The sequence below is a fragment of the Saimiri boliviensis genome, chromosome X, assembly GCF_048565385.1.
Source record: "Saimiri boliviensis isolate mSaiBol1 chromosome X, mSaiBol1.pri, whole genome shotgun sequence".
NCBI lineage: Eukaryota > Metazoa > Chordata > Mammalia > Primates > Cebidae > Saimiri > Saimiri boliviensis.
The window spans coordinates 48,316,948-48,389,036 of NC_133470.1; the positions used below are offsets into that span (position 1 = coordinate 48,316,948).

Genomic DNA, 72,089 nt, shown 5'->3' on the forward strand with positions numbered 1-72,089 from the left:
AAAGAAAGGTAGATTTAGTCGTTGGTTCCTCCCGCAATCAAAAGACACCGATGTCTAAATAATCCCAGGAAGATTCTGGAAGAACCCAAGGACGCTCTGGTTCTCACGAAGCAGGTGCGAACTGCTGCTCAGGCTCACCCACCCGAGCCCACCACACCGCAAGCAATGGCCAGCCCCGCATCCCCCAGGCCGGGGGCACCAGCACCAGCAGCAACTTCGCAGGGCTCTCACCGTGGGCGGCGGACTCTGCTTCCACGTCTCCTGTGGGCAGGAAGCCTCTCTTCGAAGCCGTGGTGCTGCCTGGCTGCTCTGGCTGCTGGTCTCGCTGCATCCAGTGACTGGGCTGTGTTCTCTGGTGCCCTCCCTCCCCCGTTCCCAGTCTCCACAGCGTAGAGCTTCCCTCAATAAACCCGGATCCGCTGCTGGGAGATTTCAAGGGAGCCAGCTCAGATCTGACGAGAAAAATCAATACGGAGGAACAAACCTGAATTCTACACCTATTTTCCATTCCTACATATATTTATTTGGTATTGGTGATGAGGAACCCCATCAGAAATTCCTGCAAGGGAGAATACTGCTCGACTGTCAGGGGCAGGGTGACATTTATATACACGTAGCTTACCACATACATAAAAGTTTACGCAAACAGTACAGCGGCGGACCAGCAAGTTCTCATTGCACATCCCTTTCCCACACTGTGTTTAGCTGCCCGTTCTTGAAACTGGATCTCAGGGCAGCGCACTGCATTTCAGCAGGCCTAGTGCTGCTTCTCGGAGGCAGTCAACTCAGTGGTGCAAAAGCATATAGGACGGCGACAAGGCATTCACACTACACTGACATGTGATCTCTTACGGTCAGCAGGAAGGGAAGAGAGACGGAGATCCAGGGTGGGAGGGCGACAACATGCATCACGGGAGGCAGGTTAGACGCGGCGGGGACCGCTGGTACGCAGCGTCCCTTGCCACAGGATGCCTCGCGGCCATCCGAGAATGGCAGGCACCAAAGATGAGGACCTTCCTGCGGTCGGTCAAGCGTCATGCTGGGAGGATTCCCGCGTGTTCCCGTAAACGGGTCCTGGCACTCATCCGACCGCAGCTTGCTGTTTCGTCCCCAAAACGGTCCCACGCCCGGCCGCTGCCAACACGCGGGCTCCGTCTGAGTCCCTTCGGGTCTCCATCCCAGGTGGGTGCGCGTCTCAGTTCTCCTCTAACCACTGCTTGAGCAGCCTCTGAAACATTATCTTGCTCTCCTGCTGCCTCTCTCGCTGGCGCTTCTCCTCTGCCTCCTGCGGTTGGAGCGCCGCTTCAGGCAGAGGCCCGGGCTGGTTGGTACCTAGGTTGAGGGTCAAGCCACTGAGGCCCTGCACCAGCGTCTCCCAGGAGGAAGGAAGTGGGGCCCTGTTCCTCTCCCCAGGGATCCCAGAAAGATTCGGCCTGTGGCTCTGGCAGTATCGACATTCACATCGGAATCGATTCTGTCCTCTGTCACCTAACGGGGAGATTCTGGCTTCCCTCCCAACAGCATAGGGGGCCATGTGATCGCGGTGTCTCCTCCTCACGTGCCTCAGGAATGCTTTCTTCCTCTGAAGGAACTCCAGCCTCTCCCACCGCTGCTCTTCCAGCGTCTTCTCCTCTCTGTACCGCTGCTGGAGCAGCCCCTCGGGGAGAGGCGCAGAGTGGCTGGGGCCAGGGCCGGGGCTCAGGTTGCTGGGGCCAGGGCCCAGGCTCAGGTTACTGAGGCCAGGACCGGGGCTCAGGTTACTGAGGCCAGGACCGGGGCTCAGGTTACTGAGGCCAAGACCGGGGCTCAGGTTACTGAGGCCACGACCGGGGCTCAGGTTACTGAGGCCAGGACCGGGGCTCAGGTTAATGAGGCCAGGACCGCGGCTCAGGTTACTGAGGCCCATCATCAGCTGCTCCGAGTACGAAGGCTGCGAGGGCGCTGGGCCTTCCCGGGAAGTCTCTGCAGCTGTCATCGGGAAAGATTTAGAAGGCGATGCTGGATTCTGTTTCTGGAGTGGATCCATGGAGGTCTGGTCCCAGCTGGAAGCTCCACCAGGCCCCTGGGTCTAGAAAGGGTGGTGAAGCTGGAGGTTCTCAGACACCAAGAAGGTAGCGAGGAATGTGTGCAGGCAGAACCCAGACTGCAACGCAAGGTGACAAGACAACAAGAAAACACATGATTATTCATCTGACTCAAGCTCGCTCTCCCTCCACTTCCTGTGCGTCAAATGGGGATTATACAGACACCCCCTCCTAGGCTTCTTCTGAGGATGACGTGAGATCATACATCTCAGCGGCTGAGAATACTAGTGCCATCTAATAAAGGACTGAGAAATGATACCAATTAATGCATCCACGTGACCCGGGGTGCAAAAGGATGCGACGCCGTTCGGTGATGTTGATTCCCCGCTGACATTTTCCAACCCCTTCCCAAGCATCATCGGAAGAATAATCAGTGCGTGACTCACAGGTGCTCTCCCCATGAGCGTTCATTTTCATCCATTCACAAGGGAGACTTTTACTCAATTGCAAGCGTTTGCACCCTTTTGGGGGACGCACCCTTTTGCATGTTCGTCTTCCTGACCACTGGGTTTGCTTCCAGTCAAAAAGGCTGCTCATACCTGTGGGAATCGTCTCCGAATTCCTACTGTAGATAAGAATTTATTTTGCTAAGCAACAGAAGCAAAAACCCCCAGGAGACTTCAAACATACACGAATTCAATTAATCCAAAAGCTGGTTCTTTGAAGTGATAAACCCGTGGCAGGACTGACTGGGGAAAAAGAGGGCAAAGAGACAAGTTACCAATATCAGGAACGCGAGAAGAGATTTCACTGCAGACACAGAAAACATAAAATGGTCAACATCGTAAGAATACACGTGACTCTACAGCTTCACATTCCACAGGTCAGAGACTCGAAAACCACAAGCTACTGAAACTCACAGAGGATGGATTTCAAACACTGAACCGTGTGCACGGTCCTGGATCTTTTAAATAAACTGAATTCACAGGTAAACACATTTGCAAAGACATCTCTGGGCCAAGATAGTTTCTCTGGCAAATTCTAACAAACATTAAATGGAGAAATATCACCAACTTACACAACTTCTTCTAGGAAACAAAGCAGAGGGAATGCGTCCCACTGATTTTATGAGGCCAGCACCGCAGGGATACCAAGAAAATGACAGACCAATATTCTTTCCTAACACAGGCACCAAAGTATTCAACAAAAACCTAGCAGTTTGAATGGAGCAATAGGTGAGAAGCAGAATGAGCCACGATCAACGGGGTTTTACAGCGGGAATGTGAGGACTGTTCTTCCCACACCTGAAAATCCATCAATGTGATCCACAGATTGAGAGATCAGATGAAGAACAAAAATGACGGGATCACATCAAGCGATGCAGAAAAGCCATCTGACTAGATTCAAAGTCCACTGGTGATATAAAAACTAGCACCCTAGGGACACAAGACAACTTCCTCCCCCACAAAAAGGCCGTAAACAGTCAAACCTACAACTAACCAGCCACTCAATGGTCCAAGACTGCATGCTTTCTGCCTGAGGATGTGAACGGGGCAGGGACGTCTATTCAACATCACGCTGGAGGCCTAGTCAGTGCTATGATGCCAGAAGAGTCACGGCACGCACCGGAGACAGCAAGAAACCAAAGTACGCCTTTTCGTAGGTCATGTGATCGTCACATGGAACAACCCATGTATCTCCCCCAGACTCTCAGAGCCAGTAAGAGCTTAGTGCTCGTTAATGAGAGCTTAGCAGCGGACATGGGAGAGAAAGTCAACACATGGAAAACAATCCTATGAGTAACTGGAAGCCTAAATTTAAGAAAGAATACTGTTTACAAAAGCTACAAACACAGTGAGACGGTTACGTACAGAGCTTAAATACATGGAATGGGTCTGTGTGCCGAAAACTATTAAAACGGTAATGAAGAGATCAAAGAAGATTTAGTTAAATGGAGAGAAACAATGTGTTCCCAGATTTAAAGACCCAAGAAGGGAAAATGTCAACTGTCCTCAACTTGATGTATAGAATGAATGCAGTGCCTGCCAGTCAGAATCCATGAGGGACATTTACATATAGAAACAAGCAGATTCGACAATTCACGTGGAATAGCCGATGCTTCAAAGAGCAGAAGGGATTTAGAGAGATCACGTTATTGGATTTTCACATTTGCTCTAAAGCTGTAATAATGGAGATTGCTGGATTACAGGGGTAGACATGTAGATCCATGGAAGAAAGCAGAGTCCATGAATCCATCCACAGAGATGTGGCCAATGAGTTTTGACACGGATGTGAGAGGGAATCCAATGGAGAAAGGACAAGCCTTACGATACACGAGGCGCCGTATCCTCATGCGAGGAGATGCGCCTCAACCTCAACCTTTAAGTGCAGTTAAGGAAAAATGCTTCAGAGACCTACACGGCAAAGTTCAATACTAAGACTTTTGGAAGAAACCGTAGGAGGACATCTTTGTGAGGGGAGGCTAGGACATGACATGAGATGCACGATCCATGGAAGGGAAGGATGGATGAATAGAAGTCTGGCAAAATTTAAAACTCTGGGTCCGGCCGGGCGCGGTGGCTCCTGCCTATAATCCCAACACTGCGGGAGGCTGAGGTGGCTGGGTCACTTGAGTGCAGGTGTTCGAGACCAGACTGGCCAACATGGTGAAACCCTGTCTGTACCAAAATACCTAAAAATTAGCTGGTGCGGGGGCACATGCGTTTAGTCCCCAGCTACTGCGGATGCTGAGGCAGGCCAAACACTTGAACCCGGTAGGCAGAGGTTGAAGTGAGCCGAGACCGAGCCACTGCCCTCCAGTCTGGGCTACAGAGCGAGACCCTGTCTCAAAATCAATCAATCAATCCATCAAAGACAATAAAATAAAACCTTGGCTGTGTGAGAGCTAGTGTGTTCCGAGAAAGAAAATCAAAGTTGCACTCCTGGGAGGAAATGTTTGAGAATCATTGACCTGACTGAGATCGCACATCCAAAATACATGGCACATTATCAAAACTCCACAATAAGAAAATCAACGCCCCAACCAGAAAATGGGGGAAAGACTTGAACGGGAGCACATGAAACCGTATTTAACATCACTTTAACCCCGTGAGTACTGGCAACGCCAAGCGAGGAGAACATGCTGGGCGACTGGAATTCTCATACTTTGCAGCTGGGAGGGCGAAATAGCAGAGCAACTTGGAGAAGCACCGTGGCAGTTTCCTGTAAGTGAAACAGATGTTTACCATAGGATCCAGCCATCCCACTCCTGGAGATCTACCCTAGAGAAATACAAAAACTCAGGTTCACAAAAAAGCCCGCACGGAATGGTAAAAGCAACTCGATGCAAAACTGCCCCAAACTGGAGAGAGGAAAACATCCTTTGGTGGAAGGCTGGCTGAACACCTGTCATCTTCCACACAGTGAAACTGCTTTTTCAGCCTAGGACAGAAGCATCCAACACTCACTCGACACGTTCATCAGGCCAAAAGAAGGAAGCCCACCTCACAAGGCCACAAACCATATGGTGTCACTGACATGACACTCTCCCCAAGACAAAACTAGAGGGAAGGAAACAGATCACTTTTCACCAGGGATGAGGGGTGAGGGAGGGGTAACCGCAATGGGGCAGTTCCAGGGAGTGTCCTGGAGTGATGGGACTGTTCTGCATCCTGACTGTGGTGATGGGGTGACAAGAACGTAAGCCTGTGGTAAAGCTCACAGAACTGTACTGCTGAGGGAAAGAAGTCAATCCTGCTGTAGGCTAAGTAAAAAAACCCAACGGCATATTTTGCAATAAGGGTATCTCTCTGTATTCTCTCTGTATTCTTTTGATAAATACATCTTAGATGAATGCAACCAAAAATTGACATTAAATGCTAAACGGAAACTTTAGACCAGCCTCCCAGGCTCTATTCTTTTGACAAACTCGGAAGCCAAGAATTCACTCATTTTCTTGAGAGGATACTGGTCCTCTGAATGTTTGTTCACCAAATCGTGGCTACCAGCACACATAGGGGTAGGAAAGAACCAAATCAGAAACAGTTTGAATATGTACTGAAGACACACACACACACACACACACACATACACACACACACACACACACACACACCAGAAAGAGTTAATCTTTCAGAAATTGAAATCTATCTTCCCTATGAGTTAGTTCCGACATTCTTTGGGCCACCACCACCATCTTACACAGACACTTATGTGTGAAACGTGTGGAAAATGATTTGTTTTTTTTTTTTTTTGAAACAGGGTTTTGCCCTTGTTGCCCAGGCTGGAGTGCAATAGTGCCATCTCGGCTCACAACAACCTCTGCCTCCCGGGTTCAAGCGATTCTCCTGCCTCAGGCTCCCGAGTAGCTGGGATTATAGGCATGCACCACCATGCCCAGCTAATTTTGTATTTTAAGTAGAGGTGGGGTTTCTCCATGTTGGTTAGACTGGTCTCAAACTCCCGACCTCAGGTGATCCGCCTGCCTCAGCCTCCCAAAGTAAGTACTGGGATTACAGGTATAAGCCGCCACACCTGGCCTTTTTTTTGGGCGGGGGGGGAGATGGAATCTCACTCTGTCATCAGGCTGGAGTGCAGCGGCGCAATCTCGGCTCACTGCAACCTCTGCCTCCCGGGTTCAAGCGATTCTCCTGTCAGCCTCCCGAGTAGCTGGGATTACAGGTGCCCACCACCATACCCGGCTAATTTTTGTATTTTTAGTAGAGATGGAGTTTCACCATGTTGCCCAGGATGGTCTCGATCCCTTGACCTCGTGATCCACCCACCTTGGCCTCCCAAAGTGCTGGGATTACAGGTGTGAGCCACCACGCCCAGCGGGAAAACTATCTTTACCCAATTACCACCCAGCCAATTTTCAGGTGTCACAAGGATTCTCTCAGGATCTATTTCTACATGTAGAAGCTAATTCTCAGAGAGAAAAACGTCCTCACAACCCTTTCCCCCCTCTTTTTTTGTTGAGGCAGGGTCTTGCTCTGTTGCCCAGTCTGGAGTGCAGTGGCAGAATCTCAGCTCACTGCAACCTCCGTTTCCTGGGCTCCGTTGTCCCTCCAGCCTCAGCCTCCTGGGCAGCTTACGCTACAGGTGAGAACCACCACGCCCGGCTAACTTTTTTGTTTTTTATAGAGATGGGGTTTTGCCATGTTGCCTAGGCTGGTCTCGAACTCCTGAGCTCAAAGTGATCCTCAGGCTTCAGCCTCCTCAATTGTTGGGATTCCCGGCATGAGCCACTGTGCCCAGCCAACACCACCTTTATAGAAAGAAATGAGGGCTGGGCGTGGTGGTTCATACCTGTAATCCCACCCTTTGGGAGGCCGAGGCGGGCTGATCACCTGAGATCAGGAGTTAGAGACCAGCCCGGCCAACATGGCAAAACCCCAGCTCTACTGAAAATACAAAAAAATCACCTGGGTGTGGTGGCGGGCACTTGTCGTTCCAGCCACTAGAGAGGCTGAAGCAGGAGAATCATTTGAACCCAGGAGGCGGAGGCTGTAGTGAGCTGAGATTACACTACCGCACTCCAGCCCGGGCAACAGGGCAAGACGCTTCCTCAAAGGAAAAAAAGAAATACGAAGATTCTGGAGACGTCAGCTGACAATCAGGCTGCATAGTCACTGCTTTTTTCTCTTTCTCCCTCCATCAATTTTGTGAAATGAAACATTTTACAGTCCTATGTGTAGGTTCATCCAGAGATTCTCAAACCACACCCATGGAGTCGCTCATGATCCCTGACAGAGGCAGTAAGGGCAACGAGGTCTAGAGAAGTCCCCTGTGTGTACGGAGGGGAGCAGCTGCAGCAATACATGTGACTTCCCTTCCTTCATCATCTCACCAACGTCACTCCTTCAACAGGCAGTTGCTCCCCGGGAAAAGATCTCGTATAAAAAAATCTCTGCATAAAACACCACAGCCTCAAGTTTCCTGCCTCAGCTCACGCACCTACTGAAGAGAGGGAGGGACTACTGGAGACAAGGAACCCAGACAGTTCCTTGAACTCAGCCGTCAGACCCGCAGCATGAAAGGTGATGTCTCTGGGAACCGACTCTCACTGTGATGGTTTTATCTGGGAACTGCTCCCTCACTGTGATAGTTTTATCTGGGAATTGATCCCTCACTGTGATGGTTTTATCGGTCAACTCGGTCAGGCCTGGTGACTGGCCCCCTTTGGTCAAACGCTACTCTAAATGTTGCTGGGAAGGGATTTGTGGACGTGATTAACATTTATCATGAGGCTGGGCATGGTGGCTCATGCCTATAATCCCAGCACTTTGGGAGGCCGAGGTGGGTGGATCGCGTGAGGTTACCAGTTCGAGACCAGGCTGGCCAACACGGTGTAACCCCATCTCTATTAAAAATAAAAATGATCCAGGCGTAGTGGTGGGTGCCTATAGTAGTTTGGGAATGCCATGGCCCCTAGCAAGACTTTCACGTCTCATTCACCCTGCAGGACTCAGCTGAGATAGCACTTCCCCCCGGAAGCCTTCTCCAAGCTCCTAAAACACCCTGTATTTCCCTGTCCTGGCTACAGTCCCACTCAGCTGTCAACACATAGTTGTCTGTCAACCCCCTAGCCCTGGAGCTGACAGAGGCCAGGGACTCTGTCTTGTTCAGCCACCACAGAGCCTTGAGCCCAGTGGACATCCACATTCACAAATATCTACCAAAGGAAACAAGGAGAATACGGGGCCCGTCATAAACATCTCACTGAGTATGTCAAGTCAACTCTGCAGAATCCATGTTTTTCCATGTTGCAAAGGCAGAAATTCTTGCATGGAGAGCTCAAGTAACTTCCCTCAGATCACACAGCCACTCAGCGACAGAATTCCCTCCCAGGTCTCCCTGATTGCAGATGCACACACCCTTGGTGGCATTGTCTCTCTGGGTGTTCAGCCTCCCCTGACGCCTAAGTGAGAAAGTCATCCCGAGGGATGAGTTCAGACAGCAGAGTCCTGGGGGCTGAACCGCGTGTCCACAGCTGCCCGGGGATCGGGTACAACGCTGTGACTCCTTACTCTCATTTTCTACCGGCCAGTTCTGTTCTTATGCTGAAAATGCTGCACCTCTCACACCTCTCGCACCACCCACTCTTGTTTGCTTCATTTCTCCTGTGCCTTCGAGAAAGAGAACAGCTAAGCAAGTGAATCCAGACTACATCCTGGAGATGAGCGCCAGGAAGAGCTTTGTGTTTCTTTTACAAATTGAGCCAGTCCTATGTGATGCTTTTTTCAATGTTCCAAATATGATATGAGATCCCCTTATAAAATGTATTTATTTCCACTTAAAGACACAGATTTCATTTAATAATCCCAATGAAACACGGACTTTTTTTTTTTTTTTTTCTTTTTTTTGAGACCAAGTCTTGCTCTGTCACCCAGGCTGGAGTGCAGTGACCCGACATCAGCTCACTGCAGCCCTCACCTCCCGGGTTCAAGCAATTCTCCTGCCTCAGCCTCATGAGTAGCTGGGATTACAGGTGCCGCCATCACGCCTGGCTAATTTTTGTATTTTTAGTAGAGACGGGGTTTCACCATGTTGATCAGGCTGGTCTCAAATTGCTGCCTTTGTGATCTACCCGCCTCGGAAAGTGCTGGGATTACAGGCATGAGCCACCGCGCCTGGCTACATGGACCTTTTTCTGGAAGTTCCAGAATCCTACAGCAAAATGACTAAGATCTGTGTAAGGTCTCTGGGTGCTAAAAACTGTGCTCCTAGTCTCGTGCCATGCCAGGGGAAAGAGTCTGACTCTTAGCCATGCCATGCCACACAGATTGAGGAAAGAGTCTGTCCTACACACGGCTCACTGACGTCCTATATTTTGGATGCCTACACAGATTATCTCTGTCCTGCTGGGTCTGGAGTGGAGGAGTTGTAATTCTTAGCAGCTTTGTAACAAAAGAACAGGTGGTCAGTGAAGCCAGCAATGCCTACTTTTAAGAGAGAAAGAAGAAAATGAAGATAGCAGTGAGGCACAGTGCTGGCGTCGGGGTCTCCCAGCAGGTGAGTACACAGAAAAGCAGCAGGAGTACAACTGGGAGTCCAGGGAGGGCCACATTCTGAGGGACCAAGACCAGTGGCTAGAGCCGCAAGAGGAAGACAAGGAGCAAGTCTCCTCTGGTGAGGAAGGAGCTTACCTAGACTTGACCAAGGCAGTCAGGTCGCTGGGTTCACAAGGTCGATGTGGGTGTAGGTCGAGTGACTGCTACACCTTCACCTATAAAAGAAAACAACCTCACTGGCCAGGTCACATTCCTCCAGGTATTTACTGACAGCCCACTCCATTCAGCGGTGCCTTCAGTGAACTGCCCAATGCAGACCCATCCCAAGGACAAGTCTCAGTCAGAAACAAAATGCTGTCCAAGCAGCCAGGAATGGTGGTTCACACCTCTAAATCCAAGCACTTTGGGAGGCTGAGGGGGGAGAATTGCTTGGGCCCAGGAATTTGAGACCAGTCTGAGCAACAGGGCGAGACCACCATCTCAACAAAATTTTAAAAAATTAGCCAGCCACAAGGCTGTACACCTGTGGTCCCAGCTAGTGAGGAGGCTCAGGTGGGACGATCATTTCAACCCAGGAGGTTGAAGCCAGTGCAGTCCAGCCTGGGTGATAGAGTGAGACCATGCCCCCCAAAACAGAACAAAACAAAAAGACAACCGTGGCAAGCATGAGTCACGGGGGCTTCTGACACAGAGGACGTCAAACCACCATAGCCCAGGTGGTAGGAACAGCTTCTCCCAGGGTGTGGTATTATATATATGATCTGCCCCAGTTGCAGATGAGGTAACAGGATCAGAGAGTAACTTCTGAGTAGCACTGAAGGTCACACATCTAGGCAGTGGTGGTGACCATTTCTCACTGAGGTCTGCTGAAATACAGAAGTCACTCCACTATTTGTGACACCAATCTCTCTTTATATTGGCACCTGTTTTAATTCGCATTCACTGACATCTACTTACCTGCGGCTCCCCTGACCTTCACATTCTCCTAAGTGGCTAAATAGCATATAGTTTTTTGTTTTTTGTTTTTTTGGGTTTTTTTTTAGCACATCAGGCCTTTCCATTAAAGAACCTAAATTTCCAGTGCTAGGCACGATTGCCCAGCCCGGAACTGAACACTTATCTGCAATTCATCTTCCAACTACACACTAAGGAAAGGAAATGGATTACTGCCATTAGGTATTTCACGAATTCTGAACTATGATTTCAAATGTAACCACTGTCCAACCAGAAACAGTAAAAACAGTGCTTCCCCATGAAAAGCGTTCACAGGACATTTTATTAAATGCCAAAGCGTTCCAGGTAAGACACACTGCCCCTTTGACAGGGAGTTGTTGAAATTCTGCTCCTAAGAATATAGAAGTCCTTTCTCTCTCCATTGCTAGTGCCCTGATAAGCCCAACCAAGCAAGGCCATTCGCTTTTTTTTTTTTTTTTTTTCCAAGCAAACACACCAAACCACCCTCACACCCACGCACAAATCCAACGCACCCAACGGGGATATGTCAGTAGAGGGAAATGGCATTGGAGATGCAGCTGGAAATCCATGACTACTCAGAGCACCACATTTCTGATGGCACAGAGGGCTACCGCCCATGGTGGCCTGTACTCCAGCAAGGTGGAGGGCGGAGAGGCCCTCCTTCTCTAAACCTAACACCCTACCGCTTGTGCGGCTACTGGACACAAATGGCCTGGGCCATTCACTGCGCGGGAATGCAGGAATCACAGTGCCCATCAAACGCACATCTCATATGTCACATCACGACCCTCCCTCTGTCGCACGTCCTAGAAAGGGTTTGCAGGACGGTTTGCTTCAAAAGGGGCAACGCAGTCTTCCTTGAAAACCCTCCAGTCGCGGTGTTTCCTGCTGTGCGGCGGGAGAGGAGGTGGGGAAGGAGATGATGCCAAGAACACGGTGATTTCTAAACCTGTTGAACAATGATTACAGCCCAAGTGTAGTCCCGCCGGCTACAAACGCCCGCGGGAAGTCTCGGCATCCTCTTTCTCCGCTGAAAAAGGCCACCCCCCAAGCAGGGAAAGAGAACAACGCCACCCCTAGACTGCATTCCTACAGTGAGGAGCTAAGGGCGGCGGCGAAAACCACCCGCTTCCTCCGAAAGCCCCGCTCCTCGGTCGGCCCAACCCAGGGATTCGAGTCCCAAGACACGCCGGCCTGTGCTAGGGGCAGCCTCGGTGTCGGCCTCTGGCTCTCTTTCTACAAATCTCTCTCCCACCCCCCCCACCCCCCACACCCGTTCTCAGTTTCTCCCGCGCGCTCGCTCGCTCTCCGACTCTCTCGGGCTCTCTCACGCGCGTTCTCGTTCCAGAGCCGGTTCTCGCCGTCCAGGAGCCAGTGCGGGGCCTCCTTTCCTGCGCCTTAGAAACGCAGCGCGACCAGCCAAAAATTGAAGGGTTAAGACCACCGAGAGGAGTCGCCCTCCGTCGGGCTAGAGGCGCCACAAAGCGGAAGGGGACGTCAGCGAGGACAAGAGGACGTCACAAGCATGCGACGCTGCTAAGAACCTGGACCTTGTCAGTAGCTGCTGCGGGCGGCTGGGGACCGGAGAGAAGGAGTGTGTGTGCGAGAGCGGCTCAGTGGCTTCTCTAGACTCATGCCGCCCAGCTCATCTACGAAGGGAGACGGCATGGAGATCACCCCTTCCGGAGGAGCGCCGCGGCGTTCCCGGAGCAGCCGTTTTCTGAAACGTGGCTTGTGGGCGGCACGAGTGCTTCCGGGGGTCACGGGAAGAGAATCCACGCAGCCGAAGTTCATAGGCGAGGGACGTGGGAACTAGGCTGCAGGGATGGGAAGAGGCTGACTTCTGTGATTGGCTGGTAGTTTTGAGCTAGGGCGCGCCCCTAAGAACTGACACCTGCTGTTTAATTTTCATTAGTTACTGTTTTTGCATGAGCGATACATACACCTTGGTAAAGACAGAAACCGACCAATCCAAGACATTGAAATTACTCAGGTTACTACCGTAGGGTGAGCGCCCCAGAAGTGGAAATCACACTGTCGGGGTAAGTGGGGGGGGGGGAAGGGGGTGTGTCTTTTACTTTCATAGGAAAGAGTAGACAGGTTTTAGTGGGGAGATTTCTGGGGCAGGACTTTTTTGTAATTAGCGGATGTCTCAGCTAGCTGAACAGGGAATGTTTCTCTCTCTGCCTAGCTACTTTCTGTAGGACACACTTCCCGTCTAAGAGAATCATTCCTGAGACAAAATAACAAGGTCTGCCATTTGGGAATCATCGCAGAGAGTGGAGAGCCAGCAACCTTTCTCTTAACGCCCATGGAGAATATGGTCCTATAAAGGTCAACGATTTCCCAGTACACGAAAGTGCCTAACCTCTCTCTGTGCCTACCGCGCCTCATCCGTAATAGGATGGCACAGAGATTTCTTTGCCATGGCGTATTTCAGGAATCAAGTGACATGCAACAAGGTCTGTCCTAGCAGATAACACGGATAGTACATTCCTTTTTAACCCTGGAAGAAGCCGCCTCATGAATAGCAGTTTATAGTTTTCAAAAAGTAGTATTTTGTGGTCTAAATGAAGGAAGGAAAATAAATCATTATCCTAGAATATTATCTTAATTTCATTTTACAATTGAAGTAACTGAGCCACAGAGAGCTTAAGTAACCTTCCCAAAATCACACAAGAAATAAATGGTGGAGCTACAATTTAAATCCAAGTGTCTGTGGCTTCATCCCCTTCGTGCTGTGCAGCCATACACTGTCATTTCCAAATGTACACATGTGACTCGATCCTCCCCGAGTCTACAGACTTTCTGCGCTGACAACCCCACAGGCCCGTTGCACTCACCTCCTCCCATCCAGCCTCCTGGACAGTGGGAGATGACTTCTCAAAGAAGAGAATGTTAGACATCCTTGGTCCCAAAGGCCCTACCTAGCCCCTGGAGGGAGAGGTGGGCTTCAAGAGGAAGATTAGACGATTTGAAGGGAGAGTGTGTTTGCCTGAAGGACAGGCTGATGGGCTATTACAGCACACATGTGATAATAAACACCTGTTACTTTGAATTTATGTATTCAAATTAACAGGTGTTTATTATCACATGTATTACTTCTTTAGTATTGGCAATACATGCCAAATGGTGATGATACCCAAAGCAGATAGGTAAAAATCAAGCCACTATATGGGCAAATTGAGACAGTCCCATTTTACTTGGGAGGAGCTCACAAGAAAATACCACTCTGCAGTATAAAAGGAGAACCTTCTCCTAGACTCAACAAATGAAACAAATTAGTCATATTTTCTAATTATTCTTATTCTCCTATTACAAATGAGGTGTGGTAGGCACACAGAGGTTAGGGCAGCTCTGCGAAGTCATTCAACTCATATGTCTTTAGGTCCAAGAACAAGGACTACTCAGCGTGTCCCAAAGTGAACCCACCCATCCCCACTCTCAGCACACCTGCCCCTCCTCTTGTGCTGCCTGACTCACTGACAGGCACCAACTTCTACCCAGCAGCTTGTGCCAGAGATCTTGAAAGCCATCCTTGATTGCTACCTCTCTCTCACCACCCCCACGGTGACCGAGCCTGGCCAGTTCAACCTCCCAAGTCTTTTTAAGTGAGATCTTGATACTCTTCTCCATCACCACAGGAAGTTCCCCAGTCCAGTCACCCTCATCTCCCTCCTTGATGACCACCAACAATTCATAGCTCATCCTCTTGCTGCCAGTCTTGACCCCTTACACACATTCTCTGTCCCAGTGCGTGAGGCACCTTTCTTAACTGCTGATCTGGTCATGTCAAACCTTTTCAAATTCTACTAGGGCTGCCTGCTGCCTTTAGGATAAATTCCAGCCTCCTGGATTACAGCCATCAGGCCTTGGCTATCCCCAAATGCATCCTCTAGCAGACGACACCTCCTGCTGCACCCACCCTCAGTATTCCACATTCTAGACCTCTCTGTGTTCATCAGTCGGCCAACACTTGCACTCTCTCTCTAGCGTGTGTGCTCACTCTCTCGCTCTCCCTCTCATGTCCACCACCTCACACCCCCACTTCCCTCTGTCTGGCCTGTACTTGCTCCATCCCCCTCTGCCTGATTCCTCCTTACCTTCAGCTGTCAAGTGAAGGAGAGCAAATTCTACTTTACCTAAGGAGCACATGGATCAAAAGGCACACTTAGTGGCTTTGTTATTTTTATTCAATAGCATGATGGGGATTCATGAAAATTCCCCCAGTGGGTGAACCAATTGGAATTTCACCTCAGAGTAGGGTTTTGGGATAAGTTTACTTGCAAAGAATAGGATGCAGGAAGGTAACTGAGGAAGGTGACAGGTTCATTTGCCTGACTATAACAATTATTTCACTGTGTATGTGTGTATAACATGTTTTATACCTCAAATATATACAATAAAAATGTAAATTATAATAAAAATACACGACATCGATCTCTCTTTTCCTGTAGACTCATCGTTGTGCGAGTGTGGAGTTTGGAATTATGGCCCCAGGTTCAGTAGCATGAAGTGATGTGGGCTGAGGATCTGCCTCACAGCTGGTCCTTCCTGCCACAGAGTGGACTGTGAGGCTTAGCTTCATTCACTACAGCTTATTATTACAGCTCCTAGCATGGCACACCTGCATATGAACAGAAGCGTCTGCTTTGGAAATGTGGACAATAACAGAGAAAAGATGGAAATGGCCCTGGTCCTGCCCAGCAGCCCAAGCCTGAACCTTGGCTGTAGGGTACACTGGACTCACACTGTTCTGGCCTGCTGGCCCGCACGCTGATGTGCCCCTAACATGGCAGAGTGTGAATGGCTATTCCTGGAGCCTGGGTGTTGAGGACCTACTGTGTGCCATGCACGTACAGTGTTGATTTCCCAAAGACCCAGAGAGGTAATTATCAAATCCCCATCTACAGATAAGGAACCAAGCTGAAAGAGGTCAGGGCGCTGAAGCAGAAAAGGCTGGATTTGGGACTCATACACGGGTTCTCTGACTCCAAAGCCAGGCCTCTTTAAACTCATGACAAAATATTTTGTTTATGTTCCCCTTGCTGAGATGCAGATATTATTCCGTGATGGGACAGTCAGTCTGGTCCCAACACCACGTCCATCTGTGTGAGATCCAGGCCCCTTGCAGGGCATAGCCACCCTGAAAAGTTCTAACACATTCCATAGGAGCTGCCCTGGAGTCCCTTGCCTCACAGCTAACCGTCAGTTTCTAGGGCTCCGCCAGGAGGCACTTTACCCTATCACAGAGACACTTGCAATCTACCCCCGCCCTAAATTACGTCTCCATCCTCACTTTTTTTTTTAACAGATAAGAAGAATCTAGAGGCAAACAGAGCAGAGGCAGCATTGTTAGTGGCTGCAACACAGCTGTGCAGTTGATCAGACTCCAAATGTAGTGTGGAAATCAACAGACTGAGGATGGGAATCTGGCTTCTCCTGTTCTTCCGCTCTCTGGGCTGTAAGCTGTGCGGAATCAAAGTGCCTGCCGCCCACACCTCCCCTCTTCCAAGAGTCTATCCTGACTAAACCCTTGCACACACACACCCTTCAGGTGTGGGTAGGGTGCTCTCCTGTATGCTTCTAGGGTACTGTGGGTTAAATTCTACCATGGCTCTCGTTACCCCCACCAGTGTGGAGGTCATCTGCCAGAAAGGATACAGCTGAAAGCATCCCCTTGTCCCTAGTGTGTCTAGTCAGCCCTCAGAACAAGTTTTTTCAGTTAATAAAGGAATTTCACCCAGGGTACTTGGTCGAGAATGACTATGATTGTAGCAGCTCTGTGTGCATTAGAAATGCTCCAGGAGAATCCAGTGAACAGAGGACATCTGTGCAATGAGATTCTCTTCCCTTGGAGTTGGGGAGGAGGGTTGTAACTTTCCTCCCTTCCCTAACTCCGGAACTCCTAATAAAAGAGGCTACAATATTATTTATTTGAGACAGAGACTCGCTCTGTCACCCAGGCTGGAGTGCAGTGGCACAATCTCAGCTCACTGCAACCTCCACCTCCTGGTTTCAAGCGATTCTCCTGCCTCAGCCATCCAAGTAGCTGGGATTACAGGTGCGTGCCACTAGGCCTGGCTAATTTTTTTGTATTTTTAATAAAGATGGCATTTCACCATGTTGGCCAGGCTGTTCACAAAGTCTTGACCTCAAGTGCTCTGCCTGCCTCACCCTCCCAAAGTGCTAGGATTACAGGTGTGAGCCACCAAATCTGGCCAGAATTTTTAAATATGTCTTGGCCAATATGTTACTCCGTCAGGCTCAGCTCTGGCGTCCCAGTGGGACTACAGTGATGGGTTCACCAAACTGTCCGAGTACCCCATGGCAAGTGCACATGGACCTCCCCCAAGATCTGTAGGGAAGGAGGACTGCTGACTGGGTTCTGGCCTCCTAATCGAGTATGTGGTTCTGTGGCTGCAACACAGATGTCCACGGTGACAAGGACATGAACACCTGGATGAGCGCATCTGTCAAGTCCGAGTGGGCTGCATCAGCTGCCCTTGCCTGTCCTAGCTTATTGCCCAAGCCCTCCTGGTTCTGACTGCTCCTGCCCAGGTCCCACCTTCGCCTGAACGCTGCAGGCTGCACAGATGTGCTTTCGGCATCTGCGGCCCTTCATTGTCCCTTTCCATCTCACTGGCAGAGCAGAAGCGTACCTGGCCCAACAGGATCCCGTCTCTGTCACCGTGGCACCTCCTGCCTTCTGTTCAGCTTCCTGCTGGTGCGCTGGTGCTCTTGTGGTATGTGCACTGTGTCGGGATGACTCAGCCTCTGACTTTTATTCCCAACTGGTCCCTCTGTCTGGAAGGCTTTCACCACAGATACCTGCCTGACTCCTCCCCCTTCATATCTTTGTGAAAATGTCACCTTTTCAACCCAGGCTACCCTGGTCACTCTGTGTCATAATTAACCTGCAGCCCACCCAGTTCCTCCCCCTATTCCCAGTCCCTGTACCACCATCTGGATATTTTTTAACAGAACCCCACCACCTTTGTAAACTAAAAATAAAATTGTAAGCCCCACCTGCCAACCATCTGAATTGACCCTTCCTCTAGGCCGAGGCCATTCCATAGTTAACCTGAAAAACTAGTTCAGGCCATGATGGGAAGGGTGGGTCAGACATGCGTCATTACACCCTTCTTCCTGCGGAATTCAGGTACAACTGACCAGCATTTCTGTTATCTTAAGGAAGAGATCTTAAGGCTTTAGCAATAAGATACCAAGTTCAAGCCTGACTAGCATAGCATCACATGACAAATAGGCCCTGAAAGAAGTCAAAGTATTTCACCCAACAATATATTTCTTTGACACATTTTGAAATAGCCCTACAGAGCCATCACTTGTGAGGAAGTCTACATTCTATAGAAAATCCCTTTTCCTTTCCAGGTCTTTTTCCTGACCTAGAAGAGAATTAACGAAGAGTCCAGCACGTTTTGAAGTTTGATAAGAAACATTTACAGCCTATATTCTCTGAAACCTGCTACCTCGGGGCTTCATTGGCATAGGACCCTGGGCTCCACAATGCCTTATCTTAATCCAGACACTTCCTCCTATGGGTTGGAGGTCTTTAGATAAACTCAAGCAATTGCGAATCTGAAAATCTTGGAATCCACCAATGACCTGAAAGAACCCCCCTGCCGCACCAACCTACAATTGCCCTGCCTTTTCAGACCAAACCAATGTACATTGTACATGCACTGATTGATGTCTTACGTCTCCCTAAAGTGTATAAACCAAAGCTGTACACTGATGACCTTGGAGATGTTTTGTCAGGACCTCCTGAGGTTGTGTCAGGGGCACGTCCTTAACCTTGGCAAAATAAACTTCTTAGTTGAGACCTGTCTCAGGTACGTTTTGTTCATAACTTCCAACAGTTACTAGGTTCCATTGTGGAGGGTTTGCTGTCTGCCACCTATCACGTCCCCTTCAGGGAACATCAGATTCAAGGCAGGGATTTCTGTTGATTTGGTTCCCTGGTATCCCCCCACCTGAAGCAGTGTCTGGCACGTAGAAGACCTTCATAGATATTTGTTGCCTGAAGGAACACATCTGCCTCCCCCACTAGACTGTGAGACCACTCAGGGTCTCGTTCTCCCCAACGTGACAAAGCCCTCTATGCATCCTTGCATCATCGTGCAAAGAGCCTCACAAAGTAACAGAATTAAACTGTGCATGTCTTAGAGACAGAGGGGACATTCTCGGGTTAGTTTCTACTTTCTTCAGCCCAACACACATTTCTCTTGAATGGTCTGTGCCCATCAGTCCTACATTCCAGCTTAGACGGTCTCAGGCTCACACCTTCCTCCGGCCACAGATAGCATCTACCTGCGTCCTCTCCCTTCCCTGGTCCCAAACACTGCATTCAGAAGCTCTGTGCGATTGTGGGAAGGGGCCGCTCTGTAGATCCTTATCATGTAAAAGTGAAGTCTGGGTTTGGGAAGATGATCCAAAGAGCTAGAGTCTCCTGCCCTCCCACCAGGGCACAGGGGATCCCAGGTCTGAGGCATGTGTTCTGGAGAGCTGCAACAGGGACACCGTGTCCAGGTTATTTTCTGGGTGTTAGTGAGTTCTAGCAGGAGACAGACCACACGCCTCAGGACCACATGGAAAGGTCCTGTTCATCCCTGAGAAAGGGAGCCCTGTTCTGTGTCTTTCGTCAGAGACACAGAAGAAACCCCTCCGCAAAATCAGATCTCCACAACTGGTGCTGAGGGAGAGCTGTGACTCTCAATAGAGTCACTTGACTGCATCCCCAGGGGTGGCTGTGAAGGATGCTGGCCGTGTAAACTCAGGGGTCTAGATAAGTAAGCCAGGCTGTAAGGGGCTGGAGTGGACAAGTCAGGGACAGCCAACTCGAGACAAGCTCTCACTGACCGTACAGGGTGAGATGCAAACATCAGAAAAAGGACACAAACCCCTCATGTCTGAAATTTGTTGTGTGATAACGTCTCACATGCTGGAGATGATCTCCCAAAGAGGACAGACAGTTTATTCCCTGGAACACGGAACCAAAGACAGACCAGGACTCACATCTCCCACCAGCTCTAAAATATCCTATCCTGGACGCAGACTCTCAAATACCTCAGGGACCCCACAGGGTGACTCACAAAGCCCAAGATACCCCAACAGCATAGAAAACCCAGGTAACAACCCAGGAACCAGCAGCTCAGACACATGAACACTAGACACACAACACTAAACAGTTCGCAGAACTTACACACCTCCGAGAACTCAGTGAAGGAGGACACAGACACTAAACCTGCTTGGAGATGACAGATTCTAAAATCTAAATGCTTGTGCATGTGAGCAACTTGAGAAACTGTTACGTAGAAACCCAATTACCTCACAGACCTCACACCCTGGACCCAGAAGCCCACAAAACCATAGTGCTCCCATCCTGAGGTGCAGACACAGAAACAATTGAGGGGACCGGGACAGGGAACACAGAGGCCTTGGGCACAATGTGACCTGCAAGAAACACCTGGGAGACCTCTGAGTTTGAGACACACAGCACAGAGTTTACAACCTGAGATACAGCAACTCCTCAACGTGTCAGCAGCCTCAACTGTTCAGGTGCGGACTCATAACCAGAGAGGACACACTCAGGACGCAGGACCCCAAACGGATCAGACATCTTTTGTGAGTTTGGAATAACCTCAGTGTTCTCACAACCTAGGATATGGAGCCCGGGGGGCGCTACTGTGTCCCATCCTTGACACAGACACTCGGAAGAGCTCAAACCCTGCTTCCTGAAATCCAGAACTGCTCCCACGCCTTGCATTCTACACACAACACCTAAAGCAGATCAGACACCTCACACGCTGGGAGAAAACCCTAACCAGCCCAGAGGACTGTCAGCCTGGACACAAGCCCTCCACAGCTCAGAGACCTGCCGACCTGGGACACTGCCCTCCAAATTGGTCAGAGACCTCAGAATCTGGACACAGAGCCTGAAAGAGCTCAGCAGAATGACATCTTGAAAAAGAGACACCTAAAAAGTCACTTGGTACAGGACACGTGTCAGATGCTGTCACAGCAAGAGATCACCCACACTCTTGAGGCAGACACAGAGACAGAGGGAAACAGAAACAGAGTCAAAGGTAGTAATGAGGTGGGGAAAGGAATGAGGATTAGGGAGAGCATTTCCGGGCAGCTTCTGTCCTTACGGAGTTAGCCTTGGTCTCAGGACCCCGGCCCAGGCAGCCGAGTAACCTGTTGTTTTCTAGGTGAAGGGAGACCCCAGGTGCTGCCCTCAGAGGCTGTTTCTGGGACTAGACCACACCCAGGAGGGCCGGAGGTGGCCTGCACACACAGTGGAGCCCTTTCCCCATCAAAATGGGGGTCCATTCTAGGTTTGGAGGGTTCATGCCATCATGGAGTGGAACCCTGTGCCCCTAAGGCCCCAGCTGCCCTTCTGCTGAGGGGCACTGTCCCGGTATGGGGAAGGGGTGCGTGTGCCCCAATGGAGTAAGGTCTGTGCTGCTTATGACAGTGCTGGAAGCCTCCCCCAGCCCTGGGATTGCTTGTCCACATCCTCTTTATCTGCCCTGAACAACTCTGCTTTAGCCTCCTGGGCAAGTACACTCAGGAGGCACAGCGGACACCCGGCTTCCCTGTGCCCTCTGTGGCCCTGAACAGAGGGACATCTGCAGATCCCTTGCAAGGGAGTGAAGCAGAGGTAGCTGAAGTGGATGGAGGCTGAAGCAGCTGGCCGTGCTGTGCTGAGGCTCTGTGGCACAGACCAAGAGCTGACACTCAGGGGCGCTGCTGTCCCCAGCCAACCATCCTGCCTATGTCGCGAGGGCCCCATTCCCCCCACCCCCGCAATGCCTGATTCTGCTTTATAGGAGACATGGCATGAGGGCATCCATGCTGGCTGCAGGGCTTTGTGCAAAGGAAAGGAGAATAGACATCTCCCTGCCCCGTCTCCTCTAGACCAGCCCTAAGCAGAGCTATTTGCTCATGGGTGAAAACAGCTGTAAGGCTGTGGAATTCGGGGACTGAGGTTCAAGTGGGCCAGTGGGCCTGATGCTCCTGGGGACACACTCAGTGGCCATCTCTGATTCCCTGGTGGACGTGCACTGCCGCAGGACCACAGGAGCCCAGTGCCGCATCTCCAGCATTTCCTCCAGTGCTCTGAACACAGTCTGGGCTTAATGAATGCCTGGTGGGATGCTCTCCGACTTAAGAACCCAGCTCCTTAGCTATGCTCACCCGAACAGCTGTCCCTACTTAATACCTAAAATCCCATATTCAAGCTGGGCACAATGGCTCAGTCCTGTAACCCCATCTTTTTGGAGGCTGAAGTGGGAGGATCAGTTGAGGCCAGGAGTTGGAGACCACTTTGGGCAACACAGCGAGACCCTCTCTCTACAAAAAAAAATTCAAAATTAGCTGGGAGCACCTGGAGTCCCAGGTACTCAGGAGGCTGAGGTGGGAGGAAGGTTTGTGCCCAGGAGGTTGAGGCTGCAGTGAGCCTTGATCACACCACTCTGCACTCCAACCTGGGTGACAGAGTAAGACCCTGTCTCAAAAAAATTTTTAAAGAATTAAATCCCATATTTACTTATTTACAAAAGATTGAAAAGATTTGCAAACTGTTCATTAGACAGGGTATTAATATCCATAATATACAAAGAAGTCAAACATCTCAACAGCAAAAAACACCATCCAAGTTCAAATAGGGAAATTATCTGAATAGACATTTCTCAAAGGCAGGCATACAAATGGCCAAGAAATGTGTTTTTTTTAAAAAACCTCAACATCACTAGTCATCAGGTAAATGCAAATCAAAACCACAGTGAGAGCTGGCTGAGATGGAGCAGGCCTGCAGTCCCAGCTACTTAGGAAGCCGAGGAGGAATGCTTGAGCTCAGGACTTCAAGACCAGCCTGGGCAACATAGTGAGGTTCTGTCTTCAGAAAAGAAAAGAAATAAATGCTGGTAAGGATGCAGAGAAAAAGGACCTGTCATACCCTACTGGTGAGAATTCAAACTAGTAGAATTCTCACCTACTGGTGAGAATTCAAATGCACAATAGGCACTCTACGGAATCAGCCTAGATGAATGGATGAAAAAAATGTGGTACATGTACACAATGGAATATGTTTCAGCACTAAAAAAGAAGGAAATTTTGTCAGTCTCCGCAATCCTGGATGGAAGTGGAAGACTTTAAGTGAAATAAGCCAGGAACAGAAACTTAAACACCACATGTTGTCAGTCATATGTAGAAGGTAAAGAATGCTGGTCTCATAGAAATAAAAAGTAGAACAGAGGATACTAGGGGCTGGAAAGGGTAAGCAGTGGCAGGGATAGGGAGATTTGTTAAAAAATACAAAATTAGGCCGAGCGGTGTGGCTCATGCCTGTAATCCCAGCACTTTAGGATGCCAAGGTGGGTGGACCACTTGAGGTCAGGAGTTCGAAACTAGCCTGTCCAACATGGGGAAACCCCATCTCCACTAAAAGTACAAAATTAGCCGGGCGTGGTGGTGTATGCCTATAATCCCAGCTACTCGGGAGGCTGAGGCAGGAGAATCACTTGAACCTGGGAGGCAGAGGTTGTAGTGAGCCAAGATCATGCCACTGCACTCCAGCCTGGGCAACAAGAGCAAAACTCCATCTCAAAAAAAAAAAAAAAATACAAAATTACAGCTTGATAGGAGAAGTTATAGTGTTCCATAGCACTGTAGGATGACTATAATTAACAATAATATATAGGCCAGGCATGGTGGCTCACACTTGTAATCCCAGTACTTTGGGAGACTAAGGTGGGTGGATCACCTTAAGTGAGGAGGTTGAGAGACCAGCAGGGCCAACATGGCGAAACCTTGTCTCTACTAAATATACAAAAATTAGCAATGCATGGTAGTGGCTGCCTGTAATCCCTGAAACCTGGAACTCTGAGGCAGGGGAATTGCTTGAGCCCAGGAGTGGAGATTGCAGTGAGCTGAGATCGTGCCACTGCACTCCAGCCTGGGTGACAGAGCAAGACTCTGTCTTGAAACAATAAACAAATAATATATAGTTTGAAATAGCTAGGAAGACACTGAATATTCCCAACACAAAGAAATGATGAATGTTTGAGACAATCCATATGCTAATTACTCTGCTTTGATCACTATACATTGTATGTATGAAAATATCACTACTTGCCCCATATATATATACAATTCTTATGTCAATTTATAAAATAAAGAAGAAATACAATTGATTTTTGCACTGGTATCTTGTACGCTGAATCTGAAATACTGTGTTATATTGAAAATAACCACAGCAACATCACAACTAAAGGCCAGTTCAGCTACTGAGAAGATTGATTCAAACCCCAACACCAATTCCCTGGCAGAAAAAGGAAAGAAAAGAAGATACACTACATGCAGAGGAACAAAATTAAAGTTATCCATCAGACTTTTCATCAGAATCTATGCAATCCAGAACTTTCTAGTCAGCACTTTTTTTGTTGTTTGAGACAGAGTCGCACTCTGTAGCCAGGGCTGGAGTGCAGTGGTACGATCTTGGCTCACTGCAACCTCTGCCTCCCAGGTTGAAATGATTCTCCTGCCTCAGCCTCCTGATTTGCTGGGATTACAGGCACCCGCTACTACGCCCAGCTAATTTTTTGCATTTTTAATAGAGACAGGGTTTCACCATGTTGGCCAGGCTGGTCTTGAACTCCTGACCTCACAGCACAATTTTTTTAAATGAAGGTGACATAAACACGTTTATACAAACAGGTAAACAAAAATGGGGAGAAAAATCATTGTCAACAGATTTGTCCTACAAAACATGCTAAAGGAAGTTCTTGACTCAAAAGGAAAACAGAAAGAACTTTGGATGTACACACAGAACTTAACAGTGCTGAACATGGAACAAGCTTTTTTTTTTTTTTTTTTTTTTTTTTTGGGAGATGGAGTCTCGCTCCAATTCCCAGGCTGCAGCGCAGTGGCACAATCTTGGTTCACTGCAACCTCAGCTACCCAGGATCAAGGGATTGTCATGCTTCAGCCTCCCAAGTAGCTGGGACTACAGGTACACACCGCCATATCCAGCTAAGTTTTTGGTATTTTAGTACAGTCAGGGTTTTACCATGTTTCCCAGGCTGGTCATGAACTGCTGAGCTCAGGCAATCTGCCTGCCTTAGCCTCCCAAAGTGCTGGGGTTACAGGCATGAGCCATTGCGCCAGGCCGATTTTTGAAAAAAATTTTAAAGTTTCTTTTTTATAGAGAAAAGGTCTCCCTGTGTTGCCCAGGCTTCTGTCAAACCCCTGGGCTCAAGCAATCCTCCTGCCTCAGCCTCCTGAAGTGCTGGGATTACAGGTGTGAGGCACCATGCTCAGCCAAGATTTTTCCTTGTGGCTAATCTCTTTAAAAGAAAATTGACTGTCAAATAGTAACAATGTATTGTGGGATTCTGACACAGGTAGAAATATAATGTAAGACAACAATAGCAGAAAAGTGGAGAGAAAGGAAATGGAAGTACACAGCTGTACGAGTCTAACAGTGTCCATGAAGTGGTAGGATATTACTTGAAGTCTGGCAGGAATTTTTGCATTTTATGTGTGGGATCAGTAGACAGACCATTACCTTACAATTTGACATAAACTCCATGAGGGCGGGGATGTGTCTTTTTTTTGTCATATGCCCCACTCAGCACAGTACCCAGGAGATAGTTGGGGTTTGGTAAATGACTGTTCAACAAATTAAGTCTTTTTTTTTTTTTTTTTTTTTTTTTGAGACAGGGTCTCACTAGGTGGCCCAGGCTGGAGTGAAGTGGCCTGATCATGGCTCACTGCAACCTCCACCTCCTGGGCAGAGGAAAGTGACTTTATTTCAGAGAAACAGCAAGGTGATGGACTAACATCCTGTGGAACCATCTTAAGGGGCATGAATCCCAAGCTTCGTTTTACACTGGGGAAGGGAGAATCAGGAGAGGGTGAGTTCAGGAGGATAATGGTGACCACAGACATGTAGGTGTCTACAGGAGCCCAAGGAGGTTGCAAAACGTCTTTGTCCTTGGTGAGGTCACAGTGCTCCCATAAACCTTTCACACAACACTGCTGCTTGTGTGTACATCTCCTCAGGCTGGGTTCTGAAACGGACTATTATCATCCTTGCTTTGAAGTTAAACCCTACACTAAATTCCTCCAATAGTTAGCTTGGCCTACGTGTGGGAATGAGCAAAGGCAGTTAGCCCCTCAGGTAGGACGCAAGACAGAGCCAGCCCTGGTGGATTTCTCTGGCTGTTACAGGTGCGCCCTCCCTCTCTGTGAAACACACACACAGACACACACAAACACACACAGGCACACACACACAAACACCTGTTCCCCTGGCACTGACTCAGATCAGTGGGCAGCTTCTGGGCAGTCCCCCGACCTGCATTAGGAGGCTGAAGGGCACCGGCTTAGCTCGAGGGTGGCCTCAAAGCTTCCTGAAGGTGCCATGGCATGACGCACAGCCAGGCCCGAGAGCTTTCTGGGTCTGTGGGTGGTAAGGGCCGGGGGCCTTTATACCTTTACGCGGGCAGTGCCCCCTTGTCACAGCTTCTGGCGAATCTTCAGAATGCTCATCACTAGGTGCAGTTATTCCCTCACACACCTCAGGCCAGGGGGGCTTCTCACCACAGTAATGGAGCACTCCCTCGTCTTAGCAGGAAAACAAACCTAGGAAACAGAAGCTTAGCCACTTACTTGTGCACTAGTAATGTCATAGATCACACTGGTTCTCACTCCCCCAGGTCTTTCCGGGACCGACCCAACCCAGCCCTGATCATCCCAAACTAATGACCACAACAACCTATACGTGCCTCTCGCTTTGCACTGTTGGTGTCATGGGGGGAGTGTTGAGTCTAACTCCTGCACTGTGTGTTTTCTCTGTTTCCCTGATCTCAATCTGTAGGGTTCCAGATACCAAGACAGGTGCCCCAGACCACTCTCGGAAGTGATGATGCTGCAGGTGGGCCGGGCCTTGACCTGCAGCAGCGCCTTGCCAGGGCCATGTGCTGCCCAAACACCTTTTACCCCTAATTCTCCTTCCGCTGGAGCGGAAGGAGAAGAAAGGTCTAAGCAGACTTCATAAAGATCTCCATCTCGATAACACAGCAGCCTCCACTTACGGACATGCGGGTGTTTTGGTTTATTTCAACATGTACCGACAGTGGCATTTCTCAGGATGCCTGGGGTCTTCAGCTAACCTTCCATCTGCACTACTCTGCCTCCGTCACTGTCCTCTCTACCCTACCAGAAACTTTCTTCTCTTTTAAATGCTGCCCCTGGGGTCTCTGACTGGTTTTCCTTCTGATAAGGACAGCAAAACACCTTTTACCCCTAATTCTCAAGATACCGAAGAGAATGAGTCTTCAGAATATCTATTTAAAAAGTTATTGTAGAAACAGTGACGGTGGAATAGTAACAAAGAAAATGCAAGTAAAACCGTGAAAGGAATGTTATTTCAAAATGATCGAGAGTTTCCCACTTAGACAATGACACTTCGTATGTGGTGCATTCCCTTCCAGGCTTTTTTCTATGCATTTCTTAAAATTATGCGATTGGAGAATAAGAAGTGTGTTTGTAACACTGCATCTGTTCTTTTGTTTAATATTATTCCAAAGCTCTCCCCATAATGACAGTGACAGGGCTGTTGCTGTTAATATCCATGGTAGCAAACACATACAGAAAGCTTGATATGCACCAGAGGCCATCTTTGTGCTTTCCTGGTAATGACGCACCACCCGTATTATCAAACGCACTCAAGAGACCTCATGTTCAATCCACACGCAGAGAATGTCATCTCATGAATGCTGCTGGATGCTTTCACCTGTCTTCTGATCTGGAGGAGCATTCGTCACTGCAGTGCATTCTAGAGTGTCAGAGTCGGATTGCATATGTCTATATGCCCCTCTCCAACTTGGGTACCAATCTGACTCTGCCCTTGCTGGCGACGTGACTTTGGGCAAGTTCTTTAGTCTTTTAACCTATGTCTCACAGTTCGTTTTCTGTCATAAGGGACAGTAACATTAGTAACACACACCTGACAGTGTTGCTATGAGCACTAAATGACTGTTATTAGATATACATACATATAATTTTAAAATAGTCATGTATGTATAGCCTAATATGAATAGATTATGGGGGGGGAGAGAGGGGGAGAGAGAGAGAGAGAGAGAGAGAGAGAGAGAGAGAGTAGGGTGCACTAAAAACATCTGGCCCACAGCAAGTATCCAGAAGTGTGAGCTTTTATTCTCACATCTCTGAACTTCTGCTTTCTGCTCTTCCCCATTATTCCTAGCCTGTCTGCCCCAGACCCCTCTCCCCTTCCCCGCACACCTTCACCTGCCCTCCACGCTCCACTCTCTTTCCCCATTGCCCGTTTCCTCTCACTCTGGACCTGAATAAATTGATACCATCTACTCATGATGTAGCTCAGAAAATATTAGTACCATCAGTCTTTCATCGGATCGCAAATGAATTTACTTTTTTGAGACAGGGTCTCACTCCCACCGTCCAGGCTAGAGTGTAGTGTTGCATTCATTTCTCACTGCAGCCTTGACTTCCTGGGCTCAAGTAATCCTCCCACCTCAGACTCCTGAGTAGCTGGGAATACAGGCATGAGCCACCATGCCCAGCTTCTTTTTTTATTCTTGTAGAGACACATTCTCACCATGTTGCCCAGGCTGGTCTCAAAGCCCTGGTTCAGGCAATCCTGCCTTGGCCACCCAAGATTCTGGGATTACAGACGTAAGCCATCATGCCTAGCCAACAACGAATATTAATGGTAGAAGTAATCAACACAAGATACAACAGACGAGGTGAATAGTATACAAAAATAAAATGCCACTAATGAAAATTAACTGCTAACAGCTTCATATCTCCATCGGATTCAGATCTTTCCAATTTGATGGAGGAGAGCTGGACTTAACAGAACTAATAGCTGTAGAACAATCTATATGATAATAATTTTTGGCCTTTAAACTTCACTCTTTAAAATGTTTCCAAAAATGTATATGCTTTTGTGCTATGATTATCCAATGCCCACTTACTTGTCTAAGCACTATACAAGTCACAGGGAGAGGTCACTAGAGTTCTAATTTCCTAGAGGAATTTCCATTCAAATTTTCCATACAAGCTCATGAGGATGAAACCCCAGCATTGCATTTAGGCTCCACAATATCCTGTAGGGAGAGCTGAATATTCATTATGCTAATAAAACGTGCCTTCCCCCCCCACCCCACAGACTCAGACCTTGAGTCCCTGAAGAGCTGAAGAGACAATCTACACATCATCCAAGGGGTCAAAGGTAGACTTGACATTTGTCTCTCCAGAACATGCTCCAGGGAAATGAGGGAACAGCAACAAAAACAGCTTAGAATTGATTGGAAACTTACCATATGCCAGGGACTGTCCAGACAACATGTCTTCACACAGTCAGTGCTCTAAACTGCCCCAAGAAGTAGATGACGTTACTAGTAGTATTTCCACGGTACTAATGGAGAAAGAAGGCACAGAGATGTTAAGGAACTTTCTCTGCATCACCCAGCAGTGAGTGGTGGAGCCAAGGGCCACGGGCATCATGAATACTCTGCTGTGCTGTGTATTTGTGCAATCAAGGGTAAGATCCAAAGACTACTGCAAAATATTTAGAATTTTACAGCATGGGACTTCACAGGCAACAGACATTTGATTTCTTCACAAATCTTTAAGAGATGGAGACTTGAAAGGATTGGTCTGGGTATCATTTGGAGAAAGTGTCCCAAGAGCGTCATTAGAATAACAGGCAGCATGTCAGTGTTGGTCTCCTGACCTGAAGGTCTTCGGTTTGTACATCAGAGAACACACGAAACCTGTCCCTGCTGTATCTTCACAAAGGAGAAAAAGCTGTGTAACTGGGAAAGGAGACTATTCCCCTGCTCTAGTATTGCTCAGACATGTTTCCATGAAAGTTAGAACTTAGGATCTTAAAAGTGCAGATTCCAAGGCCAGGCACGATGGCTCAAGCCTGTAATCCCAGCACTTCTGGAGGCCGAGGCGGGTGGATCATCTGTGGTCGGGAGTTCAAGACCAGCCTGACCAACATGGAGAAAACGCATCTCTTTTAAAAATACAAAATAAGCCAGGCATGGTGGCCCATGCCTGTATTCCCAGCTACTTGGGAGGCTGAGGCAAGAGAATTGCTTGAACCCGGGAGGTGGAGGTGGCAGTGAGCCAAGATCATGCCAGTGCGCTCCAGTCTGGGCCATAGAGCAAAACTCTGTCTCAAAAAAAAAAAAAAAAAAAAAGTGCAGACTCCAGGAATCACACCCAGTCAATCTCATGTAGTGTGGCCACAATGGTGTCCTAGGATCTGGAAATTTGCTGCTCAGCCTAAGGAACTTTCAGAAAGCTTATTAAATCCCTTTGGTAGCAAGGCTGTCTGCAATATATCTGCTCTTCCCAGGACAGACGTGAGGTTGGGATGTGACTTTAGAGCACGAAGGAACACAGGACATGATGAACTCAGTGTGAGGCTCACCATAAGGGTAAGGCAGACGGACTTTTGAGAAGGCCTCACAACTCCATCTGGCCTTTCTCCTTGAAGGTCTCAGCTTATCTCAAATTCCTTCTCTTCATGCGCAGTGAATGAAGGGGTGCCAGGAAATGACCTTTTAGATCCCAAAATGGCATGGAGTCCTCTCAGGGACCATTGAACACATAGGACGGGAGGAGACACAAGCTACTGGCCCCTCCCACTAGTCTTCATTTCCTTCTTGCACTGCCATTTCCTTCCATAGGAGCCGAGAGTCATGACAGGACTTAGGGCCAATGTCTTCCCTTCGCTAACAGACACCTCCCCCTCACCCGAGGAGTTAGACTCTCTCCTCCCTTCAGCTGTCCTTCTCCTTCTCCCACAGCAGACAGTTGTCTCTGGCAGCCTGACAAACTGGCCTGGCCCCTTCCTCCTGTGTCCCAGCCTGGAGAGGGCTGTGCTCGCCAAGGAGGACATCAGTCCCAGGATCCCAGAGCCATGACCACCACAGAACCATCCTGAGCATCAGTGTCCTATGGCAGTGGCTGCCCTTTGACATGAAGCTTCACCACCCACCACAGCTGGCCTTGAAACATTTTCTTATCACAGGAAGTAACACAGAGGAACAAGGTTCCTACAACCCCTCCTGGGGAACATTGTGCCCTTCCCCATGTTACCGTGCTGTTTCCTCTGTACAGACTGCAACATTCCTATCCTTTTGATGTCATTAAGAAGCTCTAGGATACTTCTTTTAAATCCTAAACTTGTGGTTTACAGTCAGAATATCATCACCCACTTTGGGCGTTTTGGAAATTTCCAAGGGCAGCTTTGGGTGTTCAAATAACTAGAAGCGGCTCCTGGCATTTGTGGGGTGAAGGTTACAGGAAGGCAAACAACTTTTTCCAGAGTCTTAAGTAAACTGGATTTTTTTCCGTACACATCACTTCCCTGTGAACTGAGGGAGGATTGTGTGTTGCTTCGCCTGGAAATTTAGAAAGATTTATTGATTGCTTTAGAAATCACATCACCTGCAGGGCATTCCATTCTTGGATTCCACTCTGACACAACATACCAGTATCAATTTGCTTTGTAGCTCTGCCTGCCCGGGGGAAACAGTAAGGGGAATCCAACTTACCTACCAAAGGGGTCGTTTCCAGGATAAGCTGTTCGTCACTGGGGAAATCAAGCGGGAGATGCTGGTAGTGTGATCTCTCATGAGTTGGTGAACACACCGGCTATGCCCGTTGCTGTTACTGCACTGAAGTTCTCTTTGCAGGTATATCTCCCTCACCAGGCTCCGTGGTCTCTCCTGGAAGGATGGAAACATACCCAGTAGATCCCTGTGTCCTCAGGATGGGATAGGTGACCTCACAGGCAGAAGGAGGACAGGGAACACTTGTGGAATTGTAGTGATCTCTACATGGCTGGATGACCAAACGCTGAGTCACAGTGATAAGCCCCATGGATGGCGGTCTGCAGAGGGTGGGAGGGGAACGCCACGGGCCTCTGCCTTAGGAGCCATGCAGCAGAGTGAGAGCAACCTGCAGTACTGATCTCTGTTATGCCCTTTAAGGGTCCCAGATGTAGGCAGCCTATTGGTTAGGGTTCCTCTGTGTCTGGGTGTGTGGAGAGAGAGAGACAGAGACAGAGACAAAGAGAGCATTTACTGGCTCATGTAACTGTGGAGGCTGGCAAGTCTAAATTGTACAGAGCAGAATGTCAGGCTGGAGACTGAGGGAAGAGGTGATGTAGCTCAAATCCAAGGCAGTCTGGTGGCAGAATTTCTTTATTCAGGGAGGATGGGAGTCTTTTTTTTCTTTAAGTCTTTCAAGTGATTGAATGAGGCCCAGCCACATCATGGAGTGTAATTTGTATTACTCAGTCTACCGATTTTAATATTAGTCTCATCTTCAAAAACACCTCCATAGAGACACCTAGTCTGGTGTTAGAACAAATCCACATGTACTGTGGCCTAGTCAAGTTGACGCATCAAGTTTACCATCATGGCCAACCAATACAAATCCCTGTAACCATGAAGGTCTATCTTAGAAAGGCAAGTGAGTTTCTAACTAAGACTGTGTATGAACCTTTTATTGTCCAGCCCAAGCCTCCATTTCAGGCTCAGCACCAATCTGGCCAGGAAGCTGAAGCTGATATGAATGCCTTCCAGGGATGAGGCAGTGTCAGGACAGTCAGGGCCCACATGTAAATACAATCCCAGAAGGCACACATGGTACCCCTGGACACCAAGACTTTACCCTTGTTAGTGCACCTCTAGCAGGACATAGGCAGGAGCTGGCAAAGGCCCCAGTGTGCCATCCCACAGTGGGACCTTTCCCTCTAGGGTTCCTCGTCCAGTCCTAACAACTCATTTGTGTCCTTGGTTTCAGAGGGACTGACAGAAGGCAGGTAGTCCAGATTCTGTTAACCATTGACACCAGTTCCTCCTCTTCACAAGCATGAATGACATTTGTAGACGTTCTGCATGGGATGTTCAGTAGCTGGATTGACTCTGCTGACCCCTAGTTGCAACTCTGTCAGGTGCAATTGTGCACTCAGTAGTCAGTATGATTTCCACATACAGCAATTTGGGAAGGCTGAATAGGGAGCATTTTTTCAGGAAAAGGGGAAGGTTTTCAAGAACCATTTTGAAAAACAGAGATCACCATGTCCTCACTCTCTGGCTATACCCTTTCCAAGTGTCAGGTTTTGTGTTTTTTTCATTGTTAAAAAATCAGTGCGTACCATTCTGTAATCAAAACTTTCCATTTCTTGCAAATCAAAACTATGATGAGATTATCATCTCGCCCCAGTTAAAATGGCTTATATCCAAAAGACAGGCAATAACAAATGCTGGTGAGGATGTGGAGAAGGGAGCCCTCATATACTCTTAGGGGGAATGCTAGTTAGTACAACCATTATAGAGAACAGTTTGGAAGTTCCTTTAAAAACTAAAAATAGAGCTACCGTATGATCCAGCAATCCCGCTACTGGGTATATACTCAAAAGAAAGGAAATCAGTATATAGAAGAGATATCTGCACTCCCATGTTTGTTGCAGCTCTGTTCACAGTAGCCAAGATTTGGAAGCAACCTAAGTGTCCATTAAAGAAAATGTGATACTACTATTCAGCCATAAAAAAGAATGAGATCCAGTCATTTACAACAACATAAATGGAACTAGAGGTCATTATGTTAAGTGAAATAAGCCAGGCACAGAAAGACAAACATCACATGTTCTCACTTATTTGTGGGGTGTAAAAACTAAAACAATTGAACTCATAGATATAGAGAGTAGAAGGATGGTTACCAGAGGCTGGGAAGTGTAGTGGGGAGTGGTGGGGAAGTGAGGATGGTTAATGGGTATAAAAAACAGAATGAATATAACCGACTATTTGATAGCACAACAGGGTGATTATAGCCAATAATAACTTAATTGTACATTTTAAAATAAAAGAGTATAATTGGATTGTAACGCAAAAGATAAATGCTTAAGGGTATATGTGTGATTATTACATATTACATGCCTGTGCCAAAATATCTCATCTACCCCATAAATATATACACCTAATGTGTAGTACCCACAAAAATTAGAAATAAAATATAATTTGCAACTAAAATTCCAGGTGATTTCAAACATACATGGAAGATAGAGAATGAGAGAAGAAGGATGGTATTCTGAAATTTCATTTTGTTTGAAAGAATGGAATTTTATAAATATTAATTCACAAATCTGATAATTATTGGCATATATATGTATGTTTATTTAAAATATGTATTTGTCTTTAACACTAGTAGGACATAAATCACATCAGTATGTTTCTTTTTTTTTTTTTGAGATGGAGTCTTACTCTGTCGCCCAGACTGGAGCATGGTGGTACGATCTTGGCTCACCGTAACCTCCACCTCCGGGTTCAGCCAATTCTCGTGCCTCAGCCTCCCGTGTAGCTGGGACTACAGGCACCACCACCACACCCAGCTAATTTTTTGTATTTTTAGTAGAGGCAGGATTTCACCATATTAGCCAGGATGGTCTCGAACTCCTGACCTTGGGATACGCCTGCCTCAGCCTCCCAAAGTGCTGGGATTACAGGCATAAGCTACCGTGCCCGGCCAGTATCTTTCAAACCAACAGAAGAGGGTAAAACAAAATTAAGCTCCATCAATGCTGCAACAGTTAAGAGAAGAAATATGAAATACTTTTTTAAATGTATTAAATGGGAAATATAAGCCCAATGTATCAGTGACTTTAGAGATGTGAATTGCTTAACTTCATTTGTTAAAAGACAGAAATGATCAGATTCTGTGATAAAATCCAGACATATGTTCATAAAATAAGATATCCTTAAAGTACTTAAGGTAAATGGATGGAGAGAGACAGAGCCAAACAAGTATTAATTTTTTTAAAAAGTGTGACAATACTAATGTCAAATATAGTGGAATTCATAGTAGCAATATTAAATAGAATTTAAAACAGTATTTCATATTTATAAAAGTTTTGATAAACCAACAATATGTTCATAGTGATTAGCTCTAGCATATCCATATAACTGTGTAAGAATATTATTACCAAAAAACCTATTAGCTAATCTGACTTACTAATTAATATAGGTGCAAAAATCTTACATAAATATTACTTATTCATTTGACAGTGCAGCAAATGAATAACACACTATAACCAAATCAGATGTTAGAAGCACAGGCTGGTGTAACATTAGAAAGTGAATTAATGGGTAGGCACAGTGGATCATGTCTATAATCCTAGCACTTTGGGAGGCCGAGACAGGAGGACTGCTTGAGACAAGAGTTCAAGGCCAACCTGGCCAAATAGCAAGACCCCATTTCAAAAAACAAATAAATGAAAATTTTAAAAAACTTATAAATATATTTAGAAAAAGTCAGGCTGGGTATGGTGGCTCATACCTGTAATCTCAGCACTTTGGAAGGTCAAGGTGGGTGGATCACTTGAAGTCAGGAGTTCGAGACTAGCCTGGCCAACATGGTGAAACCCCATCTCTACTAAAAATTAAAAAATTAGCTGGGCATGGTGGTGGGCACCTGTAATCCCAGCTACTCGGGAGGCTGAGGCAGGAGAATCGCTTGAACCTGGGAGGTGGAGGTTACAGTGAGCCAAGATCGTGCCACTGCACTCCAGCCTGGGTGACAGAGATTCCATCTCAAAAATAAATAAATAATTTTTAATAAAGAAAGTAAATTAATGTAAGTAATGATATATTAATGAGTTTAAAAAATAATCAATAGATATTATAAAGATACTTGATGAAATTCAATATATACTTTGAGTAAAATCAAATATCTCTTTTTTTAAAAAAAACCTTTCCATTTCTTTAATTATCCTCTACCATCCTCTAGACCTTTTCTCTGAAATAATCATATGCAAGAGGGACAAAAGAATTTTCAGAGAAAAAAATTTTAATAAATCAACCAAAATACACATCATGTTCAGAAACTGATCAGGATGAAATTCCAGATTTAAAAACAAATTTAAATAGGTTTGCATAACTTCTTATCCCTTTTGTCTCTATCATTTATCTAGTGAGTAGCCTGGAAAAGCTTAATGCTTTACTGGTGACAGCTGTATTAAATGGTCAAAGTGCCTTACCAAGGTGTGTGCACCAGGGAAACAGAGCCAGGCTATTAGTCCTCTGTTGTGTAGGGGCCAAGGGCCTTGGCCCTTTAAAGGTTCACTGGAAATGACTAACATAAAGGCAGATTAACAGGAGAAAAGGCATACAAACTTACCTAACGTGTATACATGGGAACCTTCAGAACTAAGATCCAAACATACAGGGGACATTGTCCATTTTCATGTTTAGGTTCACCAAAGTATGGACAGCCATGAAGAAATATGATTGAACAAAAAGGGTAGGAGCTAATGCAAATAGACTGAGTGGGGAAACCCAGCAAGGCCCGTCTGTCTGGACTCTTCTAGGCCTTTCTGAGCAGCATTCCTTCCTTCTGAGTGTGGGACAGAACCCTCTCCAGAATGGGATGGGGGGCTTACGACCTACAGTCAAACAACGTACGTCAGATCATTTCTTTATGGCCCACTTTTTAAAAAATTTCCCACTGGCAATATAATATGGCCCACTTTTACATAGAAAGGCAGAGGGAAAATTAGTCATATTTTCAAGTTCGACAACTAGCTTTGGGGAAAAGGAATTCTGGTTTCTATGGCCTGCCTTGGGGAAGAGGGATCCTAGTTTCTACGGCTGGCTTCGGGAGAAAATGGGACTGAGAGACAGGAGGGCAGGAGAAGGTCAAAGAAAAACTTTTTCTTCTGAGGGTGCCTCCATTTTGGAGTACTGTTTTCTGAGCACAAGTTTACACTTGCAAATTGTAATTAGTCTAGAAGGTGGAACCCAGCTGGGCACAGTGGCTCATGCCTGTAATCCCTGCACTTAGGGAGGTCAAGGCAGGAGGACTGATTGAGCCCAGGAGTTTGAGACCAGCCTAAACAACATAGGGAGACTCCGCCTCTACCAAAAGATAAGAAAATTAGCCTGGCATCCTGGCACACGCCCGTGGTCTCAGGTACTCGTGAGGCTGAGGTGGGAAGATTGCTTGAGTACAGGTCGAGGCTGCAGTGCGCCATGATGGCACCACTGTGTGCCCTCAATTACATCGGGGTCACTACCTGGGATGTGAGTTCCACCGCCACGGAAGTCTGACCTGCAGACCCTAACCCAAATACAGATGAATGAATGCACTCTAACACTATTACAGTGTTTCGAATGGGCTAGGACTGGTCATCGGCTGCTTTCAGAGGGTGAAATTCGACCAATTTAACCAGTCGACCCAGACCCTCTGCCCCTCATACATTTATTCCTGCAACATTTTAAAACAGAGGTTCTAAGTTAGCACACTTGTGGATACTTAACATGGTTAAGAGAATGGTTTTAAGCAGGCGTCCCCAAACTTTTTACACAGGGGGCCAGTTCACTGTCCCTCAGACTGTTGGAGGGCCGCCACATGCTGTGCTCCTCTCACTGACCACCAATGAAAGAGGTGCCCCTTCCTGAAGTGCGGCGGGGGCCGGATAAATGGCCTCAGGGGGCCGCATGCGGCCCGCGGGCCGAGCTGTAGTTTGGAGACACCTGGTTTTAAGACTGATAAAAGCTTTTGGTTCCGGGGCCCAGAGTAAATGCAATTAACGGTAATTCCCCTTTGATCTTCCCTGCGAGACCACCCAGCACAAAATTAACATGAATAAACAGTTATAGTGGAGACAAATGGGTGTGGGTTAAAGCCTTTTGATCAGTCTCTCTCTTTCTAACTTAACATAATGGATTGGCTGCCGCCTTCGTCCTACCCTAATAAAACCTTTTAGCCTTCCAAAAGGTTTTAGACTAATCTATAACTTTCCCTAATATATCTTTACTATTTTGTGTAATATTTTGCCAACCACCCGGAGTGAATCTCAACACCACTGCACTGCAGTCTAGGCAACACAGTGAGACCCTGTCTCAAAAAAAAAAAAAGAAAAGAAAAAATACCCCTCCAGCCTTCCCTGAAGGAGATGGTCCCTCTAGCAATTTATAACATTAAAGGATATAGCATTTCACATCAATTTTATCATACATCCAGATGCAACAGCCATAAAACAAACAGCCATTTTTAATTCCTTTTTTTGGCTCTCATTGCAATTATAGGGTTAACATCATAGCTGCCAGAGGAGATTCTGTCTGGAAGGCTGGGAGGGGCTTCAGTAGCAGCAGCAAAGCTGAAGAAAAGGCTGGGGGATGTTTTTCTCTTTGTTCCCTTTGGTTTATCTAAGCTTTGCTCCAGCCCAGGGAACTGATTTAATTTTTTCCTTCCTTGGAGGAGAGAGAAACCCGAATTTTTAACATTTTTCGCCCAACCCAACATTACTTATGTGAATTCCCAGGCCCTTTCTTCTGTTTGGAGGAGAGAACAAAAACCAAAATCTTGACCTGGCTGTGCTCCCACCCCCCAACCTCCAGCATGGCAAAAGACGCCGAGGAATGCAGTGATCCAAGTCTCCCGGAGTTGGATGTGTTCTTTTTATATTCTGTAAGTAACATTTACCTCTCACAAGAGACAACAGCTAGCTGCTGTTTCACAGCATGTGTGAGGCCATAATCACCTGAGCACAAAAGATTCATCACCCACTACTCCTTCATTCTTTCTTTACTCAAACAAATCTTTCACCATATTTTAGTGAGTCAGGCTCACTCTGGCACATCCTATCACTGTCACAACTGTGTCAGGGGTCCCCAAGACCACTCCCATTTTCGATTATTTGCTGGGAGGACTCAGAGTCAGCATGTAGCCAGACTCATGGTGGTGAAAATTTATTACAATAAAAGTATACAGCAAAATCAGCACAAAAAAAGGCATATGGGGCAATATCAAGGAAACCAGCCCAAGTTTCCAGTACTCCTTTTTTAGGATTGTCACAGAATTCGCTCCTCCAGAAATCAACTGTGACATGTGTGATGTGACATATTTTCTATAAGAGCAGCTCACTAGAGATTCAGTGTCCAAGACTTTTATTGGGGGCTGGTCACACAGGCACCCTCTGCCTAGCATGTGCTAATATTCCAGACTTCCAGAATGAAAGCACCAATCTAGCATAAACTATATTTTATAAAAACAGTTTAGGCAGAGGAAGGGAAACATGGGAATCCTTCCCAAATCCAAGTTCCGTGACGCCAGGCAAGGGCAAACATGGTAAGCAGGCCCTTCCAAAGAAAGTCCAGGCTTCCTATATTATTAACCCTTTTCTGCCAGCACACAGCAACAGACCTTCAAAACACAAAAGCAGGCCAGGTACGGTGGCTTGTGCCTGTAATCCCAGCACTTCGGGAGGCCAAGGTGGGTGGATCATCTGAGGTCAGGAGTTCGAGACCAGCCTGTCAACATGGTGAAATCCCATCTCTACTAAAAAATACAAAATTTAGTTGGGTGTGGTGGCACACACCTGTAATCCCAGATAGGAGGCTGAGGCAGGAGAATCACTTGAACCAGGAGGCGGAGGTTGCAGTGAGCTGAGATCACACCACTGCACTCCAGCCTGAGTGACAGAGTGAGACTCTGTCTCAAAAAAACAAAACAAATAAACAAAAAACCCCACAAAATCAAAATCCCACATAGATGAAAAGATGAACAAATTTACAATTATAATTGGAGATTTCAACACTCTCTCAATAATATATAGAAACAGTAGAAAGAAAATTAGCAAGGATACAGAAGAACTGAATGACACCATTTACCCTCTGAATTGTATTTACATTTACAGAACCATCTACATAACACCACTAGGATATACATTCTTTTCTAGTACATGTGGACACTTCACCAAAATAGCCCATACCTTGGTCACAAAATAAACCTTATCAAACGTAAAATAATTGAAATCATACAGAGCATGTTCTCTGATCAAAATAGGAAAAATAAAAAAACACCAAGGAGTAAGAGAAAGTAAACAGGAAAATCTCCAAACTTAGAAATTAAACCATCCATACATTTCTAAATCATCCATGGGTCAGCTGGGCACAGTGGCTCACGCCTGTAATCCCAGCACTTTGGGAGGCCGAGGCGGGCAGATGACAAGGTCAGGAGATCGAGATCATCCTGGCTAACATGGTGAAACCCCGTCTCTACTAAAAATACAAAAAATTAGCCGGGTGTGGCGGCAGCGCCTGTAGTCCCAGTTACTCGGGAGGCTGAAGCAGGAGAATCGCTTGAACCCGGGAGGCAGAGGTTGCAGTGAACCGAGATCATGCCATTACATTCCAGCCTAGGTGACACAGTGAGGTTATGTCTCAAATAAATAAATAAATAAATATCCACGAGTCCAGGAGCAATACAAGGGAAATTAGAAAATATTTTAAACTGAATGAAGATGAAAATACAACATATTAAAATTTGCAGGATGCAGGTAAATCAGTGCTAGGGAGTAAATTTATACCATTAAATGTTCATATTGGAAAAAAATAAAGGATCCAAACCAATTATGAAACTTTCCACCATAAGACACTAGAAAAAGAAAATAAAAATAACCAAAAGTAAGCAGAATGAGGGAAATAAAGATTGGAGCTGCAATCAGTTAAGACTGAAAACAAACAAAACAGAGAAAATCAATGACCCAAAAGCTCTTTCTCTGAAAAGTTTAATACAAGTTAGAGACCCCACAAAAATGAAAATAATACTATGAATAACTAATGTATACTAATTCATAAGTATATGAATGCATATACATTCAGCAACTGAGATAAAAATGAAACAGCTGCTTGAAAGACACGAACTATCAAAGCTTATTCAAAAATAGATCGTTGGCCACTGGCTCATGCCTGTAATCTCAGCACCTTGGGAAGCTCAGGCGGGCAGATAACTTGAGGTCAGGAGTTCAAGATCAGCCTGTCCAACATGGCGAAACTCCGTCTCTACTAAATAATAATAATAATAAAATAAATGGGGGCTGGGAGCAGTGGCTTACACCTGTAATCCCAGCACTTTGGGAGGCCAAGGCGGGCAGATTATGAGGTCAGGAACTTAAAACCAGCCTGCCCAATATGGTGAAATCCATCTAAATAGAAATATACCTATTAAAAGATGGAATTGACAGTTAAAATATTTACCAAATCATGTTATAAGATCAGCATTACACTGACACCAAAATCAGCCAAAGACAGCATTGAGAAAACAACAACTATAGTGTAATCTCCCTCATGAACACGGATTCAGAAAATTATCAATAAATTATCAAGAAAATATTTGGTTAATAATACATCCAATAATATATAAAAAGGATAATGCACCAAGACCAAGTGGGATTTATCCTGGGAATGCAAAGCTGGTTCAATATTCAAAAATATGTCAATGCAATCCACCATATTAATATACCAAAAAAACCTCAAACTCCAACCACACAGTCACAACAATTGATACAGATAAAGCCTTTGACAAAATTCAACAGTCATTCGTAATTTAAAAAAAAAAAAAAACATTCAGCAAACCAGAAGTAGAAAGAAGCTTGCTTAACTTGATATGGAGCAACTAAAAAAATATCTTGGCTGGGCCTAGTGGCTCAGGCCTGTAATCCCAGCACTTTGGGAGGCTGAGGCGGGCAGATCACGAGGTCAGGAGATGGAGACCATCTTGGCCAACATGGTGAAACCCTGTCTCTACTAAAAATACAAAAAAAATAGCTGGGCGGGGTGACACATGCCTGTAGTCCCAACTACTCAGGAGGCTGAGGCGGGAGAATTGCTTGAACCCAGGAGGCAGAGATAGCAGTGAGCCGAGTTCACGCCACTGCACTACAGCCTAGGCGACAGTGCAAGACTCTGTCTCAAAAAATAAAAATCTTACACCTTATATTATACTTAATAGAGAAAGACTAACTGCTTTCTCCATAATTTCAGGAACCAAACGAGGTTGCTCACTCTTACCCCTGTTATTCAATATTGTACTGAAAGTTCCAACCAGTTTAAAAAGGCAAGAAAAAGAAATAAATGGCTTACAGATTGGAAAGGAGGGACTACAACTACTGCAGCTCACAGATGTTATGATTATCTACCTAGAAATCTTGTCAAATTTATAAAAAAGTACTTCTCGAATGAACAAGGGAGTTAAACAACATTATAGAATACATGTTCCACAACAACAAAAAGCAAAGCACTTCTATAGACTAGCAACGAACTGCTTGGAACAAACACTTTTAAAACTACACGATACCATTTACAATAGCTACCCCTCAAACTCTAACAAAATATGTACAGGAATCATATGCAGAAAACCATCAGAAGCTAATGAAAGAAATAAAGAAACAACTAAATAAAGAGAGAGATGTACTATACTCATGGATTAATAGACTCATTATAGGAATGATGTCACCAAACTGATGTACAGATTTCAGGCCATTTCAATCAAATTCCCAGCAGAATTTTTTGTAAATACAGACTGATTCTAAAATGTATGTGTAAAGGTAAAGGAGCTATAATAACCAAAATAACTTTGAACTTTGAGAGCCTGAGGCAGGAGGATTGCTCGAGCCCAGAAGGTTGAGGCTGCAGCGAGTCATGATCATGCCACTGTACTCCAGCCTAGGTGACAGAGTGAGACCCCATCTCTGCAAAAAATAAAAAAACTTAGCCAGATGTGCTGGTGCATACCTGTAATCCCAGCTACTCAAGAGGCTGAGGTCGAAGGATTGCTTGAACCTGAGGCCAAGGTACAGCAAACTGTGATCGTGGTACTGCACTCTAGCCTAGGTGATAGAGAAAGACCCTGTCTCAAAAAAAAAAACTATTTGCCTTATTTTTGTGGATACTTCAATAGAAAGAGAACAGTCTTTTCAACAAATGGTGTTGGAAACATTGGACATCCAGGATATTTATCCTAGAAGAAGGAAAATTTATGTTTACACAAAAATACATGCACAAATGTTTATGGAGGCTCTATTCATAATTGCACCAAATTAGAAATGGCCCAAATGTCTTTCAATGGGTGCATGGATAAAGAAAATCTGCTACACTCATACAATGGAATGTTATTCAGAAAAAAAGAAGGAACTATTGATATATTCAACAACTTGAATGAAACTCAAGGGGCCAGGCGCAGTGGCTCACGCCTGTCATCCTAACACTTCGGGAGGCCGAGCTAGACAGATCACAAGGTCAGGAGTTCAAGACAAGCCTGGCCAAATGGTGAAATCTCATCTCTACTAAAAATACAAATATTAGCTGGGCATGGTGGCACAAGCCTGTAATCCCAGCTACTCCGGAGGCTAAGGAAGGAGAATTGCTTGAACCCGGGAGGCGGAGGTTGCAGTGAGCTGATATCGCACCACGGCACTCCAGCCTGGGTGACAGAGCAACACTCCGTCTCAAGAAAAAAAAAAAAAAGAAAAGAAAGAAAGAAACTCAAAGGCACTATGCTGAATGACGAAGCCAGTCTCAAAAGATTACAGGCTATATTATTTCATTTGTATGACATCCTGGAAAAGACAATAGCATTATGATAGAGAACAGATCAGTGGGTACCAGGGCTTAGGGGTGGCTGAAAGGAGTGACTATACAAGGGCAGCACAAAGAACCCAGGAAGTTCTTTGGGTTAATGCATATGTCCCGGATACTGACTGTGATGGTGGTTATATCAATCTACACATGTGCTCAAATTCATACAACTATACCTCAAGTGTCCAGTTTACTGTATAATTTCAAAAATTAAGAAAATTTGCCCACCAGGCAGGTTAGAATCCTTGCTGTCTGCAGAAATGTTATAATATTCGCATATGCATGCCTAAACACTATTTTTATTTGCTTTTGAGCCATGTAGAAAGGGAATCACATAGGATATCCTCTTTTGTATCTGGCTTCTTTACCTAACATTATGTATCTGCACGGTCTAGCTCATTTCTTCTCATACCTGTGCAGTAATTCATGGTGTGAATCTGGCAGAATTTATTTATGTAACTTATTGGTGTATAATTGGGTTGCTTCCAGTTTTTAGCTATTGCAAATAGGGTGACTCTGTGAACATTATTACATGTACAAGAATGCTCGGCCAAGCATGGTGGCTCACACCTGTAGTCCCAGCACTTTGGGAAGCCGAGGCGGGCAGATCACAAGGTCAGGAGTTCGAGATCCGCCTGACCAATATGGTGAAACACTATCTCTACTAAAAATACAAAAATTATCAGGCCATGGTGGTGGATACCTGTAGTCCCAGCTACTAGGGAAGGTGAGGTGGGAGAATCGCTTGAACCCAGGAGGCAGAGGTTGCAATGAGCCGAGGTTGTGCCACTGCACTCAAGCAGCCCGGACAACAGATAGAGCGAGACACTATTTCAAAAAAAAGAAATGCTCATCACAAGACAGGATGTTCAAAGAGTAAATCAAACAGTAACTAACCATCCAATAGGAGAATGACTGAATAAACTATGGCTACAATAAATGATGGCATATGATCCAAATCACGTCAGAACAGGTGAGTCATTATTTGGATCAATTATCCAAGTGTTAGCCTGGTGGCTGTTGTGATGATGACGCACGGATCTAATGACTGCATGTGGGTCGCAGTCACTCACGGTGAGCTCAGTGGGCTCATCTCCGGGCTCCGCGTGGGCAGAGATGAGGACAAACCAGAAGGAACAGTGACACAGTGGCTGGCCACCCCAGAACACTACAGACAACCTCTCCTGGTCCCCAGCCCACAGATCTGCTCACAGCCTCAGAACTCCCCCGCCTGACTGTCCTGAGCACTTCCAGGAAGGCAGCCCCCGGCCGTGCCTGAGGTGGCCGCATCTATCCTTTCCCCCAACCCTGACCCTCTCCTCCTCCTCTTGGGCCAAATCTGATTTCTCCACACCTCGGCTCCCCTCCATTCATGAGCATCCCCTAAATGTTGGGGGTGTGATGATGCCCATTGCGCAGGTGAGGAGACTGAGGCCTGTAGCGGGCGGCAGCTGGGCCTGCAGCTGCACAGCAGGTCAGTGGGCCTGCGCTGGGTGGGCCGTGCCTCAACCCACAGCTGTGCACTCCCTCAAGCTGTACGGGGATTGTCTGCTGCCTCCTCTCCTAAGGGATCCTCCGGGCCTGTGTCTCCCCCAGACCACCAGGCCTGGAGCTTCTAGACCTGGAGTTCAGGCCCTGGGAGAGGACTGGGTGGAGGCGGAGCCAGCAGCTGGCCAGGATCTGGCTGGGGTGTTGGTGGTTTTTTCCTGAGCCCCAGGCTCTGTTGGGGTCTGTCCCCAGTATTTTCAGGATCTCAGACCAGTGCCCTCAGGACTACCCAACCTATAGTCTGACATGCCCTGGGCACAGGCCTCAGAGCAGTATATCTTGTAGAAGAAAGCATGTAATGCAATCATTAAATAAGATAAAATTATATGAGAATTTCCTTTAGCCATGGAAATGAGCTCAAGGAAAAGGAGCAGGAAGGAGTGAAAAGCCATCTGCAGATGACCCCAAACAGCACTAAAACCTGGCCCTAGGCTGCCCCTACCTGTCCACATGCAGAGAGGGAGGCTCCGAGGGACACCCAGCCTGGAGCTCTTGCACTCTGAGGCCTGAGACTCCACCACGAGTGAATGTTTAAGACTATTCTCTGTCTTCTCTGAGGCTTTCCCAGTCTTGGAGATGAGATTACTCCTGCTGGCAAAGCTGGGTATCACTGCAACGAGACTGTGCTGTGCCAAGAGACACCAACCTCACCGTGGGACCACAGGCTTCCATCAGGGTTCCCTGACTGAAAGGAAAAGGTCACTTTGACTTAGCAGGAAGCTCAGGTTTGGACTTGGTCTCATCCTGGGCAATAGACACTGAGAAGAGGAAGTGGAGGGGTTGTAGGATGTGGGTGGGTGACAGCAGGGCCGAGGGCTGACGACAGAGACAGCAAGGACCATTTGTGAGACTAAGATGCTGGCTCTGGCCAGGAACGGTGGCTCATGCCTGTAATCCCAGCACTTTGGGAGGCCAAGGCAGGTGGATCACTTGAGGTCAGGAGTTTCAGACCAACCTGGTCATCATGGCGAAACCTCATCTCTACTAAAAATACAAAAATTAGCCAGGCATGATGGCACATGCCTGTAATCCCAGCTACTCAGGAGACTGAGGCAGGAGAATCACTTGAACCTGGGAGGCGCAGGTTGCAATGAGCCAAGATCGTATTACTGCACTCCAGAGTGGGCGAGAGTGAGACTGTCTCAAAAAAAAGAAAAGAAAAAGATGCTGGCCCTGGTCACAAGGAGGAGGAAGAGGAGTACCAGGAAGTCCTCTGCAAAGGGCTGTGCTAAGAGCTGGTGCTGATGAGAATACAGAAGGCCCTCACCTGTGAATGGGTGACAGTAGAGTTGACAGTCTTGGAGTTGGATGAGAAAAGCAGGATTCATGTTAGGTGGTCAGCCAGTGTCTGGTACAGAATCACGCAGAGGGGAATGCTGATAGTATTGGTATGAATGGTTGTGTTAGTCAGGGTTCTCCTGAGATATCTAGATATAGATATACAAGAGGGGACTTGTTATGGGAATTGGCTCATGTGACTGTGGAGGCTGAGAAGTTCCGCCACTTCCATCTGCAAGCTGGAGAGCCAGGAAGGTGGATGGTACGATTCAGTCTGAGTCCAAAGGCCCGAGAACCGGCAGAGCCAGGGGTGTTAGTCATGGAGTCTGAAGGCTTGAAAACCTGGAGTTCTGATGTCCAAGGGCAGGAGAAGATGGGGTGTCCCAACTCCAGAACACAGCCTTCTTGTACCTGTGCCCTCGAGAGATTGGACAATGCCCACCCACGTGGATCTTCCTCCCTCGGTCCACTGATTCAAAGGCTAATCTCTTCCGGAAACACCCTCACAGACACATCTGGAGATAACGGTTTGCCAGCTATCTGGGTTTTTCTTAACTCCATCAAGCAGACACCTAAAATTAACCATCACAGTAGTGACATGAAAGGCCTCACTCTGTGAACTGCCTGAGACATGCTGTTCTCCGCTACAGGGTGAGCACTCACTGTCTGGGTCCATCTGTCTACCTCTGTGGCCCCAGTACGGGGACAATAACAGTTACCATCAAGGCTTGCCGAAGAAGAGGGTGTGTGGTAGGCAGAATAGTGTCCCCAGACACATCCATGTCATTCTCCCTAGAACCTCTTCCAGCCAGGGGGATGCCACTGGGCACGTACTCAGTCTTGCCCTGTGCCCGGCACTGCTCTTGGTGACTGACCAGTCACCTCACCTCTCCTTCACATAACCCTGTGAGGAGGAAAAGTTATGACCCTGATGACAGACAAGCAAAGGGAGGCACAGAGAACTGAAGCCACTTGCCCACCATGTCACCTGGGGCAATTTAGTCCCGGCCAGTGTCAGTCCAGCCCCTGCTCCTGTCCACCCTACTACCCTGCCTCGACTAATAGGCCTGTCTACCATGGGCTCAGGAGGAGGGCAGTACACACGTTTTCCCCAAAGCCCACACCTACCCTACTTGGCGGGCATTAGCCCCCTTTATCAATGGGGAACTGAGGCTGGTCAAGGACAGGTGATTTGCCCAAAGTCACACCACCAGGGCTTGGGGTTCCAGGCTTTTATGAAGCCCGCCAGGCCCCAGAGCCCAGGTGTCCCAGGGTATTGTGGGTGTGAATGAGGCCTGAGGGGAGATGGACCCCAATATCTGAGGACAAAATGGACAGGTCCTGTCCATCCCCTGAGAGGCGATGGCCCCTCTCTACGGCTGGTGTTAGGAGCACAGGATAGAGGATTCCCCACCAGACGATCTCCACAAACAGGCCTGAGGGAGCCTCTAGGATAGAAGGCAGGACCTGGAGCCAGGGGAGGTTCTGCAGGCAGGAGGCCGCCCACACTGCGTGGTCCACACCAGGAGGCCGGGGGCGCTGCGAGCCTGTGTGCAGGAGTCACAGACACTCACGCTACTCCCGCTTCCCACTGCACTCTGCTTCACTTGCAGGGTTTCTTTTTGTGCCCGAGAGTGTAGAAAACATGAGTGTATATTTTAATGACAGTAAGTTGCACATTCACGTAATAAGGGCAAAGTTCAAGGTCCATCACCATCTCAGACGTCCCCAGGGTCCCTTCTCAATCAGCATGTTTTTCCTCACGTCCTCCATCTTCCCTTTCTGCCTGTCTCTTCCACCTCAGTTCCCTTCTCATTCCTAAAGTCCTGGCCTCCATCCGAAGAAGAGACGTCGTGCTGGCCATGGTTCCCGTATTATCATTCATCATTTCTACTGGCTGGCTGGCTGACTTTCAGTGTGGATGGCACCTTCCCTCCGGCTGTGGGGCTCAAGCCCTGTGTCTCCCATGGTACAACAGGTCATGCCTCTTTTAGGAATTTCAGGTGTGGGCAGGAAAACAGGCTCAGGGCACTTCTCTGAGCCTCAGGTCCTTCAGCTGTGACATGGGAGAACCCCACCTCCCTCTCAGGTTGGGGGAGAAATAGAGATGGGGACACTGGGCACCTCTAGTGAGTGCTACCTGTCAAAACCTGGGATGAGGCTTTCTTTACCGTCACACATCCTTGAGGTCCCGGACCCACTAGGCACTTCCCCTGCTCCAGGGCTGTTGCCCTTGCTGTTCCTTCTGCCTGGAAAGCTCTTCCCTTAGGTGATCGCAAGGCTTGCTCCTCACTGCCTCCAGGTCTCTACTCAGTCATCACCTCTCCAGGGATGCCTTCCCCGCACAGCCTGAATAAATAACATCCCACCCACTTACCCATTTCCCTGACCCTGTCTTTACTTTTTTTTTTTTTTTCTTTCTTTCTTTCTTTCTTTCTTTCATTTTTTTTTAGACAGAATCTCACTCTGTCACCCAGGCTGGAGTGTAATGGTGCAACCTTGGCTCATTGCAACCTCTGCCTCCCGGGTTCAAGCAATTCTCATGCCTTAGCCTCCCAATTAGCCTATCAGGCACCTGCCACCATGTCCAGCTAGTTTTTGTATTTTTAGTAGAGATGGGGTTTCACCATGTTGGCCGGTCTCGCACTCCTGACCTTAGGTGATCTGCCCACCTCAGCCTCCCAAAGTGCTGGGATTACAGGCATGAGCCACCGTCCAGCCCCTGTCTTAACTTTCTATGTTGCACTTACCACCCTGTGATGTGCTACATATTTGCTGACCAACTCTATGAAATCAGGGATGTTGTTATTTTTGGTTTCTGTTGTATCCACAGAATCTAGAACAGTATTCAGACATATAGCAGATGTTCAGAAAATTATTGTTGAAAGACGGTTGTAGCGGGGCCCTTTATACATATTACTAAGATGCATAGATGCCCTCCAAGATGGATATTGGCCCCATTGTATTGACTATGATACATACTTGGTTCAAGGAGACAAGTGACTTGCCCAATGTCACACAATCAGGACTTGGGGGCTCCAGGCTTTGAAATCATGTCTGCCAGCCTCCAAAACCCACAGTTCCTGGACAGAGCTCTCACAACCAAAAAAGTAAGAAATTTCACTCCTGAGACACAGAACCCCAAACAGCTCAGATACGCAAAGACACCAAAAACAGTTCACTGATCTCACAACCTGAAACAGACTCCAAAATCCCTGCACAGAGACCTCACAACTTGACACAGACCCCCAAACAGAACAGAGAGCACACATGCTGTGCCAAAAGCCCCACACACAACAGACCAAAGTTCTCACTCCTGGGAAACAAATTAAAACTATTCAGATGTCTCACACCCTAGAGAGAGGCCCCTCAAACCATTCAGACATGTCCCAACCTAATACAAAACAGAAACAGAAGTTCAAATAACTCAGAAACATCACATCATCTTAAGATAAAGTCCCCAGACAAATCAGAGAACCTACATTCTGGGCAGAGACCTCTCTCCCCCAAAAAGCTCAGATACTTTACACCTTAAGCAAAATTGTCCCCACCAACACCAGCTCAGAAACATCACAACTTGGGACCCAGAATTGCAAACAGCTCTGAGACTTCATTCACATCCTGGGGTGCAGAAACCTACATAGAGCTCTCACACCCAGGGACACAAATGCCCGAAAAGCTCAGAAGATGCACACCCAGGCCAGGCATGGTGGCTCATGTCTGTAATCCCAGCACTTTGGGAGACCAAGGTGGGAGGATCAGTTGAGGCCAGGAGTTCAAAACCAGCCTGATCAACATAGCGAGACCCCGTTTCTACAAAAAAAAAAAAAAAAAATTAAAAACAGCCGGACATGGTGGTGCACATCTACAGTCCCAGCTACTCGGGAGGCTGAAGCAGGAGGATCGCTGGAGCCCAGGAGTATGAGGCTGCAGTGAGCCATGATTAGCCACTGCACTCCAGCCTGGGTGACAGAGTGAGACTCTACCTGGAAACAAACAAGAGAACAAGAGAAAAGAAGGGACATCCAGACATATAGGCACACAAAGCCTATGAAACCTCATACGGTGGCACACAAAATCCACTCAGATAAAATATCCCACTCAAACACAATCTGGTCCCCAAATGGCCCAGAGTGATCAAATATACCCAAACTGCATCTGAGATGTCATACCTAAAGATACACATCCCCAAAACTACCTTACCCGCTTTATTTCCCAGGCAAACACCAAACAAGCTCAGAGACCACTCCCTGGACATTGAGTGTAGCGGAAGGAATGATGGTGCGGTGCCAAAAGCACCAGACTAGCTAGGCTTGTGACGGAGTTAAGGGTAAACAAGACTGAAAGAGTTAAGGGTAAACAAGACTGAAAGAGCTCACGTGAAGCGAATGACTAGTGCAAACCTTGCTGGGGTGGCATCTCCAGCCCCTTTGGGGCAGTCGGTTGGTGAGTAGGCCAAAGAACTCTACTCTAAAAAGCCACACACCCTCCTCGCTCCAGCTGCCTGAACTCCAGCTCGGCAGTCAACATGCCTGTCCCAAACTGAAGGCCAATGGGAACCAGAGACGCGACGAGGGAGGCAGGGCCTAGCCTGTCCATCCGGAGCCACTCCGCGCCCCGGAAAAACTTAGTCCGGCGCTCACGCAGTGACCAATCACCGCCCGGGACGGCCCTCGACCCCGCCCTTTATATCTCGAAGCCAATCGCTTGCCCCTTTGCGGTCCCCGGCGGGATTTGACTATGTAGAAACGAAGAGGTGGAAGTGAAGTGAAAATGATGGCTGCACCAGGTTCGAAAGGGCTGGGAACCGAGTGGTGAGAGTAAGGAAGGACCTAACGGGGCTGGAACTGTGGTAGAGTCTCCACGTGGGTTTAAAGAGACCCTCAGTCCTGTCACACACAAGGGATTATTCCAAAATGGACAGGCGGAGTGGACTGTCCTTCCTCTGCGCCCCTCAATGGTACGTCCCAGGATTGAACTGTTCCATCCCGCGCGCCCCTTGGTGGTGCAAACAAGGAACAGCTAGGCGATGCAGATGCCCATGGACCATTCTGGGCTGCCCCTTAAAGGGTGAGAGGGCATAGTCAGGACAAAAACTGACTGCATACCCACTACAATCTTGAACAAGAGAAAAGCGTTCCTAAGCAGTAACCTTCCACTACCTTCCTACGGTGTCCACCATCAAACATTTACTGCGTGCTGGGCATTGTGCTCACTTGTGCCTCCCTGGGTAATGCAGAATACGTCTAATGGGGTGCCTGCTGGCCTGGGAACCCAGCCACAGTCCCCTGGGGCAGGAGGGATGGAACTCCTGACTGGGGTCAGAAGGCCTGATGTGAGCCAGGTGTCTATTCTTGACTGTCAGTAATGGGTGAGAGGGACAGCAGGATCTTCAAGCTCTGTTAGGGAAAGGGCCATTTCTCAGGGGCCTCCAAGGAGAATGAGTAGGTCAGATAAATCCAGTCACCCCTGAATATGTTCCCTAGCAGAATCCTCAACCTGTCTAGCTATGTCTCTCACTAGAACTTTGCATTTGTTTATTCATTTGCTAATTTATTCATTCTGTCCAAATTATGTGCCGGGCACTGTTACAGGTGTTAGGAATACAGCTGTGTGGAAAGAGACAAAAACTTGCCCTCATGGAGCTTACATTCTGTTGAGATCATATGGCACAAAAACCTAAGCATGTAATTTGTCAGGTGGTGTTAATTGCTGTAATGAAAATTAAGTCAAGGTGGTGAAATAGAAGAGGGAGGATCCCATCTAGAAAGAGTAGCCTAGGAAAATCTTTCTGAGAATGTGAAATTGACATTTCAATAGGAGATGAATATCTGGGAGAAGCATTCTGGGCAGAGGTAAGAACCAGTGCTGCGGTGGCACTCTGCCTAGCATGTGTGAGACACAGTGAGGAGCCCAGTGTTGCTGGGGGAGGTGGGAGATGAGCTCAGAAAGGTAATGAGTACCAGATTATACAGGACCTTCTGGGTCATGGCAAGGACTTTGACTTAACTCTGAGTGAGCCATGGGAAAGTTTTTAGTAGAGAAGCTCCTATGCTTCTTTCAAAGGCCAGAGGCTCAGATCACTCAAAGTATAGGGAGGAGCGCCCGTTTTTTCCCAGGAACTCCTTCCCCAGCCCCTATGTAGCTGAATATGCCTTTCCTGGATAATCCCTTAGACTTGGAATATAGCTTCCCAACTGCTCCCCAGAAAAATCCATGTCTGAGGATATTAGAAGAAGCTGATCAAGGGCCCTCAGAGCATGAGTGAGGTCACACCCAGCCCCATGTCTGAGAGAGAAACAAAGTAACATACACAGAGAAGACAAGAGGGAAAGAAAGAGTATTAGAGAGACAAGGACAGAGAGACTATTTCTGGCAGCTGGCTGTCTCTGCTGAATTAGACTCACAGCTCTGGACCCCTATGTATGCTACTAGGTGCTGTGCCTGTCACTACAGAGGAAAGGAAGCCTCTCCCCAGAAACTTGACGAGGGATTGACTCAGCTGCCGTTGGCCTGGGCCTCAGTCATGAAGGAAGACCCACCCCACTTCCTTGACACACAGTGGGACCCTCTACTCATCAGGTTAAGGACATGTTCCAATTATGGGGAGGCTCATGCTGTATACAGAGTCACCATACTCCCTCCAGCCCTCGATTACCCTCCTGCTGACTCTCAGTGTTTTTTTGAGACAGGATCTCGCTCTGTCACCCAGGCTGCAGTGCAGTGGCACTATCACAGCTCACAGCAGCCTCAACCTCCTGGGCTCAAGCAGTCCTCCTACCTCAGCCTCCCAAGTAGCTGGGACCATAGGTGCACACCACCATGCCCAACTGATTTTTTGGTTTTGGTTTTGGTTTTTTTGAGACAAAGTTTCCCTCTGTCACCCAGGCTGGATTGCAGTGGTGTGATCTTGGCTCACTGCAAACTCCACCTCCTAGGCTCAAGTGATTCTCATGCCTCAGCCTCCCAAGTAGCTGGAATTACAGGTGTGTGCCACCATGCCCAGCTATTTTTTTTATTTTTAGTAGAGACAGGGTTTCGCAATGTTGGCCAGGCTGGTCTCAAACTCCTAGCCTCAAGTGATCCACTCGCCTTGGCCTCCCAAAGTGCTGGGATTATAGGTGTGAGCCACTGCACCCAGCCTGATTTTTTTGTATGTTTTGTAAAGACAGAGTTTTGCCATGTTGCCCAAGGTGGTTTTGAACTCCTGGGCTCAAGGCCTCTGCCTGCCTTGGCCTCCCAAAAGTGCTGGGATTATAAGCGTGAGCCACCGTGCCTGGCCTGAAAAAAATTCTTTCAAGGGGGAAGGAGATGCAGGAATCTCCACATTTACCCACAGCAAATGTAGAGATTCCTGCCTCTTCTTACCCCTTGAAATTCATCCATTGGCCTCATGCCAGTGGCCTAGCGGATGAATCTGTGATATTTCCCCACCTGTGTGGATACTCTACCTCACACCACCACTTCCACAGGTAATGTGAGGATTGCATTCTGGACATCCATTACCAAGCAGGGTGTACCACAGAGAGACAGAGAGGCAAACATCCTGCCACTGAGTCAGTGACAGGGCCCTTGAGGCCGTGGGCAAACCTCTCCCTTCATCCTTTCCTTGTCATCCCCCACCAACCCCAGCTATGCCTGAGCCTTTCCCTGACTCCTCCAATGAGTCCAAGTTTACAGGCAGCTCCTCCCTCCTCATGAGGACTGTGTGTACAGGCTCCACCCTCACTGGGCTTCAACTTCCTCATCTGCAAATGGTGACCTCCTCATTGGCAATTTGGCAGATGGAGTTAACATGGGTTACATGGGTTTGTCACAGGGGTCGGCCCCAAGCAAGGATGGAATTAATGTCTGCAGACATCATGATTAGTATTTGTAGCACGGGCTCCTACATGCTACATTGAGGCCTTGCCCTCCCTGAGGATATGGATCCTGTGTTTTCATCTCTGTGATACCAGGGCACCTGGTTCTATCCCTGTGAGAGAAAGGGCCATCCTGCCTTGCTCACAAAAATATCCTGATATATGAGCGTCTCGGAGACCTAACTCTCTGGACAAAGACCTCCCACAAATATTCAAAGAGACCTCATGCCTTAGGACAGTGCCCACAAACAGTTCAGAGACCTCTCACCCTAGACACCAACCACCAAACAGCTCAAAGATGCCACACCTCAGGACACAGACCCCCCAACCAGCTCAGAGAATTTCTACCTCGAGGTAACAGCTCCTAACAACTCAAGGACCTCACACACCAACCCACAAAGAGCTTACCGGCTGCACCCTGGGACACGTACCCACAAAGAATCAGCTCAGGGTTGCTGTGTGATGCTGAGCCGCTATACCATCCAACCCTGTTAGGAAGAGGCCTTGGGTCTTGTGGTTCCCCACAGTCTGCAGTCACCACCTTTTTGTCATGAGGAAGGCAGGTTCACACCAGGGATGGGGAGGACCCTTTGGGACTGAGGGGTTCAGAGAATGAGCTCTCATATCTGGGTCCCAGGAATGGCCATCGTCTGACCAACCCTGATCACCTTTGGTCCTGGTGACTTTTGTATCCTGCCCCATGGGGGCTTCAGGGTAAATCCAGAACACAGTAGGAGACCCCTGGACCCCGTCATCTTTGCCATCTCTCAGCATCTACTGTAGGGTACTGGATCTTGAAGAGAGAGTAGAGGTCTTCCTTTCACCCTGCCAACAGCAACCCCTATTATGGTCCTTCTGAACATCCTGATCCTTTCCCCAAACCTCCTCTCCTATTGGCAACTGCCACACCTCTCTCTCTCCCCAGCTTCCCACCCTTGTGGGCCACCAGGGCTCCCCTTCCACCCCACAGACCTCTTTACCTCCCTACCCCAGCCCTAGTCACGGGGCCTCAGTTACACCCTCTCATGCCTACTTTGGTTCTCTCACCTGGCACGTAGGCCTACCTCAGAGGACCCCCTCAGGACACTCCCTGCTCCCTGAAAGTGCTCCTGCCCCCACACAGGGTTCTGTCACAACATCCCTGTTAGGGCAGAACTGGAAATCTCTCACAGATCCAGATGAAACTCCAGACCCAGACTGAGTCCAGGGCAATTCACCTAGGGCTGGAGGAGGCAGGGTGAGATTCCTGAAGGAGGTGCAGGGGTATCACCCCAGGAGATGGGAGGACAGAGAAGGGACCATGAGAAGAACAAGGGCAGTGTTCGCGCTGAGAGTGTGCCGACTGCAATCCTCTAGGTGGGAAAGGCTGGTTTACTAGTAATACAGTGGAGGAAGATGGGAATACAAGACAATTTAGTTGTGTGGTAGGGCGGCTGGGCACAGTTAGAAATGCAGACTTGGCCGGGCGCGGTGGCTCAAGCCTGTAATCCCAGCACTTTGGGAGGCCGAGGCGGGTGGATTACGAGGTCAAGAGATCAAGACCATCCTGGTCAACATGGTGAAACCCCGTCTCTACTAAAAATACAAAAAAATTAGCTGGGCATGGTGGCGCGTGCCTGTAATCCCAGCTACTCAGGAGGCTGAGGCAGGAGAATTGCGTGAACCCAGGAGGCGGAGGTTGCGGTGAGCCGAGATCGCGCCATTGCACTCCAGCCTGGGTAACAAGAGCGAAACTCCGTCTCAAAAAAAAAAAAAGAAAAGAAAAGAAATGCAGACTTCGCTGAGCGTGGTGGTTCACAACTTTAATCCCAGCACTTTGAGAGGCTGAGGTGTGCAGATCACCTGAGGTGGGAGTTCGAGACCAGACTGGCCAATATGGTAAAACCCCGTCCTTACTAAAAATACAAAAATTAGCCATGAGTGGTAGCATGTGCCTGTAGTCCCAGCTTCTTGGGAGGCTGAGGCACAAAAATCACTTGAACCTGGGAGGCTGAAGTTGCACTGAGCCGAGTTTGGCCACTGCACTGCAGCCTTGGGTGACACAGCGAGACTCTGTCTCAAAAACAAAACAAAAAGGAAGAAAACAAAAAAAAAGTCTTGGGCCCCACCTCAGACCCACCCTGGCTGGAGGGCCCCAGCCAAGGATCTGCCTTCTTGGTGCTTCAGTGTCCTCATCAGTGACGGAGGCAACAGGGCTTTCTTCCAAGGGTGCTAGTGGGGATTAAATGAGATAGCACATAGGAAAGAAGTGCTTAGGACACTGCAAGTCAGATCTGTGATGATCTAAAACTTAGAGCCCCATGCACTGAGCACCAGGTGGTGCCTTGCAAGTGGTCTCACTAAGCCCTGCCTGTGACTTGGGAAGCATCTTCAGCCTCATACTCAATAGCAGTCCAAGTCTTAAAGACTGGATCCCACTTGTCATCCAGTCCTTAGAGCCCAGGCTCTGCTCTACAAACCACTATGCCTGACCATGCACGAGCCCAGGGATCCAGGGACTGGGCTTTGCAAGTGCGCCCCACTGTACCCTGTAAGAGCCAGACCTGGCAGTCTCCAGATGAACTTCTGTTGGAAACAGATGCTTGGTGCTACAAAGAAAAATCAGCACTGAGACAAAGGATCTCTCAGCAAAGCAATTTTTACTTTCTTCTTGCACTGCAGGAAGGGTACCCTCGCTAGCCATCTTCCCACAAGAATACAATGAACAAAGGAAAATCAGACATATTTATCCCTCACGCATTTGGGGTTGTCCTTACTGCTGTATCTGATCTCCATTGATTGGAGCCAGACCTCATAATCTAAAACCCAATTGGCTAACGACTTAAAACTTCTCTAAACAGGTAAGGGGCATAGGCTGCAAGCTGGAACATGCCTGTGAGCACCTCCAGCACAGATATCTTGGTTAAAGTACAAGGACATAGAATATACTAAGTGCCTGTAAGCATGGCATGTCTAACAGCTAAATAGGATAGGGCTTAACAGAGTTATTAGCAAATTTATTCTTTAACAAGAAAGGAAACTTTTTTTTTTTTTTGAGACAGAGTCTCACTCTGTCGCCAGGCACCAGGCTGGAGTGCAGTGGCACGATCTCGGCTGAATTGTTTGAACCTCTACCTCCCGGGTTCAAGCAATTCTCCTGCCTCAGCCTCCCAAGTAGCTGGGACTACAGGCGCACACCACCATGCCCAGCTAATTTTTGTATTTTTAGTAGAGACGGGGTTTCACCGTGTTGGCCAGGCTGGTCTCAGTCTCTTGATCTCGTGATCCGCCCGCCTCGGCCTCCCAAAGTGCTGGGATTACAGGCTTGAGCCACCGCGCCCAGACCCAAGAAGGGAAACTTTAAAGAGGAGCTTTTTTACTTCCCACAGCTTCCTAGAGCAGTCCTTGATTCAGCACCTTCCTCGTCCCACAACAGATTGACTGCCCCTTTGCAGGCTCTTGGTTTATTCAAAACTGTAGAACAGAGATGGAGCTCAGTTGGAGCTGGTGCAGATCCCAGCTTCTCCTCCTCTTATTAGCTGTGTGACTGGCAGTCATTCCCTTGCCCTCTATGTGTCTTAGTCTTCTCCACTGTGAAACAGTCAGTCCTCATAGATTGTAGTAAAGAGTAAATGAGGTGATCCCAGTAAGAGTCATCTTAGCTGTGAAGTGAGTCCTTGGTTAAACCATATGTATATATAGTCCATGTACAGATGTACTAATGGAGTCTTATTTTTCTGAGCCATATATATATATATATATATATATATATATATATATATGTATATACACACACACACAAGTTCTCACAAGACCTGGCACAGAATAAATGTGAGATAAACATTAGCCAGTATTATTGTCTTTTTTTTTTTTTTAAGAGAGAGAGTCTCACTCTGTTGCCCAAGCTAGACTGCAGTGGCATGATCTTGGCTCAGTGCAACTTCTGCCTCCTGGGTTCAAGTGATTCTCCTGCTTCAGCAACTCCCCCCATCGAGTAGCTGGGACCACAGGTGTCTGCCAACATACCCGGCTAACTTTTTTATTTTTAGTAGAGGCAGGGTTTCACCATGTTGGCCAGGCTGGTCTCGAACTACGACCTCAAGTGATTTGCCAGCCTCAGCCTCCCAAAATGCCGAGATTACAGGCATGAGCCACTGCAGTCAGGTGTTTTTGTCATTACTGTTTCCAGAGATGCCCTATTTTGATGGTCACTTAACACCTTTAATACTGATAACATCCCTGGGTGATGGTTATTATTATTAATCACTGTTTTACAGATGATTAAACTGAGGCACTGTTCATCAGCTAACTGACTTACTCAAACTGACTTACCAGGGCCAGAGGAGAAAAGCTAGTACTTATGCCCAGGTCTGTCTGGCCCCAGAGCTCCTGCCTGTATGCCTGGCTGTGCCTTATTCCATGGCAATATCAGTGATAGTGGTAGCCACTGCGGTCATAAAGGTGGCCAAAGCTGCACAAAGACCCCTGAAAGAAATTCAATCCTCACAACATGCTGAAGAAAGACTAGACATTTGAAGTACTCTCAGCCTCACTGAGTCACTCCTCCCTATGCATGTCCTGGGAGCTGGGAGAATCCATCCTATGGGTTCTGTCTTCAAGGGCCATCTGAGCTACTTACAGAATCATGTCCAAAGCTGAACTGAGCAACACCCATCTCTTTCTGCACTGCTGGGCAGGGCATGCTGATGGCATCTGTTCTAGGGACTTTCTACCCCTGGGCCCAGCTGACCCTTCATGAGCTCCTTCCTGGCACTCTCCCCTTCGAGTGGTTCCAACAGCCCACATTCACCCCTGCTTCTATTAATATACCAGTGAATAAGGAGACCTAGATACAAAGGGGTTAAACAGCTTGCCCAGGGACCCACCAAAGCCTGGATTTACACACCACGCTTTCTGATGCTAGGTGTCTTGTCCTAAAACAACATTCTGTTCTGCCGCTAAGAGTAGGTACTCTTTAATTGATGCCCTCATGTCGGGTACTTTACACATGATACATCTTCATCATCATAATTGGTAATTGTCATGATAGCAACAGCTGTTAAATTTTTACACTAACAGAACATGAGGAGTTTCCTTCAACCTCTTCATCACAGGTCACACATACACACATATCATATGAGAAAGATTGCCAACTCTCTGAACACAGCATTCCAAGCCTAATTCAAGACTGACCCAGGAATCACTTCAGGCTTGCTACTCCATGATAAAGTAATAAGGTCTAAATTTATCTTCCCACTCTAAATAACAAAAAAAAAAAAAATGGAAGAAACAGTTTTAGGATATGGTACAATAGGCGGTGCAGGCATTGATACACTAGAGCAGGCGTCCCCAAACTTTTTACACAGGAGGCCAGTTCACTGTCCCTCAGACCGTTGGAGGGCCGCCACATACTGTGCTCCTCTCACTGACCACCAATGAAAGAGGTGCCCCTTCCTGAAGTGCGGCGGGGAGTGGGGGGCAGATAAATGGCCTCAGGGGGCCGCATGCGGCCCGCGGGCCGTAGTTTGGGGACGCCTGCACTAGAGAAAGGGGGAAATGAGGTAAGTACTAAAATTGTCCCAAATGTACCGCTTGGAGAGAGTTTCCAGACATCAGTGCAGGAAAAGGGAACCCAAACAGAGGCCAGCAGTCTCCCAGAGTTGAGGAAACAGCTGATGATTCTGCAAGGCCAAGACAGCTAGAACTCATAGAGCAGAGGTTCTGAGAAAGATAGCTGCACGGAGAAGAAAGAGCTGCAGAGAGAGAGTTCCGGAAATCTGCCAAGGGTCCTCGAGTCTTCAGCTGAATTCTGATCAGCATAAGTGTGTAAGGAAACCACCCAAGCCTGGAAAAAAGAGCCAATGAAAAGGAGTGGGTGGAACAACCCTAGAACTCACAAAGGGATAGAAATAGTTTATCTTCTCACCTGCCAGAGTGGGAAAAACTTCGTAACAGGCAGGCTTCTGGGAAGAGTACTCAAAAAGATACTACCTCATGTGTTAAACCATTCTTGTATTGCTATAAAGAAATACTTGAGGCTGGGGAAAAGAGGTTTAATTGACTCACAGTTTTGCAAGCTTTACAGGAAACATTGTGATGGCATCTGCTTCTGGTGAGGCCCCAGGAAAGCTTTCAATCATGGCAGAAGGCAACGGGGAGCCAGTATGTCACATGGTAAGAGTGGGAGCAAGAGAGAGAGAGCACACTTTTAAACGACCAGATATCTTGGGAACTAAATGAACAAGAACTCACTTATCACCAAGGGAATCTGGCTAAACCATTCATGAGGGATCCACCCCCATGATCTAACCACCTCCCATAAGGCTCCACTTCCAATATTGTGAATCACATTTCAACATGAGATTTGGAGGGCGCAGTCATCCAAACTATGTCATTCTGCCCCGGCCCCCCAAATCTCATGTCTTTCTCACACTTCAAAATACAATTATGCCTTTTCAATAATTCCCTAAAGTCTTAACTTGTTGTAGCATTAAATCAAGTCTCAAGTCTCATCTGAGACTCAACTCCTTCCACCTATAAGCCTGTAAAATCAAGTTATTTACCTCCTAGATACAATGTTGGTACAGGCATTGGGTAAACATTCCCATTCCAAAAGGGAGAAATCAGCCAAAAGAAATGGCAACAGGGGCTGGGCATGGCAGTACATGCCGGTAGTCCCAGGTACTCAGAAGGCTGAGGCAGGAGGATTACTTGAGCCCAGGAGTTTGAGGCTGTAGTGAGCCATGATTGTGCCACTACATTTCAGCCTAGGCAACAGAGTCAGATCCTGCCTCAAAAAATAAAATAAAATATAATATAAGGGGGCGGTAGGCCCCAAGCAAGTCCAAAACCCAGCAGGGTAGTCATTAACCTTTAAATCTCCTACATAATCCTTCACTCTGTGTCCTGCATCCAGGCACACTGGTGGGAAGGGTGGGCTCCCAAGGCTATGGGCAGCCCTGCCCCTGAAGCTTTGCAGAATATAGCCCCTGTGGCTGCTCTCGCAGGTTGGAGTTGAGTGCCTGAAATTTTTCCAGGCTCAGGGTACAAGCTACCCATGACTCCACCATTCTGGGGACTGGATGAGTGACCCCATTCTCACAGCTCCACTAGGCAGTGCCCCAATGGAGACTCTATGTGGGAGCTCTAAACCTACATTTCCCCTCTGCACTGACCTAATAGACGTTCTCTGTGGGGGCTCTGCCCCAGGCTTTCTCATATATTCCTTAAAATCTAGATAGAAGCTGCCAAGCCTCCTTACTCTCACATTCCATGCACCTACAGACTTAACATTATATAGAAACCACCAAGACTTTCGGTTTGCACCCTTTGAAGCAGCAAAACAAGCTGCACATGGGGCTCTTTGAGCCACAGCTGGAGCTGGAGCAGCAGGGATGCAGGGAGCAGTATCCCAAGGCCTGGCCCCCCAAATCCTTTCCTCCTAGGCCTCTGGGTCCGTGATGGAATGGGCTGCCACAAAGATCTCTGAAATGTCTTCAAGGTCTTTTTCACACAGCCTTAGATGTTAATCCTTGGCTGCCCTTTAGTCATGCCAAATCTCTCTAGCAAATTGCTACTCCACAGGCCTCTTATAGTCCTCTACTGAGAAAACTTTTTCTTTCTCTGCTACATGGCTAGGCTGCAAATTTTCCAAACCTTTACACTCTGCTTCCCTTTTGTTGTTGTTGTTGCTTTCTCTGCTTCCCTTTTAAATATAAGTTCCAACTTTAACTCACTCCTTTGCTCCTGTATCTGATCATACAACGTTAGAAGCAGCCAGGCTGATTTTTGAATGCTTTACTGCTTAGAAACTTCTTCTGCCAGATACCCCCAGTCATCACTTAAGTTCAACCTTCCACAGATACCTAGGACATGGATACAATGCAGCCAAGCTCTTTGCTAGGCCATGACACAGGTGACCTTTACTCCAGTTCCCAATAACATCCTTCATTTCCAACTGAGACCTCTTCAAGCTGGCCTTCACTGTCTATATTTCTTTCTTTCTTACTTTTCTTTTTTTTTTTTTTTTTTTCAGAGACAGGGTCTTGCTATGTTGTCTAGGCTGCTGTTGAACTCCTGACCTCAAGCAATTCTTCCACCTCAGCCTCTCAAAGTGCTAGGATTATAGGTATGAGCCACTGTGTCTGCCCTGTACATATTTATATCAGCATTTTGGACATGACTACTTAATAAGTCTCTAAGAATTTCCAAACTTTCCTTCATCTTCCTGTCTTCTTCTAAGCCCTCAAAACTCTTCCAACCTGTACCTGTTACCCAGTTCCAGAACAATTTCAACATCTTCAGATACCTTTCTAGCAATGTCCCACTCTTTGGTACCAATTTTCTGTGTTAAGCCATTCTTACATTGCTATAAAGAAATATCTGAGGCTAAGTGATTTACACGGAAAAGAGGTTTAACTAGCTCATGGTTATGCCAACTGTACAGGAAGTATGGTTCTGGCATCTGCTTCTGGTGAGGCCTCAGGAAGCTTACAATCATGGCAGAAGGCAACAGGTAGCCAGCATGTCATGTTGTGAGAATAGGACCAAGAGAGAGGGCAAAGGTGTCACACACTTTTCGACAACGAGATCTCGTGTGAACTAATTGAGCAAGAACTCACTTATCACCAAGGGGCTGTTGCTAAACTATTCATGAGGGATCGTCCCCCATGATTCAACCACCTCCACCTCCAACATTGGGAATCACATTTCAACATGAGATTTGAAAGGAACAAACATCCAAACCGTATCACCTCAGTAGTGAGACAAATAGTCAATAAATACTGCTCTTATTCCATCTAACAATGCTTGAAGGCAAGGCTCAAAAGAATTAAACTGTTTCCAAGTAGTTTAACTGCATCTGAGGACAAAGCCTGAAATCATGTAAAGAATAATTATTATTTTAAAAGAATATTTTTTTGGCGACAGGATCTCATTCTGTCACTCAGGCTGGAGTGCAGTGGCACATGCATAGCTCACTATAAACTTAAGCTCCTTGGGCTCTGCTTTGGCTTAAGTGGTCCTCCCACCTTAGCCACTGAAGGAGGCCATTTGGTTCAAAGGAAGCTAAAGTTCAAAGCTGAGGTGAGCTATGGTCGTATCATTGCATTCCAGCAAGGCGGCAGAGTGAGACCCTATCTCTAATTTAAAAAGAAAAGAAAAGCACACCAAGTCACATTACAATCAAAATGTTTGAAAGCAGTAAAAAGGAGGAAATCTTAAGAGCAGCCAGATTTTTAAGAGCCTCATTATATAAAGTAGAACAAAGATAAAAATGTGACAGCACATGTCAATTCAGAAACAACAGAAACCAGAAAACAGTGGAGCAACATCATTAATGTAGTGAAAGAAAGGAATTGTTAAACTAAAATTGAAAAAAGAGATAAAATAATTTTCAATAACAAAGACAAAATTTTGACATTTTTTAAGTTATAAAGCTAAAAGAATTTATCAGCACACCTGCAGCATTAAAAAAATGGCTTAAAAAGTCTGTCAGCTAGAGTGAAAATGATACTATATCAGATGGAAATTAGGGCATGCACAAAGAAATAAAAGGTACCAGAAATGAGGCTGGGCACTGTGGCTCATGCCTGTAATCCCAGCACTTTGGGAAGCTGAGGCAGGCAGATTGCTTGAGGTCAGGCATTCAAGACCAGCCTGGGCAGCACGGTTAAATCCTGTCTCTATACTAAAGAATACAAAAATTATCTGGGCATGGTGGTGTAGCTACTTGGGAGGCTGAGGCAGAAGGATTGCTTGAACCTGGGAGGTAGAGGTTGCAGTGAGCTGAGATGATGCCACTGCACTCCAGCCTGGGAAATATAGGGAAACTCCATCTCAAAAAACAAAAAAAAAGTACCAGAAATGATAAATATGTGTGTAAATATAAAACACCTATTTTCTTATTTTTAAAATAACTTTTAAAATTAATTGACATTTTGAGGCAAAAATAATATATTGTGGAGTTTATAACATAAGTAAAAGTAAAATGTGGCTGGGCGCGGTGGCTCAAGCCTGTAATCCCAGCACTTTGGGAGGCCGAGGCGGGTGGATCACGAGGTCAAGAGATCGAGACCATCCTGGTCAACATAGTGAAACCCCGTCTCTACTAAAAATACAAAAAATTAGCTGGGCATGGTGGCGCGTGCCTGTAATCCCAGCTACTCAGGAGGCCGAGACAGGAGAATTGCCTGAGCCCAGGAGGCGGAGGTTGCGGTGAGCCGAGATCGCGCCATTGCACTCCAGCCTGGGTAACAAGAGCGAAACTCCGTCTCAAAAAAAAAAAAAAAAAAAAAAGCAAAATGTATTCCAACAAAGACAAAAGCCTGGGAGGAGTGAAATGAAATTATACACTTACAAATTTCTTATACTCTATTTGAAGTAGTATACTATTACTTAAGAGTGATAAATTGTAAATGTGTGTTATAAACCCTGAATCAACTACTCAAAAATAAAAGCACATACACCAACAAATCAGCAATAGAAATAGAATCATAAAAATACTACATTAATCCAAAACAAAGCATAAAAAGAGGATAATGGGAACAAAGAGCAGATGGGACAAATAGAAAACAAATAACAAAATGGAATATGTAAGTCCAAATAGATCAATAATCACATTAAATGTAAAAGTTCTAAATGCCCCCATTAATAGACAAAGATTGTCAGGTTTAAAGAGCAAAATTCAACTACAGTATATACTGCCTAGAAGGAACCCAATTTGAATGTAAAGACACAAATAGGTTAAAGTAAAAAGATGGACCACTCAGGGAATTCTACTTGCAGGATGGCAATGCAAAGAACTCTGTGGACCTGTTCACCAGTGAAACTAGTAAAAATATTTTCTTAAAAAATAAAACATTTGGCTGGGTACAGTGGCTTACGCCTGTAATCTCAGCACTTTGGGAGACCGAGGTGGGCGAATCACGAGGTCAGGAGATCGAGACCATCCTGGCCAACATGGTGAAACCCTGTCTCTACTAAAAATACAAAAAAAAAAAAAAAAGCTGGGTGTGGTGGTGCATGCCTGTAGTCCCAGCTACAGCTACTAAGGAGGCTGAGGCAGGAGAATAGCTTGAACCCAGGAGGCGGAGATTATGGTGAGCCAAGATCATGCCACTGCACTACAGCCTGGGCAACAGTGTGAGACTCTGTCTCTAAATCAATCAATCAATCAATAAAAGAAGATAAAACATTTAAAGTTTACAGAATATGTCCTAAGGGCATATAATAAATAAACATGTGTTCAAGGAAATCTACTGAATCTCAGTAAAAATAGTGAGAGTCTGTTGCATTTAAGCCATGATCCACTCTCCCAGCTCAGCTAGATGGATGCTCCACTCTAGGAGGATGTGATTAAAAATATGGGTCAAGAACCTCAGTTCTTGACTCCCTCTCCCTTCACCTCTCAATCAGGAGATACAGTATCTCACTGGAAGAGGCAGGACACCAGCATTTCTCATTCCACCCAAATCCAAGTTGCAGAGACTAAATTCCTTGTAAGGGTGTCAGGATTACGAGCTGCCTTCCTCCACCTAACCCCCATTCATAAAGTGGAAGCCTTGCCCCAGGCAAAACAGGCTGAGAATACTAGAGCACCAAAAGCCTTTGCCCCAAGTCACTCAAAAGAGGTGGTTTCATTGTGGAAGACAGTGTGGCGATTCCTTAAGGACCTAGAAATAGAAATTCCATTTGACCCAGCAATCCCATTACTGGGTGTATATCCAAAGGATTATAAATCGTTCTACTATAAGGACACATGCACACGAATGTTCATGGCACCACTGTTTACAATAGCAAAGACCTGGAACCAACCCAAATGCCTATCGATGATAGACTGGACAGGGAAAATGTGGCACATATACACCATGGAATATTATGCAGCCATCAAAAACGATGAGTTCGTGTCCTTTGTAGGGACATGGATGAATCTGGAAACCATCATTCTCAGCAAACTGACACAAGAGCAGAAAATCAAATACAACATGTTCTCACTCATAGGTGGGTGTTGAACAATGAGAACACATGGACACAGGGAGGGGAGCACTACACACTGGGGTCTGTCTGGGGAAATGGGGGAGGGATGGGGGGTGGGGAGGTGGGAAGAGATAGCATGGGGAGAAATGCCAGATATAGGTGAAGGGGAGGAAGGCAGCAAATCACACTGCCATGTGTGTACCTATGCAACAATCTTGCATGTTCTTCACATGTACCCCAAAACCTAAAATGCAATAAAATAAAAGAGGTAGTTTCAGTTGAGAAAAGCAGAAGCTACTACCCCTACACAGTGTTTCAAGCAGATAGATCAGAGATTTTACCCAGGGAATGAGGCAGTCCATAAGAAGATAAAACTCCAAAGTTATCCTCAAAGGAACCAACTTTATTTGAAACAGTGTGAGAGAGTTCAAACTTAAGAGAACTCTAAAAAACTGTAGAGTTTGCTAGTAAACAACTGAAAGGAGGATGGTAACTTCATGAGACCAACAAACAAAACTGACTGGGGGTTCTAGACAGAGCAATTCGGCAAGAAAAAGAAATAAAAGCTATCTAGATGGAAAAGAAGAATCAAAATGACTTCTATTTGCAAATAGCATGCTCTTATAAATAGAAAGTCCTAAGGAAGCCACCAAAAAACTATTAGAGCTTACAAATGACTTCAGAAAGTTTGCAGGATAAAAGGTCAACATACCAAAATGAAATGTATTTCTATATCCTAGCAATAAACAACCCCAAAATTCAATCAAAGAAACAATTCAATTTGCAATAGCATTAAAAATAATAAAATACTTAGGAATAAATTTAACAAAAGAATTGCAAGACCATACACTGAAGACTACAGAATATTACTGAAAAAAATTAAAGAAGACCTAAATAAATGGAAAGACATTCCACATTCATGGAACAGAAGACTTCATGCTGTTAAATGGAAATACTTCCCAAGCTGATCTATTATTTCAATTCAATCTCTTTCAAAATTGTAACTACACTTTTTGTGGAAATTGTCAAACTAATTCTAAAATTCATATGAAGTTGCAAGGGAGCTAGAATAACCAAAACACTCTTTAAAAAGGTGAACACAGTCAAAGGATTCACACTTCTTGATATCAAAACTTATTACGAAGAAACAATAATCAGGAGTGTGGTACTGTTAGCAGTGGCAAATCTGTACGGGTTTCCAGCAACCTCAGTTCTTGACTCCTCAGAACCAAGAATTTGACCAAGGGGCATAAGGCACAGTGAGAGACTGAAGCAAGTTTTAGAGCAGGAGTTAAAGTTCATTAAAAAGCTTTATCACACCTGTAATCCCAGCACTTTGGGAGGCCAAGACGGGTGGATCACCTGAGGTCAGGAGTTTGAGACCAGCCTGGCCAACACAGCGAAACCCCATCTCTACTAAAAATACAAAACTAGCTGGGCGTGGTGGCACGTGCCTGTAATCCTAGCTACTCAGGAGGCTGAGACTGGAGAATCACTTGAACCTGAGATGCGGAGGTTGCAGTGAGCCAAGATCACACCATTGCACTCCAACCTCGTGGGCAACAACAGTAAAACTCCGTTTCAAAAAAAAAAAAAAAGGCTTTTTAGAGCAGGAATAAAAGTAAAGTACGCTTAGAAGGAGGTCAAGCAGGTGACTTGAGAAATTAAAGTGCACTGTTTGACCTTTGACTTGGGGATTTATATGTTGGCATGCTTCTGGGGTGGGGCAGGGGGTTGCAACCGTTCTCCCCTGATTCTTCTCCTGGGTTGGGCTCTTTACATGTTCAGGGGTCTGACAGCACTTGGGAGGGGCCGTATGCACAATGTGTTTACTGAAGTTGTATGCGTGCACACTTGAGGTATTTTTTCCTTACCACTCCAGTGTTCCTAGAGGAAGGTCATTATACCAGTTAAACTCCACCATTTTGCCTCTTAATGCACCTGCTTGAGCTCACTCATCCAACTCCTGAGATCTTACTGGGAAGCTGCTGATCACAAGTTTCAGGTTTTTTTCTATCTACTGGGAAACTGCCCTTCCCTGGCACTGGCTACAACTAATTATTATTTTAGAGAGCCAGTTTAACAACTGCCTAACCATCACCTTGCTGGTCACCTGACATTCCTGGTTAGGGAGGACGGGGAAGCAGGGAGGGCTCTCCTGCCCTGCTCATGTCTGCATGACTGCCTACTGTAACAATATTGTCATAAGGATAGATATAGATCACTGGAATAAAACTAAAAATCCAAAAATAAACACTCACGTTTATGGTCAATTGATTTTGGACAAGGAGGCCAAAACAATTCAATGGCAAAGAATATTCTTTTCAATAAATGGTGCTGAGACAACTGGATATCCACAGGCAAAACAATGAAGTTAGACCTCTGTCTCACACCTGTGAAGGCCAAGGCCCTTGGTCTCCTAAAGGCTGACTGAAAAAATCACTGACATCAGGCAGATTGACTAATAGGAGAAAAGGCATACACATTTATTTAATGTGTATACACAGGAGCCTTCAGAATGAAGACCCAACCTCCCAATGAGGTTCAGAAGTTTACATACCATCTTGAGGTTACAGAAAGGATGCAGGCTCAGAGCATGGCCAAAAACAGATTTTACTGGCAAAACAGGTTATGAAAGGGAGAAAGGAAGAGGCCTGGCTAGCAAAGAGAATCATGTTATGTAAATGAAACTTTACGGCAGTCCTCAGAGAGAATAGATGGTGCATGTCTTTTTTCAGACTTTTAGGCCAGGCACGGTGACTCATGCCTGTAATCCCAGCGTTTCGGGAGGCTGAGATGGGCAGATTGCTTGAGCCCAGGAGTTCAAGACCAGCCTGGGCAATATAGTGAGACCTTGTCTCTACAAAAAATTAACTGGACGTGGTGGTGCATGTGTGTAGTTCCAGCTATTCGGGAAGCTGAGGTAGGAGAACCACCTGAGCCCAGGAAGTCGGTGCTGCAGTGAGATGAGATCACACCACTGTACTTCAGCCTGAACGATGGAGTGAGACCTTGCCAGAAGACAGGAAGGACGGCAGGAAGGAAGGCAGGCAGGCAGGCAGGCAGGAAGGAACTTTTAACGGTGTCAGACTCTCAGTTAATCTCTCCTAGATCCAAGAAAAGCCTAGAAAGGGAGGGCCTGGCTACCTTAATGGGGATTCTCTACAGATAATAAATTTCTCACACAAAATACTGCTTTGCAAGGCCATTTCAGTCTGTGGCAACCACTTCGACTTATGCCAAAGAAATATGATTTTGGGGTAAAATATTTTTATTTCCTTCACACTATATACAAAAATCGGCTCCAAATGGATCAAAGATTAAAGAACTAAAACTCTTAGAAGTAAACATAGACATACAACTTTGTGACCATGGCTAATCGTGACGTGATTGCACATCTATAATCCCAGCAATTTGGGAGGCCGAGATGGGAGAATCACTTGAGGCCAGGAGTTCAAGACTAGCTTGGGCAACATAGTGAGACCACATTTCTTAAAAAAAAAAAAAAAAAAAAAAAATAGCTGGGTGTGGTGGCACTCACCTGAAGCTGGAGGATCGCTTGAGCCCAGGAATTTGAGGCTGCAATGAACTAATATAGTGCCTCCACACTCCAGCCTGGGTGACAGATATAGACCCTGTCTCAAACAAACAAAAAAATCCTTTGTGACCATGGATTAGGCAATGGTCCCTTAAATGTGACAACAAAAAGCATAAGTAATAAAAGAAAAAATAGATTGAATGTCATCAATATTAAAAGAACACCATCATGAACACGAAAAAGCAGCACAGAATGGGAGAAATGTTTTTGCAAATATAGATGCTCCTCGACTTACAATGAGGTTACATCTGAATACATTCGTAATAAGTTAAAAATATCATAAGTTGGAGATACATTTAATACACCTAACCTACTGAACATCATAGCTTAGCCTTGCCCACCTTAAACATGCTCAGAACACTTACTTTAGCCTATAGCTGGACAAAACCATCTACAACACAAAACCTATTTTATGATAAAGTGTTGACTGTCTCATGTAATCTTTGGAATACTGAACCGAAAGTGAAAAACAGAATGATTGTATTCTACTGAATATGTATTGATTTTCCATAATTGTAAAGTAAAAAAATCATAAGTTGTACTATTTTAAGTTAGGGACCGCCTGTACCTGATATCTGTATTAACAGAGAAAACACTTACAACTCAAAAATAAAAAGACAAATGACCTAATTTAAAAGTGAGGCCAGGTGCAATAGCTCACGCCTGTAATCCCAGCACTTTGGGAGACCAAGACGAGTGGATCACAAGGTCAGGAGTTCAAGACTAGCCTGGCCAATACAAAAATTAGCTGGGCGTGGTGGCAGACACCTGTAATCCCAGCTACTTGGGAGGCTGAGGCAGAGAATTGCTAGAACCTGGGAGGCAGAGGTTGCAATGAGTCGAGATCATGCCACTGCACTCCAGCCTGGGCGACAGAGCTGGAGACTTCATCTCAAAAAAAAAAAAAAAAAAAAAAAAAAAAAAAAAAAAAAAAGTGGGCAAAATATATTAATAGACCTTTCTCTAAAGAAAATATATGATGACCAATATGCACATGAAAGGATGCTCAACATTCAACAGTCATCAAGGAAATGCAATAAAAACCACATGAGTATAAGACTAGGAGCAATGGCTCATACCTGTAATCCCAGCACTTTGGAAGGCCAAGGCAGGAAGATCACCTGAGGTCAGAAGTTCAAGACCAGCCTGGCTAACATGGCAAAACCCAGCTCTACTAAAAATATTTTTTAAATTAGCCGGGCATGGTGGTGTGCCCCTATAATCCCAGCTACTCAGGAGACTGAGGCACGAGAATCACTTGAACCCAGGAGGTGGAGGTTGCGGTTAGCCGATTTTGTGCCACTGCACTCCAGCCTGGGTGACAGAGTGACAGTCTGTCTCAAATACAAAAACAAAAAAAGAAAAACATCACATGAATTACCACTTTATACCCACTAGAATGGCTATAATCGAGAGAGATTAAAAACCAGCATTAGTAAGGACATGGAGAAACTGGAACACTCATATACTGCTGCTGAGAATGTAAAATGGTATAGCTGTGCTATGATATGAATGTTTGTGTCCCCCTAAAATTTATATGTTGAAAACCTAATCCCAAAGGTGATGATGCTTATAGCAGCATTACTTTTATTATTTTTTTTCTTTTTTTAAGAGACACGGTCTCACTATGTTGCCCAGGCTGATCTCCAACTCCCAGACTCAAGAGATCCTCCCACCTTGGCCTCCCAAGTAGCTGACATTAGAGGCATGTTCCACCAAACTCAGCATTATTTTTAATAGCCAAAAAGTGGAAACAACCCTAATGTCTATCAACTGATAAATGAATAATATGTGATATATCCATTTAATGGAATACTACTTGGCAATTAAAAGGAATGAGGTACCAATACATGATAGAACATGGAGGAACCTGAGAACATTATCCTAACTGAAATAAACTATTCACAAAAGCAGCCAGTCAAATCAATGGCCTCAGCTTCTGACATAATAAATCAGAAAAAGAAGAGCAAATAAGATCCACAGTGAAAAGAAGAAAGGAAGTTATAAAAAAATAAGATCAGAATTTAATGAATAAAGAAAAAAATAGAGACAAATCAATGACATCAAGAGTTGGTTCCTCTAGAAGATTATTAAAATTGATAAACTCCTAGGCAGAATGATCAGGAAAAATGATCAGGGAAAAAACAGAAGACACACATTACCAATATCAAGGATGACTACAGATGCTACAGACTTTGAGAAGATCACCAGGAATACCATTGTGATACTGTGATGTATATATTTGGTTTTGTTCATGATTCCTTATTGTTTCCTAAGTGATTAGAGTGATAAGAATATATTTGTTGAAGTATTGTATTTAGTCTTTT

At 46.5% G+C, this 72,089-nt stretch overlaps 1 protein-coding gene across 13 annotated transcripts; it reads right to left on the reverse strand.

Moving 5' to 3' along the window:
- Positions 1-500: 500 nt before the first annotated feature.
- LOC101043099 (protein FAM156A/FAM156B) lies at positions 501-50,885 on the reverse strand. 13 transcript variants are annotated; one of them, XM_074391472.1, is made up of 4 exons: positions 50,751-50,885; positions 26,531-31,827; positions 2,344-10,251; positions 501-2,291 (listed from the first exon to the last, which is right to left on the reverse strand). In XM_074391472.1, exon 4 carries the CDS (start codon positions 2,024-2,026, stop codon positions 1,196-1,198), a length of 831 nt encoding a protein of 276 aa, XP_074247573.1. In that variant the 5' UTR covers positions 2,027-2,291; positions 2,344-10,251; positions 26,531-31,827; positions 50,751-50,885; the 3' UTR covers positions 501-1,195. The 13 variants fall into 13 exon arrangements, with proteins under 13 accessions (XP_074247573.1, XP_074247574.1, XP_074247576.1 ...); XM_074391473.1 differs by having other exon boundaries at positions 50,727-50,885; XM_074391475.1 differs by lacking the exon at positions 50,751-50,885 and having other exon boundaries at positions 26,531-29,498; positions 31,658-31,827.
- Positions 50,886-72,089: the final 21,204 nt, after the last annotated feature.

Bases quoted from the DNA above. Each gene is read 5' to 3' on its own strand.
- LOC101043099 (XM_074391472.1), bottom strand. From the start codon at position 2,026: ATGGATCCACTCCAGAAACAGAATCCAGCATCGCCTTCTAAATCTTTC.